Raw genomic sequence first — 66,340 nt, 5'->3', positions numbered from 1 at the left:
TTGTCTCAAGGCTTGAAATATTGAACTTGCTAAGGAGTTGATAACAATGGAAATATTCCATGAGAGTATGAATGTCTCTGTGATCCACTTACAAAGGCACTGGTTACTGGAAGGTCTGATTGTGATTCTAAACTAGCAGTGGTGCCAAATAGTGTACAGTTTTTCTTTTGTTTGACAGATTTCTATAAAAACTTAAAAGTCTCAGTAAGCTTGAACTTTCATACAAATCAACCATAAAACATGACTTATTCGAACTGATTTGATGATTGCTATTTATTGTTGTCCAGGTTTGTGAAGCAGATAATGAAACATGCTTTAAACTAAGCTGTGAGTCACTTTTTGTAAAGTAAACTGTCTCTGAATAGTGTGAATCACTGATAAAGAGACAAAGGCTGACAAGAGTTTCGGGGTTTTGTTGAAGAAGTCACAAGAACTCATTCAATACCACAATGATTTTGGTTATAACACTAAATTACAAAAAATTCAGCACTACAGTACAACTTCACTTTAGAGATTAAATTCCTTTATTGTGACAGGTAACACTTATAGGTCCCACACTATGTTAATTTTTAGGTTCAAAATTGTTATTTGGGTTTCTTCTAGAAACTGTTTTCATGGTGTAGTGTCTATGAGACCCTTTCGTTTTCTCAGTGCCATTGCTAAATCTCCTATTTTCTGCCTCTGTTTGAAACGCTCCTTTTTAGAGCCTGTGTCCCTAAACCCTGCCTTCCAAAATGCCCAGTCTGGTCTGATTAGCCCTGAATTTTACTGCCGGTTTGAATTTTACTGCCGGTTTGAATCTAACTGCCAGTGAGATTCAGGGGTATCGCTGGGTGTTGCCTATCGCAGATGGAGGTAGTGCTAAGTTAGGTTGGTAATGGAAGGTGCGGACTTCTCCCCTTATGACGTCATAAGGGTAGAGAAATCTGACTGGGACCTTGGGACACAGGTTTCCAGAAAGGTGGAGGTGGAAAAAAAGGAAGAGGGTTGTTTTTTTTCTCATACTTCGGGAGTCTGTAGACACACTGGGGCCCCATATTATTGAAACCATTAAAAAGAGCATTTTGCATAATAGGTGGCCTTTTAAAAAAAACAATGCATTATAATTGTTATGTAATATTTTTGTTTTTACTGGACATTGAAGCTGCAGAAATATTTTATGCTGGCAGCAATAGCATAACAACCAAACAAACAGCACACTGACAATAGTTAGATTCCATTGAGTTACGGAAGGTAGTAGACCATAATTTAGCCTGGAAGTAACGTAAAGACTTCGCCTCTCTATTGGGAACGTAGGGAAGGTGCAGACCTCTACTGCCACCTGTTGGCCTGGAGCTGGTCTTATACCGTATACTGTATGAAGTAACTGAGTATATGTTGCCCCAATATATGAATTATCATTCCATCAAAAGTTCTACTCAACAAATAACATTATTAAATCTTCGGTCTTAGAAGTCCAAAATGGTTGCTGTCTCCCCAGAGGGTAAACATTATTATCTACATGTGCCAAGACCTGATAAGAATCTATGTCGCAGTCCAAAAACAAACACGCTCAAGGTCAGCAGCCCTGAAAGATACCGATCTCTCACTGACCGCTGGCAGGCAGCCCTAAGCTGGTAGCATGTGATAGAGAGGCCCAAAATGTGAGCAGATGTGGCTGATTGCAGACCAGTCAATACCTTCTTAGGGGATTGGTTAGTTCTTAAGAGGCTGCTCATTGATAGGACACTGCAGGCCTGTTTCTTTGTGCTGCCACTGAGAAAACTGAAAGGCTTTCATACAGGATAGCTAAACATGCAATCTAGGGGAGATAAGAAAGAATGCTCATATTGGACCAAATATCAGTCCGAAACATGTGTTGATGTTTGACAGTGCAGTGCGAGAGGAAATAAATTGGTCATTCAAAATCATGTTGGAAATACCTACTTATCACAGATTCTATGGAAGCCACTTCTTATGAAAATTAATATCAGTGAACAAATGAGACAAAGGTTGAGTAAGATAATTTTCAACCTGTCATACGTTACCTAAACATATGTCCTGCTTTTGTGGAGTTAGAAAAGTAATCTGTAAAGTGCTGATTTGTCAATAATAACAACCCTATAACTTGCATCAACCAAACATTGCCCTAGAAATGAGGAGTTTTCCTGCAGCAGCTGCAGTGAACATCACACTATGTAAAAGCCGTGTCATGTATGTATAGCAAGAAGGCATGAAATGTTCCAAACACGGGAAAGAGATGCAAATCTTAAATAATTTACTTCCCAAAATGGACTGTTTGCATGGCATTGTATTGTATGTATGCATGTATTTAATTTTTCTGTATGAAGTCTGAGTATTTTTGATTTTTTGCTACGCTGTAGTGACTTACGTTTGTTGTTCCAATGCATATTCTGTAACACCATTTGCTGCAAAAGAACAAAATGAGTCATGTCTGTTCCAAAACAAAAGCCAGAGGATATTTCATGTGTAAAATAACTGTAAATTACTCTTTTCTATATTTTCTAAGAAAAGAATATACTATAGAAAGATTTTTAATGACAGAATTTTCTTTAGAAAAAGAATAAAAAAGGAAAAAAAGTGAACACAGTAGGCCAGTAATAAACAGTGGAATGTTACCAGTATACTAGATTGTATTCCTTGCACACTGCAGTGTCAATGTTTGTTGATGATTCACATTTTTATGTTGGGAAATGCGGCCACCATGTTATTGTTTGTTTTTGTGTTTTGACTCCTTTATATTCTCTACTTGGCTATAACCTTTAAGAAAATCCCACATAACTCAACGGTCCTTCTAAAAAGCTTATCAGGCTTTGTAATTATCACTTTCAACATAACAAAAGAACTTAGGTGACAAATTCAAAAATCCAGATGGGATCTGTATTTTATTTCTCAAATACATCTATTACACTCTGCAATATGACAGGTCAAACTTAGCAGCAAAGCTTTCGATATGTAGGGTTATTATTAAAGGAGAAGTAAATGATATTTTTGGGGGTTAATATTCATGTTACGTCGCTCTACATTCATAATCACTTATACATCATGCTCAGGTCTCTCAGTCACTCTCCTCTGAGGCAAGGAGAGGAGAAATTGTTCTGGTAGCCCAAACCCTTTATCCAATCAGGAGAGAGAACTCTACAAATAGATGGGTCCCTTGCTACAATGGTGCAGTTAAACAAATGTTCCAAATAGTTCCTGATATGTGGTGTGTTGTAGCCCTTTTTTTTCTTCTATAGGGACATCATAATTCAAATATGTGTATACCTTGACGTTACAGCTAAAATAACCATATGACGGATGGGCTTGAGTGCAATGCTCGATCATTAAAAAGCCAAAAGACAATTGAAATAGAAATAAATAAACTACAATCTTTGGTGGTATTTTGATAGCTAAGGTTTGGGCAAGCAGGTGGGCATACAATAAGTCTCATAGATCCTCCCACCGTTCACCAGCAGATTTTCAGTTGGTACAACCAGGGACAGCACAATATTTCCAAAATACAGGGCAATAAAGTTATGCAATCACCAGTTTGCTTTGTTGAATAATATCCACGGCAGATCTGTTTCCACCGTAGCCCCAGAGGACAAATTACTGTTTTATTGTAAGCCATCTATCTTGTGTGTCGCCTAGCTGAGCCAAAAGAGAAATACCCTCATGTCGCCAACATTCATCAAACCTTTTTTTTTTTTTAATGGCATCTAGTTCAGTATATTTTCCACAATGTTTCAATACTGTGCAGAAGGTAACAAGCTCCAGAGGGAGTCTGGGTATTTGAGTTTGATTTATGTTTGTTAAACAGGCAAGGTTTGGCTTCATATACTGTTAATATAAACACATCTATCCATCCATCTATCGATCTTTCTTTCTCTGTGTTTTTTTAATATCCTTGTCCATATACGATGTTGTAACTAATGGTCACTGATGGTATAACTGATTTGGTTGTGTCCAAAACCAGATGGAAGTCTTGAAGTACAGAAACACTGTGATGAGATGATAATGATGTCTGAAGTTGGTGGTTGGTTGTGCTGTTCGAAATAGGGGAGTGCTTGTGTATTGGGATGCAGGGTTCCTTGTCATTTGATATTGTCACAATACCGTGGAATTTAGGCTTTTAGAAACTGTTTATTCCTAATGCCTTTCTCATAAATATTCAGCTTTAAACCATCACTCACAATCACATGAAGTCCTACCCATGTTGTTGCTATGAAACTAGGAGATTTGCATGCATGTCTGTTGCCCAGAAAATCACAGTTGACATGTTGGGATGTTTTCTACAGAATGAAATCCCCTTCTAACCACCTCTAGTCACTGTCAACATTCCCTATATGTCGTGTAAAAGCTAATCAGCCGCTAGACAAGCGCAAGGCTCAGCTGGGCGTTTCTATCGTTCACAAACACATGTTCACAAGTGTTGCCAAGGTATATTCTTTCATCAAAGAAAAACTGAGAGTCTGGCCTTCTTAGGTTTTGGCAGAGCTTCAACCAAGTTTTTGCAAATGTCTGCCTCTTACCAAGCAGCAGGGAAGATTTAACCTCATTTGACTGAAGTGACAGAGACAGAACACAGAGTGGGGAAGAGTGAATGTAGTCGTAGGGAGGAACAGATAAAGAAAAAAGAGATGCCGGCAAAACAGTAGGTAAGCCCCTCATTTGAATTTTGAGAAGATTCAAGCGGGAGGCGCGATTGGAAGTTTTCCCGGTGAAGGGAGATGTCTCTATGTATTGGGGGGGGGGGGGGGGGGTGGCTGTTGGAAATGTTTCCGTTGAGTCCTTTGAGCGACTTAGCGGCTTATTTTACTAACGGCACGTAGAGAGCTTGCAATGACCATCTTGAAAAGGGCACATCTCTTCGACATTGACAAGCTGGTGAAGAAAATATCTCCTAAGAATTAGCAAGAATTACAGAGCATGTGTAAAGGACCCTTTTAAAAGGGGCTGGATACAACATGTCCCATAATGCAACTTTATTAATAAATATTATGTCTGGCGTATGCCCTATAGACTCTGAACTCCTCGTTAGTAATGCAGATTTTTTCATAAATTATTTTAAGACATTCAAGGCCTTGACAAGATACCCCGGGTGACATCATCACAGGGTTTGGTTTTTAATGGCGATTTTCCACTACATGGTACCGGCTCTACTCTCCTCACCTTATTTGGTTTTCTACTAAATCTACTGAAGAATTACACCTGGTACCCACTGTCTCGGTCCCTACTCTATTAAGGTTCCAGGGACCTGCTACTAAACGCTGACGTGAAACACTGCAGAACCACTGATTGGTCAGAGCATCATCAGTGGGCGGCGACCTTATCCTGCAACACAAACAGCCAAACTAAGCTGACACTGTAAATTCCACCAAACACAGCGGCATCATAGTGGCTTTCTATAATCCCCCGTAACGTTTCCCTTCCTGAGCTGACGGAGACTGGCAGCGGGAGTGGCTGCTGTCGTGTCGTGCAGAGTTTATTGTGCCAAGCAAGCTGCCTTATTGGCCCGGGGATATTTTTTGGCTCGCACCTTGTCTTAATCCTGTCGTGACTCTCCAATGGATTATTATTCACGCTTCCTCTCACCTCCCAGAGCCCTTCCCACATCCAACCTTCTACCCACTCTGTGAACCACTCACTATATTGTTTTAATGTATTCATTTATTGGCTTGTATAATACTGTATATATTTGCAGTTTTCCCCCATCCATATCATATTTCCCTCGATCAATAATCTCGTTAACACCACTGCCTACTTCTTTTTAGTGTATCCCCTCACTCCAGCTCCTTCATGTAGATTGCTTTTTTTTTTTCTTTTAACAAGCTACAGTATTGAAGAATAATCTCAATCCCCTGCTGAGGACTGCGGTGGCAATTACTTCCCTAGAATTGCTCTCTCTCTCCACCTGAAATTAAGTCCCAAAGACTCTTGGAAATGAGTAGAGTTGAAAAGCAAATGAATATATATTTCACCAGAGACTGAAAGTGCATAGGTCTTTGCTCAAGTTGCTTTTATTGACACTTTAAGTCTATCAAACATTGTGAAAGGTTGCTAACAAATGAGGGAAAGATTATGGCAGAATAGGAGTTTACATAATGTTTCAGGGTCAGTTCACTTTCCAAGTTACTATAGTTCTTATTCTGTATCTCAGTTGGCCTTCAAAGAATATGCACTGGTGTTATAGCTCTCTGGCACACAAACAGCATCTTTACAATTAGCCGGCTTAGTGTTGACCCTACACAACTGCTATAGTGGCTGTAAGGTCCCTAGCCTGAAGTGTCTAAGATGAAGAACAAGCACTAAAAAGGTCAAATAATACAAATATAAAACAGAACGTATGAGGCATTTAACATATAATCTTCTCCAGCTATTAAGTGTCAGATGGCCCAACCCCTTAACTGTGCACACCATATTTAAATTCACACCAATCTTGAGTTGCAGTCCAGAAATAAATCCACCAGAACTGCTCATATATTAATTGTATGTTTGATAGAGCTGCAACACTAACCATGTGTCGATATGCTGTATATTGGTCTAGTAATAGAACAGTTTAAAAAAAAAGTTACAAGTGGTCTAGTATGAAAACAAAAGCGATCCATTGAGGATTAGACAGAGGCACATACATCACGTCAGTTTTGTGTGATGTATGTGACATGTGTTGCAGTGGTACACTCATCCCTCCTCTCAGATGTCAACATGGGCTCTGTGAAATAACAAAAAGAAAAAGCCCGGCGGTGGCAGAAAATGACCAGGCAGTCTTCCATAAATGCAGACATTGAGGTGATAAATGATAAGCAGGAAAGACGTCTCTGATATCATCCCTGTCAAATAAGATACATTAAAAAAATAAAAATCTCAGATGGTGTTAGGCTAGAATGACCTGGGTCAATATAGTATCCCAAATCCCTTTTCTGAAGCTGCTTACAGTGATAGATAGAGATCATCATGGCAGCATCTTCCTGACAGCCCACTTCTGGCACAGCAGCTCTTGATGTACTTGTGGAACTATTTTGAAAAAGCATTTGACAAGGTTGTGCATATACTGTGTACATTTCTGTTGTAGGGCGGAGCTGACTGGCCAAAAGTAAAACCATAGTGAGTCGATAATGTACGGGAGTGTCTCAGACATAATTTATTAAAAGCCTTATGCTTTTGAACGCTCTGAATATTTAAAATAGAATGCACCTATATTTTTTACTGGGCAGAAAAAAAATGATGATTTGCCTTAAAAGAGCTTTTGTCTATAAAAAAACCTTGACTTGGAGTTTTTTTTTGTCCACTTCATTTTCATTTCACTCATAAATTTCCATCAGATAGAATAAAAGATATGGCTGTACGGAAGCTAAAAGCACTTGCCAATGCCTCTTGAGATCAAGTTAACTTATTTCTTTCTTTCTCATAAAATGCCAAATTATTTTAGTCCATGTTGCACTTTAAGCACTCACGGGCAATATTTGTTTGGATTGGAACAATTTGATATGCGCATAATAGAATCAGATTATGGATGTTTTGTGGCTAAATAAAAGCAGTATAGTTTGACTGTAATCCTTTTTGATTTGAGTTTCATTTGAAATGTAGTTACTGGATTTCAAATTGGATACATTTTATAATACAATGATAATTAAAACGCTGGAAGGTTGTCATGGCAGCGGAGTTATATCCAATGTCTCCACAACTGTGCGGGTTGAAAGTATAGAGGGTTGGGGTTTTTCCACACAATGCAAATATTGGGCCACTGGAGATTCAACACCACCTAGATTGCCTCGCTTAAATACACGTGTCCCCCTGTACGCCATGCTTTAGTATGGTGTCAGTTGAGGCTGTTGGTTTGATTCTAGCCGTGTTTCCCATTGTTACACCACTTATTATGGCTAGCAGCTGCCTGTGACTTCCCTATTCAACAAATTACATCCATCAAAGTGGCCTTTAGCAAATTAACTAACTGCTCCACTGCTGCTGCTCTTTGACAAATGAAAGAGAATTTGCGGTTTTAACTGGGCAGCGTCCATGTGTGAAAGTGTCAGATGATTAAAGTGGGAAGTTGGATGATGCTGAAAGCAGTCGTGTGAACTCAGCAAAACCTCCCTGGATAAATCAAGGTTAAAGGCATGCAAAGTATCCGCCTGGGTAAGGATAGAAATACTGTGTGTGGTATGTGGTAGACTACTACTGAGTGATGAAATGGAAACATTTACCATCTTTTCCACTTATTCCCCATCGCTTGTTTTGAAAAGCATCAGATCAGACGCGCTCTACTTGAAATGGACTATAACATTAAATTAGATTCCCCTTCACATTTCCTTAACAAAATACAGTATATAGAACTTGAGGCCACTTTTGTCAACAGTGAGTAACTCAATTAAAACATTTAAATGATAGGTTAGACATGAAAAAAATTCTCACTGTAAATCAAAATTAAACCTACCAAATATATATATATATATATATATATATATATATATATATATATATATATATATATATATATATATATATATATATATATTTGAGTTACAAAGTCAAAAGTGTTATTTAAATTAACTGACATATTTTTTTAAGTACTGTATTGTCTTTTCTTGGAGGAAAGGGGCTTCTATACTTTTCCAGAGCCAGCGTAGAGGTTCAGCAGAACTCAACATATATGATAACCAACACAGCAGTTGAAGTCAATAAAAGTTAACTAACACAGCAGAAACAGTCAATAAATGTTAACCAACACTGCACAAACAGTAACAAATCAGCAGAAAAGAGAATTAAAATTTGTACTCAACAAGATCCCAGTAGTCTAGAAGTTAGAATCCTTCAGAATTTAAATGCACACTAATATTTTTCCCCTGGGGCCTTGTTTATAACCTAACTCAGCTGTGGAGACCACGCCCCTGTTTTGATTGGCCAAACTATAGAAACCAATCTGAATGCCCAGTTGCTAATCGCCAAAAACCCTTAGCCAAAAACCTGACAAAACCTTGCCAAATAGCAGAAAAGTAACCCTAGCATGTAATTATATATAACCCTAACTTGACAAAGTTAAATACAAGTTTAGGCAATGCAACAGTAAGCTCCTTGCTGAATCCAGACAGATAAGCAAGGTAGTCCAAACAAAGCAGTCAAAATATATGTTAACCAATACAGCGGTTGAAGTCAATAAAAGTTAACCAACACAGCAGAAACAGTCAATAAATGTTAACCAACACTGCACAAACATTAACAAACCAGCAGAAAAGAGAATTTAAATGTAGTACTCAACAAGATTCCAGTAGTCTAGAAGTTAGAATCCTTCAGAATTTAAATGCACTGTATTCAATGGTATTGAGTGTGTCATGTTTTACGTTACACCATCAAGGTTCAATAATCAAAATGAATCATTGTTATTATAGTATCTTCTGCCATGTAAGAACAACACATACTTTATAAAGGCAAATGCTTCCATAGAGTTAAGGAAGGACCACTAAACGATTTGTATGAAGTATGAAAAAGCTGTGCATCAGATGCTATGGCCTTCACACTTGACAGAATCCCAAATGAGGACATATTTTCTTGGAGTGATGATTGTCCCCTTGGTAGATTTCCAAAGAGTATACGACAATTGAAGCTATCAGGGACACTTGGGGTGGAACAACACCCTAATTATTCATTTACCACAATATATGTGTATGTATATCTGTTTTTGGTTTTGTATTGTTGGATGCCAAGAAAGGAAGGACATTCCCATTTCTGCTCCTAAATGTATTAAATTATACAGTGAAGCTCACCAGTAAAAAAAAAATAACCACAAAAGCCAATCAGATAATGAAAAGCAGTGCGTCTGGCACAGTGAGATGAAGGTGAAAGGAGCAGTAAAAGACAGAGGAGCAGAGTGAGAAAGAGAGTGGAGAGAGAGAGAGAGAGAGATATAATGTAGCAGCCAGATATCTGAATTCCTCTCTAACTGCCACTTTTTTTCCCTACTTGCTTGCATCTCTCCAAAAAATGGAATATTCATGGAAGCGTTGGATTATTTTATCTGCTGCTTATCACCCTGCCATGCCTCCTGCTCTGCTACTACTGCTGGGAAAGCGCTACTACGGCAACAGATAGGCCCCCGCTACTGTTTGCATCACCTTCACCCCCCCTTCAGTTCACACTGTTTACAAGAGCCATTTCGACTTCCCACTCGCACATGAAGAGAAAAAGAAAAGCAATATGTTGAAATCGAAAAATGAGGGAGAAGTGGGGTAATTTTGTGTGTAGATGTAAAAGGAAACATATGTAATAGCAGTTAAAATTAAGGAATAGATTAAAGGAAATTATGTGCAGTACAGCATGGTGCACTGGCAAAGGCAGTAATATAAAATAATATAATATCTCCTGGCCTTTGGCCTTTCCCCCACAGAGAGCAAAAGAAAATTGTAACTCAGTGGAGTGAAAAAAAATAAAGATTGGGTAAATTTTCCCAGCAGGATAGGGAGTTTCAGAGATTTGCTGCCGTTCATCCCTGTGATGCTGAGGCCGCTGAGTGTGACTGAACAGCTGCGGTGGAACTACAATGAAAGAACAATGGCGCCTCCTTCAGGATTATCCAAGGTCAACCAAGTTTGGGTTTTGCAGAGATTATCCCTGCATTCCGAATCGCAAATTTTCTACTACCTAGTATGTAGAAAAAAGATTTAGGATGTCCCGATTCTTGTGGCCAGATTTAGTATGGTAAGAAGTACCCGGATGTCCTACTTCATCTGGCCAAGATTGTTAGTGTTGAAAACTGCATCCTATTTGGGCGATTCTGACCCACAATCCGGTGCACACATGAAGTGACGTCACATCGACGAAACCTCCATATGAAAACAAACGGGGATGCGCCGGATATAAAAGCAAGAGGCAAGATCAAGGCGCAATGTTATGATAAAATAAAAGAGTAAAATTAGGTCCCAATAGTATGCCTACTGCATCCTAACTAGATAATTTTTATCGTTGGATGTAGTATGTAGAATATAAAAAAGAAAGAGTAAGAAGCAAGGTGAGTGGAGTCACAAAGGACATACTTAAGTATAGTTATTAAATGAAAGTGATTCTGAAAAGACCATCCTGTGTGAAAACTATCTTCAAATGAGTTTTATTTTCATTCACATTTTATGTTTGGTATTTTATATGCTATGTTAATATTCTTTTAGATTCATTATTTTTTAAATAAATAAAAGTGACTTATTATTTATTGTATTTTTATTTTTACTTATTCTTTTAAAAACATGTTCTTAATTTTTATTTTTCAGTTCATTTTATTTTTTTCATCGTTAACATAACACCAGTTTGTTTTGCTTTTATCTTCCCTGTGTTCCATTTCCATGACAGTGTTTGACCTGTGTTGTTCATGCATGTGACACTACTAATACACTCTAAACTACCTAAAAAGAAGTCAAAAATTTATTCCTAAAAGATAGTGAAACATTAAATGTTAACTACTAAATTCTTACGTAAATGTTTTTCTTAACGTAATTATTGTGACGTTGTTAACTTGTTTTATTGTCACTGGGTTAATCTTGTGGCTTAATCTTCAAAAAGTGCTTTACAATAAAAGGTTATCATTTGTATAGCATTTTCGTACAGTATTGCCCAGGTGTTAACAAATGCATGGAGGTTAAACGTCAGGATTCCCCAAGAAAAGGTCAGCTCTTGCCTGAGATATTATAAAATGTAAATGGTAACAATGAACCTATCCAACGCCACTGCAGTTATAAAACTGGTTTATGTCATTCATATAGTTTGCCACTAGAGGGCAGTGCACACTGTTGTCCATGGGAGTCTCATTCACCAGAGGTGAACTGGTAATACGAAAGTCTAGACTGTTTTGAGTCATAACTGCTCTAACCACTACACAATAATGATCTGCTTTTATTTTTAAGAATGACAAACATTATTACTTTTTTTTCAGTTATAAAATGTTTGGCTTCTACAGTCCTGCGTTCACATTCCTACTTAAGTAAATGTACAGATATTTCATTAATGAAATATACTTTAAGTTTTAATATAAAAATATTTGACAGTATCATGTCAACTTGTCTGCAGCTTTTGACAAGCTGCTTGAGGTGGAGCTAGTTTTAAATGTACTATACAATCAGCTAATTTAGTCCAGTGGTTACCAACATATGGGTCTGGCCCTTCCTAAAGGTCACCAGATAAGTGTGCGGGGCCGTGAGATGAATGGGTCATTAAAATCCCAGCCCAGTGCCAGCACAGGCTGTGTTGAGTATGGACTAAACACTCACACACCTTCAAGTCCCCTCTTGACAAAAGTAAAAATTCACAAGAAAATTGTAGACATGTTTTTAACAAGATTTAAAGCATGTCCAAGAGGCAACCTGAAAATTGTCCACTGTTAGATCTGTAGTCCCCTGTGGGTGTGAGTGTTACGACGCCTAGGTCCACTGTTGTGCTGGTTGGTTAGTGTGCACACACACACGCACGCACACACGCACGCACGCACGCACGCACACACGCACACACACACACACACACACACACACACACACACACACACACACACACACACACACACACACACACACACACTGCTTTTCAGGGGCCATAAGCCAAACATGTGTGAACAAGTGGTCATATGAAGATCTAGTGCAGTAAACGGAGAGACCAATTGCATATAATGGAAATACTCAAGTAAACTACAAGTTGCTCAAAAATGTACGTAAGGACAGTACTTGAGTAAACGTACTTAGTTAATTCCTGCCTCATTTCTTTTACTTAAGTAATATTGATGTATGTTTTCTTTCCAGTAGTCAGAATGCACTACACTAACAGAGACTATGTTGGGATGCAAAGTATTTTTGTCATCTGTTAAAACATGTTTCTATGTCCAGTGTTGTCATGTCCATTCAACCACATCATTAAAATGTTCATCTTATCTGGAGAGTTGTGAGATGCTTTGATCGGCCACTAGGTGCTGCAGCAGTACAAGACTGAGAATCTGATAATTCAATCTCTGAAGCTGTATTTACATGAGGGCCTGTTCATCAAGGCAACACGAGGAAATCCCAAGACTCCCAGTCCCCGGGGACATAGAGCGCTGGCTCTTACTGCTCCTTCTTTCAGATTCCTCTGTTTAGAGCTACTGCAAGGCCTATTGACCTATTTGTCCTACAGTATTTCCCTTTAACAGGATTTTCATTTTCCAAAGAGAATGACTTATTGGTATCTCGGGACTGATTGTAGAATTATAATGCCAATCAGCCCTATTCGTAGAGGCCTATTCACCAGCCTTTGCCTCTTAAATCTCCCAGTAGTAAAAATGTTTTTTGGACAATTTATCAAATAACTATGATGGTTTTGGGTTAAAAAAACTGATTGAAAAAAATGATAGAAAAACATTCCCAAAGGGTGGAGGTCGGGGCAGGCAGGTCAAGTTATTCCCATCACATATGGGACACCGTGTACTGTTATAGCAACTGTGGCCACACAGCTGCAAGCACACTGTTGTCTGTAATATTGTAGTGTCAAGACCACACAACCACAAAATACCATCTTTGCAACTTCTCAATAGGACTTTAACTCCAGATAAAATGTCAAACCATGGACTGGAAATGATTTCAATATTGTTAATCGCTCGTGTCATTTATGGAGCAAAAATGTGAACATTTAAGGGATACCCGATGATTTATATTTCTTGGTTTTCTTCGTGCTCTACGATGGTAAAGTGAATAACTCTGAGTTTTGGACTATTGCTCAGTTAAAACAAGCTATTAGTGAGGACTCCTAGTTCTGAGAAATCGTGACAAGCATTCTGCACTATTTTCTGTCATTGTACAAGACATAATGACATAATGATGAATCGATTAGGGGAGAAAATAGGCAGTTTAAAAGTGGGTACAGTAGTTCTGAATGTGGTCAGAAAACAACACCACACACTGGTGCTACTGTAGAGACTATTTCAGAATGGAAATCGTTATTCACAGGGTTTTGACCTAAAGCAACAGATATGTGATATGCAGTGAATTAAGTAACGGAATAAGAGACACATTTTATCTAAATATATGTCACATTTATTTGCACTTCATTCAAGACTATACAGAACACAATAGATATGAGATGCGGTGCTATTATCTTTTAGTATGGAAACAGTCTACAACACAGAAGTGTGCTTTAGACAGACAATAACACCTCACATGAACTATAAAGAGCAGTCAGCACACATCGGTCACCTAGACCCTCCGCCCTTTCTGGAGGAAACTCAAGAAGACTGGCAGGTTTTTACTGCATCGTTCCTTTTTCTTCTGTGGTGTCCGTTTGTGTTCTTAGTCATAGTAAGTGTGAATTGTCCATTAATGTCTCAATCAAGGAAAAAAATAATTAAATTCGATAAATACTGTATGTGATAATTCAGTTTGTTCTTTATTGAAGCCTACACATACAAAAAACATTAGGAAAGAGCATGGCAAAGTACAGCAATTTGGATTATAACAAATGTTAACGTTCTCCATTAACGTTCTTTATATTCCATTCATTATATTCTGCCCTCTAAAGTTGTCCTGTCCAGAAGAAAAAAAATACTTGATAGCGCTGGATCAATTATTTTGTAGTTTTCCTCATTTCATGGGATTTGTTAACAAGAAAAGAAAAAAGAAAAATACCGAATATCTCCCAGCCTTAATCTTTCTTCATGCGGCAAACAAGTACAAATTGTTCTGTAAGACCCCTGTGGAGCTAAGGGGATGAGCAGTGCTAACAGATCACACGTGGCAGCTCCCAGGTATAGATGTGTGTAAATATGTGTGGTGAGTACATCCTTAAAAGAACAAAATACCCCGGGTTCATAGAAGAGATTAAATTATCATCTCCATCCGAATGAATAAACATGCCCTTTAGGAGTCTCACCAATCCAGGTAATTTACAGCATGAAGATCCATGTATGGAGTTATCCTTGGATAAATGAGGTGCTAGCTAGCATACAAGCTAACATCACTCATGTGGACGATGTGGCGCTCATATTTGACTCACATGTGAACTCAATGCACACAATGTTACATTATATCATTACAGAATATAATAATAATACAGAATGAAACGATTACAAACATGAAATAGGTCAAACACTGTTGCTGTTTATGGAACTGAATATACAGTTTGTGGACACAAGTGGTTGACATTATCAAAGATGCACGAAAACAAAGCAATGCACAACAGTAATTAAAATAGTACACAAAGATAAATATGAATATACAAATATAATTCTGAAAGCAGTATTTATGTGCAACACATTTTTGACACCAATGTGACCCCATATGTCCCACTGACTGTCGCACTAAATACAGACCAAAACAACTAACGACAAATACCTGAGATTCAGTTTAACGCCATACAACAACAGGCCTACGGGAAGCTTCATCCTCCTTTCACAATTCCAAATATTTATTCAGTGAAATCGTAAGGCTTCAATCCACGCTCATGATAATTGATGTAACTTCTTTGAGATTATGAAGACATGAAAATACGAAGTGAAAGCAAACGCACTCCAGCCCATGTTATATTGCTCTTACTTTGTGCATAAACATTAGTTTCTCTCAGTCCTGATTCAACGTACACAGTACGGTGTGCTCACTGGAAAACTGAAAAGTTTAGTTTTCCTCTCGCTTCCGCATCTGACATCACCCTCCAAAGGACCCGACTGCAATCACCTCACATCGCTTGACCCACCGAAATAGGATGCAAGAAAACAAAACAATATTATATATCATATAAAAAAATATTTATCAATCAGCACATCAATAGTAACTGACTAAGCATTTAGTTGAAAGCAGCAGGTCATGTGGGTCTGAGCAGACTAGAAATATTGAGACAATTAAGACAACCATAGCTAGACTGATTTAGTCCAGCAGTGTTTTACATTTTGTACTGAAAACGCAGGGAGTAAAGACTGGATGTCGGACTCGGTAGACATTTTCAGTGGAAATATAATGTGAAAACATCACATGTATAATATATTGTAATATAATACATCCTGTAATTTTAAAAAGACAAAGCACAAAGTGGTATTGTGTCAAATCCATACAATGCCAGCCATTACATGCAAATTGTGACATTTGAATCATGATTGCTCATTTGTTGGACGGCATTAGATTGTACAAGTGTTCATGATACTGCAGAAGCCTTGCTGAATGTTGATTAGCTCTTTACTTAAAGACGGAACCTTTCATTCTTGTTTTATATTCACAACACACTGGCATTGACTGACCCCTATCGATTGTATTCAATGTCAAATGTGCCAACACTTAAAATGAATGGATTGTGAGTATAAGGTTATGACAGGGACAATATAGTCTTATACAAAAATACTAAATGAGAAACACAGACTGAAGCAACACGATGTACACTCACAACATAAAGTACAACGTTGCTCTTTTTTTCTACAATTTATCATTATTTACTAAGTAAAAGTAAGTAAAAACAAAGAACTGGCTTGCAAAAGCAGGGTTTGCATAAGTTGTAAAATTGCGATAAATCTGTCTTTGTGGAGATGAAATATAGATGAACATGTGAGAGGGAATAAAGAGACCCCATCTGACCAAAGCTTGATAGAATTTGTAAATATCATAGGGGAGAACGGGGTAAGTAGGCACACTTTTTACTCTAGTGAGAATTGCTCATCACCAAAACATCTTTCAATAGTCATTCCTACATTAAATTGAAGCTTAAGGTGTTGGCTTGAAATGTGTACCCCTCACTTTTTCTATCTTATTGTAATAATGAAGAAATTAATCATCAAAGACACCCTTACACATTGTGACAACCAACCCCATCAAGGGGTCGGTTGTCACACATTATGGGGTTGTTTGTCACAATGTTATCTTAATGGGAATAATCATAAAAAGAAGGAAAGAAAGTAGAACTAAATTTGAACATTTAATTGCATTGTCAAGTTGACAAATAGGCCTACATAACTTATTGTAGCCTTGGCAACTGGTCTAGTTTGGGATGCACTGGGTTGTTTTGATTTTGTTGCCCTTTTTTCTTTTGCTTGCTAGCTGCCTTTTCCTGCTCTATTCTTTCCTTCTCTGGGGTGTCAGTGAGGATACAGCTTGACAATTTATTTCATTATTGGGTTCCTTTTCTGGCTGTAGCCTTTGGATAACATGTGACAACCAACCCCCCAAAAAATGTGATGACCAACCCCAACTTGAATTTCTTGCTAGCATCAAGTCCAACAACCATCTGACAACTAATTAGCTTGCTAACCACAATCTAAACTATAGTTTACCCTTCACACTTTTTATGGGTAACAACTGTTTTTTTATGAACCCATTGTGTAAAAGCCTAGAAGAAAAATACTGAGGAGCTAAATATTTTCAATTTCACATGAAAAACACTAACAGTCCTCTCACCTCAAATTCAGCAGTCTAACTCCAAGGAAGACTATGTAGGTAACCTCTGATCCCAATTCTGGATATTTACATACCAAAATTTCACAGACAGCGCCTTCTGGTTCCGAGATATAACGATTGTGACAACCAACCCGTGTGACAAATTACCCCGTTCTCCCCTACTTTCTACCGGGTCCCAAAATATGACCAACATGTATCTGAAAACTTCGACATCGACACACATCAACATATTTGCTCCAGAATGTATCCTACAGCAAACTGGGGATGAGAATCTTGATTAACAACTGTCCACAAAGGGGTTACATTTTACAGGTTACATTTTGTGAAGGGAGTCCAGTTAAATTCCCAAGATTTCACCCAAATGAAGAAGGAGAAGGACTGTTTATGAAAACACAAATTTCCTCACACAAAAACTCACATTTGAAGGGACTGTGTATGCATAGTGGATAAAAATAGACTTGATGGATAAGTGGCTCTGGAGCATGACTTTTTCACTGGATAGAGGGCAGACAGGTGCTCAAGACAGTAGGAAGACACTAAGCTTTTACACAGTGCTGAGTGCTGACACATGGAGGAAAACAATCGGCTCAATGTGGCTCGTCTAAAAAAAGTCACAGCAAGTAGTCAAACAGCCACACTGGAAGGCTCAGTGAATAGTGAGATTACGGCGCACTTCATTTCAAACCCTGTTTACTTTCTTACCCTGAATAACTTTGTAAAGTGGGAGTGAGATCTTTAAGAAATAATTGTCTGACAGTCCGTCAAGCAGTTCTCAAGTACAGTGGCGCTTCAGTCTATAAATAAACAGCTGTGAAGCGTTTAATTGCACAGATATTTAGGTCTTTAGGTTAGCATTTATATATGTAGAGAGAAAAAAACGTTTTTCTTCTGGCCCTGTCTGCAACAATACAAGGCTGACATCTCCGGTAAGACTCCTTATAGAGACTGCACTGATCGCTATCTTCATAAGGTAACACATAACAATACCTAAGAACCCCATACAACCCCACACGAAACATACTGAACTATCCCTTTAACCATAGTTTTATATACCAGAACCATGGTCATCCACTAACTTTAACCTTTCATTGAACATAATCAGTAGTTCTGCAGGGTGACTGCTCATGATATTGCAGAGTTATGGGGCTTCATCTAGAATGGTTGGACAATTACATGTTATACAACCGGTATTGGCTGCAGAACCCTGCATCATAAAATATTGATGGCCCTCAGGCGACATAATGAACTTTAGCTTAAGAACCTAACCTTGACCACAACCCAACATTTCCGCTTAACAAAATGAATACAGACGAACCTGAGCTACCTTGTTATAGCTGAAGACTTTCATTAGGCACAACGCTGACCTCATTAAACAAGAACTATGTCTTCGCCTTCTACTTGCCTCCACTTTAGACATGTCAGGCATGTGGGGCCTTCCTGTATGTCGGCAGCTAATCAATCCACTTCATTGACCTGCCTTCTCCCATCACATCCCAATGTGATTTGTGGATTTCTAGCAAGACAGAAATGCAGTTTTCAATGAGTGAATCATTCTCAATATTGGTTGACTTTCCTAATGAGTGTGTGCAAAAGGGAAAACGTTCAACCAAGGAAAATGACCGTTCAAAGGAATACTTTGATGTTATGTGAAACCTTTGCTTTCGCTTTCTTTTCAAGAGTTAGATGGGAAGGTGTGTGGGTGATTCTCAAATGACCGCTTAGATGTTAGTAACTTCCTGTAGCTACTGTAGCTTGGCTAGCATGGGTACTTGTAATATTGAGGAAGGTCACATTTAATCAGTATCAGTTGTATTGCCAAGTACGTTCTCACATACAAGGAATTTGTTCTGATCATACTTTGCACACAATGAACATAGAATTGACCTACATACTCTATATAATATGAGTAAAAGGCATCTTAAAAATTATAAATAAAATATTTACAATAAAATAATTTACAATAAAATAATCTAAGAAATATGTGCAATTGTCTTATTTATTTATAAACTGTACATTAGTGCTGAGTGAACAAGATCAAACTGAAGAAGCACGTCACAACACTATCTTGGTAAGAATAGTGCGATTCTTTTATCACTTTTACTTCATTGACAGATCAAGATTTGAATCATGTCAAATCCAAAATATAGGTTATAACAAATCCATTCAAAATATGCATACAGTAAATAAAACTTGTGGTTAATCCAATATGAAAACCACATTTAAGGATCTCTTCAATATAAATGTCTTCCACTTTGTGGATAACAGTTGTATTATCATAGAACGTCACAGCAAATCGAACCTCCAGAATCTCTGAAGCTCAACCATTGATGTGTTAGTTGTTGCTGCTGCTGGTCACTATGAGTTAATACTAGCACAAGTTATTTTATTTGTTCTTTTTTTCAATTTGTTTTTGGATTAAAAAAACAGATGCAACATGTTAATGTACGAGTTTAGCTAAACTAATGAGAGTGGTCTCAATCTTCACATCTAACTCTGAAAGAAAACGAAGAGGCATGTTTAGCAAAATGTCAAACCATTTCTTTAGTGCATTGTGGAAAACATGCCTGAAATAATCAATAAACAAACAATAAATACATAAAAAATTGGTCCCTAAATTGTAGGGACCGTAATAGTTCCTGGACCCATGGTTACTGTAGATTTGGTGGTGAGTGAAAGATTGACATACATTTCTGATGTTGTTTTGAATGAATGTTGTCCGTCCATCGGAAATCCACTATATATACTTTATGTGTGTGTGTAAACTGTAAGAAGTGAGCTGTGCATACTGAACGGTTCAATAAAGCAAAGTAAAGTGCGCTCATCCTGAGTGTGTTTTCTGGCTCCCTTGAGAACACTCTATAGAACAAATAGGATTCGATCGGTGCTGCCAAATGACAATACCCTGTAAATGCAATGTTTAAGTTTCATTGATTAGAGTCACATAATGTCTCCTTGTGTGCAGTTTCACAGCTGGTCATATTATACACTGATGTGATTTAGTGCATTTTAAAATATATGTGTAGGAGTACAAAAGACAACAGGGTGTACACACAGTAAAAATAGACTTTAAACTTTTAACCTAATTTGACATTGCTCAGATCAGGTTTTTGTTGTTGCTGATTTTTTTGTTGTTGTTGCAGTTCAGGTTTGAAATTGTAACAGTTTTAATCTTTTGCAAGAATTAGAATAAAATAAAATAAACTTTGAGCACCAGATGTCTTTTGTCTGTACACTTTTCAGTCAGAGCCCTGCCTTCTGTAATGATAACAACACGGAACACAACAACAGAAGCAAGTAACTAAAGTCATACGCATTTGTTTTTTCATTGCACTGACACACTTGCAACTCCATAGATTGATGTTTGACCACGTGGGAAATGTTTCCAAGGAAGAGGAAGTGGGGGGGTGGTGGTGGGGGGGGGGAGCACACATCCAATGTGGGTGCATTAAACAAGCGACACAACTCAGGAACCACTGGTGCTAAAGAGGGTGAGCGGTTGATGGCGTTGTAGCAAGCAAGAGGCAGCATGTGATAGGGTAACTAGGGCACAAGGTATCAGGGAACAAGGCAAACTGTCCAATGTATGATAGGTGAGAGGGTGTCACAGTCTAAAGTGTCTTTCTCACATCTCGATATGAGCTTCTTTGGCTGGGGGAGCGCCCTTTAAGGAGCCAGAGATGGTGTAGAACCTGTAGGCACATGAAAAACAGTAGGGCAGAAGGACATTACTATATTGCACGTGAATTGTACTACAATGTGATGGATTTGATATAATTTCGTAGTAATTTCAGTATTTCTTGGTAATCCTCAACAGAACATGTTCCCGTTTCCCGATAAAAAAATACCCGTGTGTCTGCATACTGAGATTATGTTAGGTACACAGACAAGGAAATCTTTTCCAAACCCAATTAATGCTCACATTTTTCATTTGAGTGTGTGCCATAAGTAACAAAATGCCTGGTGTTCAAGCTAAAATTTAACAAAAAAGCCCTCTTCTAGACAGAGCTTCAAGACTGCAGTTGTACATATTAAGAAACACATTTAAAGTCACTAAAATGCAACAAACTAATTGCAACACAAGAAAGTTGCCCACTCTGCTTGGTTGATAATGATATTGCAATCTTGCCTCGGCGTGTTATAACAGATGCAATATGTAAAGTGGGTGGTAAGGGTTATGCATATTAACACAATAAATTAAATTAAATTGAGGGTGTGGGAATAAGATATGGCAAAGAGCAGCTTGAGTGTGTGAGCAGAGTAACAGAATGTAGCAGTAGTTGTTGTGCAGTACACCTGAAATGTTAGAAACATCTTTCCAGCTGTTTTACCTTGACTTTCTAAAATGCCTTCGTTTCGTCATGGTGGTAAAGCAGGAGGATTTCATGATAGAACTTTTGAGGTTCAAGACCTGGTAGATGATGGGGTTGTACATGGCCGAGGACTTAGCCAGCAGCGTGGGAATGACGGACACAGAGATGGGCACCGTGTCCGGACTACCAAAAGCTGACACCACTGACACCACTGCATAAGGAATCCAGGCTATCAAGAAGCCTGCGCATATCAGCATTGCCACCTGGGTAAAGGACACAAAGCAATATTTAAATCACAACGAGATTCCCATATTATTTCAGCAGATTTATGAATGAATTGTTCTTTTGGTTATACAAAAAGCAGCTTTGGCACACTGTTAGAGCATGCCCCAATGGAGATTATTGGTTGTAGGACCTTCGCATATTTTTCCTATGGCGCCAAAGGTGGATTTTCAATCCTTGAAAATGTAGGATTAGCCACCAGAATCAAAATCCTAGGTCTAGAACCTAAATTAAGTACCATTGGGGAATATGATGGTAAAAATGCAATGACCCAATAGCCAAAAACCGTCAATCTCTCAAAACTGTGCAAACAGTTAAGTTTGTATCATCAAAAGCACAACTCATTCACATATCTGCTGCACAATATAGGCAGTGCTGAAGTGTCTTATTTATCCATTTCCTTTCTCCTTGGCTTTTCCCGTTACTTTTTTCCCTCCTATCACCCACCTTTGTGAGTTTTATCTCAAGTTCGTGGCTGTTTTTGATGCGGGCGTCAAATTCCGAAATCTCCTTTGCAGAAGACTTGACCTTGAAAATGATCATGACGTAGGAGAAGACGATGATACCCGTGGGGAGAACGAGACAGAAGAACAGGATGGCCATGACGAAGCACTGGCCCGAGACGGAGGCCTGAGCCAGCCACCAGTCCAGTGTGCAGGAGGTCCCAAAGGGCTCAGGGGCGTAGTTCCCCCAGCCAACCAGGGGCATGGTGGCCCAGAAAGCTGCATACAGCCACACAAAGAACAGGCACAGGAAAGCGTGGGTGCGTTTTAGCCATGTGCCTGAAAATGAAGGGAAAAAATGGGAAGACCGATGAACTATTGGTGACACAGACAATAAAAGAGAACATTTCTAAACTTTAAAAAGGTGGAGTCAGCGATTTTTGGAGAAAGCTTGTTGTCAACATCACTTTTTTTCAAAAATCTGTGAACATCTTCACGATTTGCTATCTGTCCGTACTGTGTGTGCGCTGAAATAAAATCTGGTGTATATACACAGCCTCTCTAAACTGGCATGTTGCTAGCTATGGTGGGCCTTCTTTGTTTACATACTCTTTGTTTACAGAGCCCAGGCTGTGGATTATCACCATTTGTTTGTACCACCTTTAAATCGAATGAAAATTCTCTCATCATAAATAATAAATAAATAAATCCTGACTCTTAAACAGAAGTTCTGTCCACAAAATTAAGTGACTGCTGACTGTCTGACAAACAATTAAATCCTGTCACGCATTACATTAAACATTACTGTACATTTAAAACCATAACAGACTTCAAAAGGACATTTTGGAAACGTAGCAAATCAAGGACAAAAACCAATTAAGGATTGTGTTGGTTTTAGTGGCAGCTAAACTACTGTGCAAAATAAGAGAAAAAGATAGATTGCAATTCACAAAGCATGTGCAAGGGGTGAACTGTACACAATATACAATGCCAAGCAGAGAGTGTGTATGTATGTAAATAAGGGAATATGCAAAACAGTGCACAATTTCCCCCTGCCCACGCAAATATGCCTTGTTGAAAATGTCACCTAATTTACATTGACCAGCACTAATTGCCACAGGCTGTTACAGTCAAGTCAACTTAACTGTCAATTTCTGCAAAATGTGCCAGACATACAGAGGAATCAAAATAACGTTTCTCTCCGACCCACGGTGCAATAAGCAAAAAAGGATAAAGTAAGATAAGATAAGATGATAAAATATATACAATACATACACTGTGTGCACAATTATTAGGCAAGTGAGTATTTTGGCCATATCATAATTTTTATGCATATTTCCCAACTTCAAGCTGTATAAACCTAAGTGCTTATTGGATTTAAGCATACCAGGTGATGTGTATTTGTGTAATGAGTTAAGGTGTGGCCTAAGGAGATCAACACTCTATATCAATGTAGTATGCATAATTATTAGGCAGTTTCTCTTTCTCAGGCAAAATGGGCCAAAAAAGAGATTTAACGGACTCTGAAAAGTCAAAAATTGTAAAAAGTATTTCAGAGGGATGCAGCACTCTTGAAATTGCTAAGATATTGGGGCATGACCACATAACCATCAAACGTTTTGTTGCAAATAGCCAACAAAACGCAAATTAACTGCCAAAGATTTGAGAAGAATCAAACGTGAAGCTACCAGGAACCTATTATCCTCCAGTTCTGCCATATTCCAGAACTGCAACCTACCCGGAGTGCTCAGAAGTACAAGGTGTTCAGTGCTTAGAGACATGGCCAAGGTAAGGAAGGCTGAAACCCGACCACCACTGAACAAAACACACAAGTTGAAACGTCAAGACTGGGCAAGAAATATCTGAAGACAGATTTTTCAAAGGTTTTATGGACTGATGAGATGAGAGTGACTCTTGATGGACCAGATGGATGGGCCCGTGGTTGGATCAGTAACGGACACAGAACTCCACTTCGACTCAGACGCCAGCAAGGTGGAGGTGGGATACTGGTTTGGGCTGGTATTATTAAAGATGAGCTAGTTGGACCTTTTCGGGTTGAAGATGGCCTCAAAATCAACTCCCAAACCTACTGCCAGTTTCTAGAAGATACTTTCTTCAAGCAGTGGTACAGGAAAAAGTCTGCATCTTTCAAGAAGACCATGATTTTTATGCAGGACAATGCTCCATCACATGCATCGAAGTACTCAATTGCATGGCTAGCCAGTAAAGGCCTTAAGGATGAAAAAATAATGACATGACCCCCTTCCTCACCTGACTTAAACCCTATTGAGAACCTGTGGGCCCTGCTTAAATGGGATATTTACAGTGAAGGAAAGCAGTACACCTCTCGGAACAGTGTCTGGGAGGCTGTGGTTGTTGCTGCACAAAAAGTTGATCGTCAACAGATCAAGAAACTGACAGACTGCATGAATGGAAGGCTTGTGACAGTTATTGAAAAGAAGGGTGGCTATATTGGTCACTGATCTTTTTTTTTGACATGTCAGAAATTTGTATTTGTACATTTTGAGTTGTTTTATTATTCTCACTTTAACAGATGAAAATAAACAAGAGAGATGGGAAAATTTTAATTGTTTTATTTAGTTGCATAATAATTCTGCACACTAATAGTTGCCTAATAATAGCAAAACATATATATATTCTTGTAAGAAAGACAAAACCTAATTTTTTACTTTCGTAAACATTCAGGTTTAGGTTCATTAACATTTTGGATTGACCGAGAGCACTGTAGTTGTTCAATAATAAAATTAATCCTCAAAAATACAACTTGCCTAATAATTGTGCACACAGTGTAGATTGTGAATAGTGCAACAGGTAAGGTGAAACCAAACGGTATGAAAAAAAAGTAAATTGGTATGTGCAATATAAGGAACATTATTTACGGTATATGCAATATGCAGTAAACTGAAGAAATGTGTCCTGTTATAGGATATCCTCCTGACGTACCATATCTGATATGGCAGATTTTGAGGTATCGGTCCAGGCTGACCACGGTCATGGTGATGAGGCTGCCGCAACCAAAGAAGAAGCCCGCCCAGCCGTAGAAACGACAACCCTCCCATCCGAACAGCCAGCGGTGGGAGAAACTAGATACAACGAAAAAGGGCTTTCCTGTCACTGCAAGCACAGAGACAGGAGTGGACGGAGATGAGGGAGGTAGGGGTAGACAGAGGAGAGTAAAGAATAGAGTGAATATATAACATCTTCAAATTTTGAAAAAATCTCTCAGAAAAACAGTTATTGACAAAACATGTACATTGTAATACTGGAAACTTGCAATAAGTACCAATTAAATGGATCCAGCCATCTTTCATCATCTTTAGACCGGAATATTTCAAATGTTATTTGTCAAAGGAAGGGGGAAAGGACAGCTGATTGTTGATATCAATACTAATGACTGTTCTAGTGAAGTTTCCTTAAAAAGGTAATTGAAAGTGTGAATACTACGACAGCTGTGGTATTGTCATGTGACTTGTATTCTTAATCATCCATTCACACAGTACAGCGGTTAATGAGTTCTGCCCACATCTTGAGTGATACTCTTTTTTGCAAGAAACCCGCTGCCCTCTGATTATTGTTGAATGTCATATGAGAGCCCTCTTCCTGGGGAGCTGGGCATGCCAAGAGCCATGTGGCATTACAAGCCCTGGCACCCTGACAGGAGTAAACATTAGAGCCTGTTGTGGCAAGATTGAATGAGCCAAATATTTTTTTGGAATCAACAAAAACCCAACAGGGCATGGCTCACATGTCCAGGGCTTACAAGAATCTATTCAGTCGGAGAAAAACAACAACGTTTAGCTCTAAGAATTAGGCAGTTGTTTTTTCTTCCACTTGACCACAGTGATGGTGGCCATTTGTCTTGCAGCAGACTAATAGCTAAAAGGAGAATATTAATGGGGCTGACACTTGGCATTTAGAGTCTGACCCTGTCATAAGTACTTTGACGAACTGTGCATATGAAAGTGAAAATGTGTCATGGTGGGGGCAAAATAAGAATATCCACTTGTCACCAACCAGAATTCGGATAAGGGTTCATTCTCTAGGGGTCATCAATATACCAAGGGAATATTACTGAAAGGAGGCCATTTGTTTTAAAGATATCACTTCTGGGAACCATGAATATTCATACTAAATTCAATGTGAGATACTCTCGATCAAGGTGTTGTAGCTGAATGCCTCTTCATCGTTAGGTTCTATGGGACAAAAACTGATTACAATAATGGAAAATATTAATATTGTTAATGTATTCAACAGCTCTTAATCTGAGTGTGGATCTTCAGGATTGTTCTGTGCAATTCCGGGCAAGATAAGGTTATTGTCAACTATCAAAATTGATTTTACTTATTCTCTTCAGTGTCTTTGTCTTGAATTGGGAACATTCTAGATATGTTAGCTAGTTTTAGACAACAGACAATGCTAGTTTTGTTTAGTGCAATATATTAACATTTGCATGATGATCACCAGGTAGTGCACACCATTGCATTGTAAGCCCCACATAAAGTCTTAAAGAGAACAGGTCAGCCAGTGCAAGGATTAGAGAGGATTTGGTTGAGTATTAGGCAAGGTGAAAAATGTGCCATTACATGATTTGAGCCTCACCTCTTTCTTTAGACCTTATCAACATGCCATGGGAACAATGCTGTTTTCATAATGAGTAACATTCAATAACTTTGCTTCAGCCTTTTAATGTACTGTAAATGAGATGTGATTATTTGAAAAGGCTGTTTAAAAATAGCCTACATTTATTAATGTAACTATTCATTGTGCTGTATTGTAGGTATTGTTAGCAACATCACAGACATTTCCATGCACAGAGATTAAGCCTTTGATGGATTCTGATCATTTCTATAAATTGACACGTATAGATGCTAATGGCAACCTTAATAAAGAGTACAGCATGAATAGAGAGCGAAGGCTGATCATTGCCCTCTATTTTTTAACCTTTACGCCAATACCAGATTGTTGGGAAAACCCATTTGGAATAGGGGTGGGCAAGTGTAGGGTTAGTAAATCATAACCGTTTAGGAGAAATCAATAAACGAAACATGTTTTTATTTTTTTTTGGAAAATTACTTAATTTATTTCCAGGAGTGGGGTCGACATGTGCTACTGTAGGCTACTAAAGCAGATAACACAACACATTATTGTGTTTGGTTACAATATTTATTCATTTAACTATTTAACTGCTCCACCTTCAGTTTCACTTTTGTTTTCATCTCCGTCTCAAACAGCTGGTCCGATCAGCTGTTCGGCTTGCGAGCCCAACGGCCCTGACAGCGGCAGTCAGTCTTAACACAGCTAATCGCTAGGCTAGTTATGATAACTTCGAAGTCAAAAAGCAAAACTATGAAATAAAGGCCTCTCTGCCTCTCTCTGTCTATCTGTCTGCCAGTCTTTCTCACTGCACACTGTCATTCCAACAGCATCGGCAACATCAAAAAAATTACGTCGCCCCCCTCCCCCATATTAACCGTTTAGACATTTTTGTAACCGTTCACACCCCTAATTTGGAATAACACTTTTATTCACAAACGATACTCAATCACTTGTATTGCAAGTCAGAACTACTAGCTATAGGGCAAACACATGGGCTGAGTACCCAGCTTGTGACTTGCGATTGTATGGAGTAGGGCATTCACAGTTCAGCATCCCTTTTGTACTGTGTAATGACTCTGAGAGCTTGTCTTTGTCAGATTTATTACTGATTTTATGAACCGTGTCTTTACAAAGAACAATTTTATATCTTGTCAAATGATTTGACCATGACTTTTAAATATTTTCTGGTTTCCAGAGTCTTGTGGTTTCTGTAGCCTGCTGCTACAGAAACACATCCTGTTGGAAGGAGCCAGAAGAACAAGATGAACTGTTCAAATTTCACTGATTATAATCAACTCAATGAAACCCTGACGTTCATGTTCATTTTGTTCACCAAGGCTAAATCGGCACTAAACAAGTTATTGAGTATTTATTATCCTAACTGCTGATTTGCATCATGTTAATGGATATTTAAAAACTACACATTCTGCTTTTGTTTTTGTTTTTTTAAATAAAGGTTTACGTACCGACAAGACCTTTTGCTATAGAGGAAACAACATGATACAATCGCAAGGTAGATTAAGATGACGCCCAGATGGCTGCCATGCCTCAAGCTCCTATTCAACATCAATGGGACAACAGTCAGTCAAATCTAATTTCACTAATGGACAATATTAATCATATTGATGTTTTCGGCTAGTCTTTAACCTAGAGTGTTGCTTTTTGATTGTTCTATGCAATAAGATAAGGTTGTTCATTGTATGTATGCTCATCAGTGTTTCTGTCTTGGGATGGAAATAAATGTACTAATCCTAGCCAGTTTTTGACAAAAAGAGGTTAAGTATATTGTATAGTATATTAACTTATTCATGATGATCATAAGAGGCACACCATTGCATTTTAAGCCTACATAGAACAAGTCAACCATGGAAGGATTAGGGAGGATTATATATTAGGCAAGGTAATAATGATCAACTGCCATGGGGATTATGCTGTTGTTATCATCATTAACTTTCAATAACTTTCATGTGCTACGATAAAATTATACAATGCAATGCATGACCGAACCCTGTTTTGAACCAATTTTGATAAGAAATGATAATCCAAAACTTTCTTTGTAGTCCCTTAAAGGGACGGGATGTCAATCCTAACTAAACCAATGTATGTCTCAAACTTTTAATTAGGATCTAATCCTGTATAAAAAAAAGTATTTTCAAAATACATTAATGAACATACAATGAATCTGGCTGTATTGCATTGTTAGCAAGAGCATAGACATTGTATTGAAATTAGAGCCTTTGATGTACACACAGACACAATGTTGCTTCGAGCATGTGCAAAATGGAAATACTAATATGCAGTTGTTTACCAGACACCGGTAGTGTTTATCATGGTAACCATCTTAGCTTAGCAGGTTCACAAACAAATATTTGGTGGGAAATTGTTAGGAAGACCCATTTTGGGATAAAAATGAATCACAAAGCATACTTAATAACTTTTATTGTAAGTCAGCCAGGACTACTGGCTACAGGACAGCTTTGTTCACTGTCAGGGCACACATGGTCTGTGTTGACTTGACTTGTGTCTGCATGGCGCAGGCCATACACAGGTCAGGGCTTCTCATTTGTACTAACTGCTGTCTCATAATTGAGAGCTTGTACTATAAGATCACTTGACGATTTTCTGAACTGCGTCTTGACAAAGAACAATTGAATGTAATAAATTGACTTGAGCCTGACATTTAAAGATTTTTGGTTCCCAGAGCCTCGTGGTTTCTGTAGATGCACACACATCCTAGGAGCCAGAAGAACAACATGACCTGTTGTGGCAAGTTCTAAACTTATGTTCAACCCGTACACATTTACAGGGGAATGATTCTTAGACGCTCACGTCTTCCTCTACACCAAGCAAACACGAAATCTCTTTCTCCGTTTACGTTGGTTAATTTTGACCTTTTACAAAACATTTAATTCACAGTTGAAAGGTCGAAAACAGTGTCGATCCCCCTGTTACAAACTCATTGGAATGCTGGCATTCAGGTTAATTTTGCCGCTTAGGAGCCTGTCGTAACAGCTGATACAGAAGAAAATGGATAAACACTGATTGATTTTAAATGTGGGCCACGGTGATGAATCTCAGGCAATATGTTTTGGAATCATTTTTGAGATGCGTTCAATAGGTTCAATCAAATAGAATAACAAAATGTCAATGAAACGACAGCCAAATATTATCAAGATTGGAAATCATTTCATTCTTCTGACACCCTACGAATGAATAAATACATCTATGATGAATGTGAAGAGTGTAGAATGCAACAAGTATCGGATGAACGGATCAGAGGGCAACAAGCTGACTGATTTTCGTTCAGGCTTGTTGCATATTAAGTTAAGAAAAGCAGTAAAACACGATTGAAATGTCCTTGAATCAATACAAGATTTGTTTTCTTCATGGCTGGTTCAGAAAATTTGCTTTAACACAATGCCAAAAATCAGTGACATTAGCATAGACTAGAGTCACCGCACATATTTAAAGCAGTACCTGATATGCCAAAGTCAAAGATGGCCAGATTAACAGTCATGAGCTCCGGAGGCTTCAACTTGGTCTTGCGTTTGATGGTCATAAATATGACATAGCCATTCCCTGTTGCAGACATGATTCCTGAAAGATAGAGAGAGGGAGAAATCAATTAACAATCATGGTTACCATGATAGCACTGCTACCAGAAGCTTTCCACATCAGTATAACAACCATCTGCCACCTTCTATGAAAAGCTAAATATTCAAATTTTATTAAAAAATAAATAAATAGATAAAATATACAGAATAATGTTGCACAACAGCTTCACAAAGACATCTTAGAACTTGATGAAATATCACAGTATCTACAAATTGAAAATCCAATTCTGCTGACAGACCCAGTTAGGGATGTGTAGCCTGTTAATCAAGTGGCTTATTTCATAAGAATTACAGACAGTGTAGTTGATGCTCTTCTTGAGGCAAACTGCCAGATCAGCAAGAAAAAAACTCAAATTCGAATGACAGTATAGTTCCTCTATACGGACAGGTGCATTGCAAGTAGCTCATAAGAGAGAAGATGCTCTGAAGCCTGAACATCCTATATCTCCACATTCCGTTTTTCTTTCAAAGGCACATTGAACAAGCCTACTATGAATTTTTAGGCACAAACACAATAATAACACTTCAAAGAGGGGGAAGCTGTATATGTCCTGCTTACATGTAAGCGCTTTCATCAAAAATGGATTAGGACATGTTTGAAAAGACAGAAGGAGAGATAAAAACCAAGCTTACACAACAGGAAATAAAATCCATCAATGTCAAAAAATGACATCAATCTAAATGCCAGTTGATTTAGAGTAGAGAGGAAGCATGCATCAGTGCAAAAATCCCAATATTATGAATTTCTCTCATCCCATACAATGCCACATATGAGAAAATAGTCAGGGAGAGAGCAAAAGAGAGTAATGTTACAATATTTACTAAGCAATAAATATGGACTGTCCTCCAGAGAGCCAATAATAGCCATCTGAAAGGCATTTATATAAACAAGAAACAAAATTTAAGTAAATTGATCATCTAATTCCTGCAAGATACAATAATGCGTTCAGAATCAAAGTCAAGCTTTTATTCCTTCTGTCAGAGGACTGTCAGCACTTCAAATGTACAACAGTAATGTGACTTTGTGTGTGTTCCCTTTGTCAAGCAAGATTGAAAAAAAGGAATGCTTCAGCCTCAGTAAGCTGGCAAACATTCAATAGCTCGCAGTTTTTAAAAATAAAACCAGGACGTGATTATGTTCCAGGTGAGTGCCACTAGCCAAGGTCACTTTGAATAATCAGTGGAATTCGAGGGCTTAACTTGTTGAGTGCAGCCCAAGTGGAGTGCTATGGATGAATGGCCATTTTACTGTATTTGGTTGAGATATCGAAGTCGCCCAGACGATGAATTCGAATGCAACTCATGAACGGTCTTGTGTGTGGGCTTACTTTCTGCTTATTAAATGAAACATTTTGTTGTTAAGTTTTATATACCAGTGAGTCTGATAGGATAATACTGCACGCCCAAACTAACCTCACATGGGGCTTATATATCACATTAAATAAACTCAATTGTAATGCCATTTTTAACAACTCACACTGTGCTTACAATCACGCCACAAATTGGTCCCTTGTACAGTATACATCAAGACACTTGGCCTTGATCTGCTAAATGTCACTGCTAAAACTGTGATTCAGGGGCATGAGAGCCTTTAATTTGTAACCATGGATACCTTCCCCATCACCAGCCTTATTTCTGCAGCTAAATTGAACAACAATTAGGAAAGACCACAAAGAGATACCCACTCTTTCATTGCTTACATTGTGTGCCGTCGTATCTGCATTATGGAATTATGGCATTATGGTCTTTTTTGAAATGTTTTTAAATGAACCAAAAGATGTACAAGAGTTTTTAAATTAATTAAAGTTAAAATTGCAATATTAAGTGTAAACAAATTTCATTATAGTTATTTTCTGCCTTAATTTTACTTCCTGCTAAGGTTGTAGGGTACTATCAAATATGAATCTCTATCCTCTCTATTCTATCAAACTACTAATTACTTACAAACGCTCAGTCTAAATGCAACATGACGAGTAAAAGCTTCAGGGCTAGAAAATTGGTACACCTACTGGCAACATCGAAATGTTATTGAAAGATTGCTATACGTGAGACTATATGTGATATAGATTATATACAGGATAAATGTTCAAATGCATTTAAAAGTTCTTCCAACACAAAAAAATGTCCTTTTCCAGTGAATCAATGCCATGCTGCTCTCATTTATAGCAATGTGGGGGAGGTGAAGAATATGACAGCCCGGTAATGAAGCCATGACTCACTCACCCTTCTGCATCTGTTCTAACCAATGGCCAGATAGATCTCCATGGCTTTTGGCCCATGTTTTGAACATTATGTCTGAGGCTGTGTGACGCAGTGACCCTGACAGGGTTTGCCTATTTCTTGAACAACTGAATGTTACAGGGAAAAGCCTGGAGTTAAAGTCACAGTAATAGGTAATAGTAATACTTGACAATACCAATTGACAACGATTGCATTAAACGTAAGGGATCGTACATTACATAGGCCTACAAACAAAACTGTGGGCCCTGCTTCTGTAAATGATAACAGTGAAACAGTAACTTTTCAGGTAGCTTTCTAACTTCAAACAGTGTTCCACAAATCTGATTTTCCAGTGAGGAAAGTTTGTTTATTCAGTTAGGAGAATGAACCTTACAAAACGTTCACTTCTCTTTGTTAACAGAATTTAGTTTGCATTAAATGTATAATATTTTAATGCTGCAAACAATTCATGCTTTCTGCTGTGAACTTTGTTCTAGTCAACTGAAGAGCCTCAAAGATTTTGGCTCTACACAGATGTATTCATGTTCACGATGGTTAAAAGTTCATGGAGGAGAACTCCCTAAAATCTCCCAGTGCATTGCTTGATTACAATATATGAATTAGTACACCTGTATCCTGTGAGAAACATCTTCTGTGAAACACATACACACAGTTGGTTTTACACACACATACTGAAGACCAAGATGAAAGAGGGGGAGACTGTATGTACAAGGTCAAGTTCTTGAATCATCTCATGTCTCCGTAATTAAAACTCATCCCCCAGATCTTGCTAGAAACTCAAGGACCTGGGGCCTCATTTATTAACGGTGCGTACGCACAATAGAGTGCGTACGTGGCTCACTAAGCAACATTTGCGATTTATCAAAAGTATACTTGACGGGAAGAAGTGCGGTGTTCCACGCACAATATAACCCATGCGTACGGACAAAAAGTGGAGAAAGGAGAACTGGCGACTCCAGTCGGCAGATGAATGAAGTACGAGAACGAATGTGTCTGTGTAAAATTAATCGTATTAAGCCATGCATGCATGTCATACATCGGGAGTTCCTTTGCAAAACGGATAAAGCCATTCTTACAATTAATATGCCTCGACCGATTTTTCCATGGAGTGATACAAAAAAACTGATTCTAATATTTAATAGCCTACAAACGGACATATATGAGTGCACATTTAAAACAGATCTACTTTAAAACCTATATTCAGAAATAATTAAAGAATAACCTGCCTTTTAGCGTTTCTGAAGATCGAACTGAGGCACCAAACTAAACGTTTTCCTGTCGCCATATCCCCAGAAGAATATTATTTTCCAAATTGTAAAATAGTGTAAAATCTATGTATTTGTATTTTTCGTTCATTCAACTATTTTCACTTTATGGATGTTTTTCTCATGAATAAAAAACGTGAACAGGGCAAACAATGTGTGATGCTGTTTTTGACTCCTTCTGAAATAGGAGCGCAGAGTTTTAATATGATGTTTTACACATTTCTTTTTTACGGCCGAAGCCTGTTTTTTAATGGTTTTGTTTTTAAGCAGGTCCAACGCGTGGCAAGTACTTGCTGAAATAAAAATAAATAAATGAAATGTTTTGACAACGCAAAGTATTATTTTTATTATAATCATCATCGCCGCGTGTGTTGCTCGGAAATATTTGTCAACAATTAAGTCCATCATTAGGTCCACACCTGTATCTGTTTTGATGCAATTAGCTGGATGGGTATAAAGGCATGCAATTCCAATGCGCAATTACGCGAAATGGCTTATTTAGCATTACTGGAAGATCTGGCACAAAGAAGGATCCGGAGGGAGAGGGTCTTCCACGACCATGACGACCCGTTTTCCAGAAACGATCAATGGCTCATGAGCCGCTACCGACTGCCAAGAGCAGTCCTCCTGAACCTCTGTGCGGCGTTGGGCCCGGCTCTACAGAGGAGCACGCGCCGGAGCAACGCCGTGCCAGTCCCGCTTCAAGTGCTCTCGACCTTAGGATTTCTGGCAACCGGCACTTTTCAGAGGGAACTGGCCGACAGGTCGGGTATTTCGCAGCCAACCCTCAGCCGTGTTATGCCAGACGTGTTAGGAGGAATTATAGGTTTGACACATCTGTATATTCAATTTCCTTACACGGTGGGTGAACAGGCAAATAAAAAAGCGCAATTTGCAGCAATGTCCGGTTTCCCAAATGTAATCGGTGCTATTGACTGCACGCATGTTGCTATAAGGGCGCCAAGTGTGGATGAAAATGTTTTTGTCAATAGAAAGCATTTTCATTCAATGAATGTCCAAATCATTTGTGATGCGGACATGATGATTACAAATGTAGTGGCTCGGTGGCCTGGGTCAACCCATGATTCATTCATTCTGCGACATAGCAGTGTTGGACAGAGACTTGAAGCGGGGGCTGTGTGTGATGGCTGGCTTCTAGGTAAGCCTGATTAATGTATGTGTAAAAAAAACTACATTTTGGTATACTTCAGTGTCTAACCTTTCCTAACGTTGCAGGAGACAGTGGCTATCCCCTCACACAGTGGCTGCTGACCCCTTTCCAAAACCCTCAAACTGAGGACGAAAGGCGGTACAACGTGCGCCACAGCCAAACGCGGGCTATTATAGAACGCACGATCGGCCTCCTCAAGGGCAGGTGGCGTTGCCTCGATGCGTCAGGAGGGAGACTATCCTACAACCCCGTTAAGGTGTGCAGGATAGTTCGGGCCTGTGCAGTCTTGCACAATTTGGCACAACAAAGAGGTGTGCGTCTCCCTCCTGACGCAGATGGTGGGGTTGCCCCTGACCCCGACCCATACCCCCAGGCTTTTGAGCCAAATGTGGCCGCTGTGCGCCAGCGTTTGGCTGTGATGCGTCGCATGTAAAACAAACAAGGTATTGTAGCATTTATTTTATTTTATTTGTTAAGAAATTGTTGCATCGTTTGGTTTATGGCTGACAATACATCCCTGATGCCCTGCAGCTCCCTCACAACATCTCTCACAGCTGCAACGGTCTCCCGCTGCAGCTGCAGGACACTGTCCGTGAGGACTCGGTTGCTGGCCCCGGTTCCGCTGGTGGAGGCACCCACTCCGCCGCTGGTGGAGGCACCCACACCGCCGCTGGTGGAGGCACCCACACCGCCGCTGGTGGAGGCACCCACTCCGCCGCTGGTGGAGGCACCCACACCGCCGCTGGTGGAGGCACCCACACCGCCGCTGGTGGAGGCACCCACTCCGCCGCTGGTGGAGGCACCCACACCGCCGCTGGTGGAGGCACCCACACCGCCGCTGGTGGAGGCACCCACTCCGCCGCTGGTGGAGGAACGGCTGGTCGAGGCACCGCTGCCGCTGGATGCAGCACCCCCAGCCCCGCCGGTCGAGGCACCGCCGCCGCTGGACGCGGCAACCCCGGCCCCGCTGGAACACGTGGCAGCTGTTTTTTTTTTTTTTTGGGGGGGGGGGGGAATAATAAAAAAAATAATTAAAATTCCATGTCTCTTTCTACTCATTTTAAAAAAATCAAATACTAATTACTTACTCGAGTAATCAGGTGGCCCACACGCATCAGTGTCACCTTCCCCCTCAGAGACCACGCCGCACAGTAGGGATTCCCCTATAATGCTGGCCATCCTCTCATCATTGGGGGTCAGCTCCGGTGTTCCCGTTCCCCCTCCCGTGGCCGTCACGCTCCGGCGATGAAGCGCCAGGCGCTTTTTGGCATCAACTTTCAGGTCCGACCACTTTTTTTTAATTTCGGACACTGTCCGACCCTCGGACGCCGAGGCATTGACAGCGTCCGCCACCAATTGCCACTCTCTGGCCTTTTTCGCGTTTGTAATTCCACTACCGTGGCTACCAAATAATATATTTTTTTTTTTTCCACTTCAGTGATTAGCGCCTCCACCTCGCACTGTGTAAAATTTCGCTTCTTCGTCTTTTTCTCCGCCATGATTTCATGAATGAATATTCATTTAGGGCGTTCCTATGACTATTTATAGGCAATTATGGGCGTGAAATTAAGCCTTCAAAGCTGCGCCACATTTAGTATTGATTGTGATTTACGAAGGGACACAGGCGTAGGACGTGCGTGCGCACTGCTTCATAAATCGGAAAATATCTTTCGCACGCACTGCCCTAAATCCTACGAAAGCAACCTTCTAACGCAAATCCTACGCAAAGTTTGATAAATGAGGCCCCTGGACACACGAAGAGTCTTGTTCGCATACACATTAATTGTCTGATATAACCTCTGCTGTTTCTGTTCAGTCTTTGTATTCAACCATATATGCAACCTGATACATTGTTGTACCCTTGCTTTGCTGTCGCAAGTAAAAATCTACCAGACATTGAAAAATGCCTCGCCAGATCTCTTTATTTAAAACACTTGGGTTTTTGATAAGAGAATTCCTGCAACACTCTTACACACCCAAAGTTACATAGTCCACCTTTAATAACCAGGTGTGTATCACATCAGGGACATTGGTGACAGGAATGATATGATGCTGACATCATGCCATGACAAAATAACAATAACACTTTCCCTGATTATATTCTATCCATATGGGAGCACTAATGGATGTCTGGCATGGGGAAGCAAAAACATTTACTGGTGTCTCTTACCAGTTTGTGCAGAGAATGTAAAACCCATGAATGCATTCCTGTTGAATGCTAATTTTTCAGCAACAGTCATTCTTATTGTAAAACAGAGCATACCTAGGTGATAGGTCCATTGTCTTATGTGACCACTTCTGTGCGACAACACTGTCTACCACAATCCGACCAACTGAAAATCATTTCTAATTGTTTCCCTCGACAGTCATGCAAAGAAAGAAAAGAAAATCCATCTTGGAAGGAGGTTAACAGCGATAAGCCTCCCGGCCACCGAGCCGCGGGCCAGACAGCTGCTTCCCATTCGCCATGTTTATCTACACAAATAACTTCAGCGCGGAATAGCTCCAAGTATTAACGTGGGTAAGATAGCACATTCGCTATGCATTATCCCGCTTATTGCGAATTAAAATTAATTAATAACATCTCCTCATATGCTCTTGGCAAACAGTGGGCCGACGTTGAGCACTACAGATTGGAACCGCGTGGGGAAAATGGATAATGAAAATGGAAAACCACACAGGGTAATTGAATTGACGGAGAATGAGTTAGATATACATCTAAGCCTATTATCCAGCGGCATTCTCAGTCCATCTGCTACTCTCGCCAGACCCTGTAGAGCTGTTCCATTATTTTAATACGGTATAAGATATTACCAATTGTGTTTTGAAGTGGCTGTAGCTCATCCACGACAGATAAGATACGTATATCCTGATATAATCCTCTTTGCTGTGGTTAGGGGGGCTTCACATCTTCATTCGATCTGGAAATGTGTATCACTGTGTTTTGTCACACCATTATCAGGAAGATGGGTGCTTGTATTTCTGTACTTCAATACAAAATCAAGTATCTACGGCCATATATTTCAAGTGCTTCAGAGTGGGAAAGCAGTCCTCACTGGCCGACAAAAACATGTCACTAGTTCAGGCTGGATTAACAGCATGTTCCAGACTTTCCTAACTTGTAAATCTCAGCCAGTGAGATGGCTGCCAGAGATAAAGGTCTGGCACAGATGTTAGATATTCCCTGAGTGAGTAGTACATCGTCATTTTGACTTCAAGGGAATCAACATCTGGAATGCATTACCTGCAGAATTCAAATTGGAATCCTGACTTTGATCATTGCATGCTTTATCAATATCATGATTTATTCGTCAGTCTCCATTGCACTTTATGGCATTTTCTGCTGCACAGAAATTAATGCAGCAGGTACATTGTACAGTGAGACAGCTTCTGTGTGGCACCGCTGTCTCTACCACCATCTGATCATTGACCTGCTCAGCAACAGATCAGAGATCACATCTCAATCTTCCTCAGTAGTTTTGTACAGAAAAAAAGATGGTAGAAAAAACGATCAATCTTGACCCAGGGTTAACAACACTGAGCCTTGAGGGCATGAAGCTGTTTCCCATTAAACATGTGTGATCGGCACAAATATCTTCACAGCTAAAAAATTCAAATGGTAAAACACCACAATTGTCTCATCATTCCCTGCTAATATCAATACACCAATTCCACCTTAGCCAGGCATGAAAGCTTCTTAGCAATATCTTTTTTTATTTCTTTGTTCAAGAATTTCCAGCAGTAATTTCACAAGCAAATTAAAAATGTGCATGTGTTCAAATCATATCGAACTTTATTTATATTAATTTAATTCTATTATAGCATGTACATCAAAATCAAAGTGTATTGATATATCACGTTTCATACATAAAAAGGTAGCACAAAATGCTTTACATTATAAAGAAAAGAAAAAAGCCATATCCCCCTCCCCATCCACAAACAGAGCAGAATGAGTAATAACTAAAGTAATATCAATAACTTAACACAAAGGTCAAATACAAGTGGGAGCAGGGCCGCCGCTCCCTATACGCAGAGTACGCAGACTGCGTAGGGCACCAAGTTCCTGGGGGGAATTCCCAAAAAAAAAATTGTATATATTTTTTTTTTTTTTTTTTATTAAAAAGGAAAAAGAGATGGTTCGGGGGCCCCCCAAAATAGTTTTTTATTTTTTTAAGTTCATGATAATCATTACATTACAAAAAATATATAAATTAGTTATGAACAGGCCCATCGTTGTTTTTTCTTAATTGTGTAACCTATCCAGGGGTGGATTACTGCACAGGCACACCGGGCACAGGCCCAGGGGCCCAAGGGCTCAGGGGGGCCCTTAGCCAGAGATACTGATAGTAACTTTTCATGTTGCATAGTCAAAGAGCTCAGTCACTGATGTCAATAACAGGGTCCAAAAAGGAATAGCCTAAATATAAGGATACTCATTAAAATGTAACAAGATAGAAATCATCATGGGCCCCTCAACTAGTAGGGGATAAATACAAAAGCAAGTTAAAAACAACAGCATTAGTAGCTCGGTCTAAGGGGGTTGAAGGCCCCCTCACACATACACAAATAAGCTTTATATGTGTGAATTCTAAATTGTTCATATCCACCCTTTATCTGTTGAAATGGGCCCCTCCATCATAGAACATGGGTCTGCAGACCAATCTACTGTTTTTACAGTTGCAGAGTAAAGAGTGCTACCTGTTTAAGAAAAATCTGAAAAATAATGTTCCTTCTACATCTCAGGATTTGATATCTCTCTAGTCTCTAAAATTTCCTCACAAAGTGCACCAGATTGATGCATTTTACTTTAAAAACCACTGACAATTTCAGCTTAGGGCACCCAAAAGCTTAGCAGCGGCCCTGAGTGGGAGGATATACAATGTATAAAATGAGGAAAAACATAAGCATAGGTAAATAAATTAAATTAAAAGCCTAACCAAACAAATTAGTAAAATAACTCATTTCACAGTACATATACAATCCTGCTATCTTCAAAGCCCCACAAACACACACACACACACACAAACATTAACTATACAGTACCATTTCCTCCCACTTCAATCAGAACAGAGATCAAATGGAATGAAATTATATCATGTGCACAACTTGAGACGGTATACACAATAACCTTGGTTAAATAAGGGATAATGTATATCGAACGGGTAACTTGCTAGAAATAAAGACCGACAAGCTGATTGTTAAACGCAGTTTGTCATGGTTTGTCCCTATTATCATCACTGTCAATTATACTGAAACGGAGCTCACACAACAATCCCTCTCAACCTTTCTTTTAACCCCATTATATTGAGGCCTCATGTTCCTATTGAGTTCTTGCTTGTGTCTCTATATTAAAAGGCACACACCGTGGTTGCTGGGAGACATGTGACAGGAAAAGCTTGCCGGAATATATGAGTATACTGCATCCATTTAATCATTTGTCATGCTTTCCTGCGGACAATCCATCGGTACACATATTACAGAAATCCAATCATTGTTTTTTACTCTGATCGCAAAATTGGCAAAACCACCGCGCTGTCATAGAAAATAGATGAGTTAACAGCCTATTATACCAAGGGAAGCCAGTGATAACTAAAACTGAAAGCGCATAAACCTGCGATGGCTCACACTCAATGCATTTGCATTCTGCTGCTGCCGGTATGGGCATCTCTGCAGACCTCCCCTCAGCCCACTGACAGATCAAAGAATGTGTGTTTGTGTGGGATCTGTGTTCACCCAGACCAATAGACTCATGTAAATCTTCTTGTCGGACCCTTTGAAGCAACAAAGTCTCTGTGAGGATTATCCTGTCCTCATGCTTCATGTCATTGTGTGTTTGTGCATGTGTTGATGAGATAAGGACAGGGCACGTGTGCTGGAATATAATCACACGTTGTAATGATACCTGATAGAATTACCGAAGATTGGCCCAATGCAATGAAAAGTGATGTATAGCCCCTGTAAACCTAAATCCACAAATATTATTCTAACTATTTAATTTGGGGGGTTAATGATAGTCAGCATCTGAAATGGCATATTTTTAAATCCAAATGAAAGATATTGTCATTTAAGTTTGATAAACCTCACTGACATTTGTTTAAAATGCGTTTGTACCCAGATACGCCAACACACTATGCCCCTAATACAATCATTTTAAGCCCATTACCCATAAGTACACTTCATTTCCTTTAAAAATAGAATGTGTAATTCCTAATTCACTAATTACACTCATGCCTCAATATGATCTGTTATGAATTATGAACTGACATCGTACTGCAACCGAGCGTACCCTCAAAAATGACCCTTTTGTAAGCCCTCCTGCCACCCTTCAGTTCCAAAGTCAAGTCGCCACAGACTGAGCTACTGCCGCCTCCCGCACACTACAATACTGGTGTTACAAAGAGTTGTGATGGAATTTCCTATTATGCATAGAACGCTTCCTTAACACTCCCACAGCCAAAGTAAACCCAGATTCTAAAGACAGCTTCCTGTGTTTCCTGCACACCTACGTCCGGAAAGTTCAATCAAACTGACAAGACAATTCCAACACAGAACTCCACCGCTTTCTTAATGGCTTGATCAAATTGTGCATGCTTGAAAACTTGAATAGTGTGTCAACTGGTATTTAAAGTATTTAATTTACTCATCTACACTCTGAGTTGGGGAAAGAGACCTCAGTCCGAACAGACACGGATGTGATCGGCCTAATGTAGGCTAATCTTGAATTGTTTTTCTTTGTTTTTACTATATTTCTTAAATGCAATTTATAATGTCTAATCTTGATGTATTGTATGCCCCTGTTAAACACTTTGAATGGCCTCTCTGAATTGTGCAATATAAATAAACTTGCCTTGCCTTGAAGTGCATCCGTTACTTCAAGCATGTATTGTATTGCATGCGACAGGCTGTTATTATCATTACTACAACATCTTCTATTTTTACCATATTACCTCGCAGTGAGATGTTATTGTAGAGCACAAGCGATACACATTATTATTATTATTCTTTCGGACAATTCCACACAATACACAATTATCTCTTTCACATCATACATCATACTTTGTGTTGTCCAAAGGGTGACGGAAGAAGCCATCAAGTGGTGATGATTGCAGGAGCACTTACAGTATATGCCGATTTTAATAGTCAAGATGAAATACGGACATTTATGGAGAGATTAATAGAAAGCATGCCTGGAAATGAGAGACTGACCTATGATAAGGATGTAAAACGCTGCGGCGATATCCGCCCCTTTGGACAGCTTGGAGGCGAAGGGGTCACCGTGGAGGAGGTAGTGGGGCAGGTAGGAGGGATGAGGCCACGTCTCGTTCTCCATCACTGCCATCAGTGGGGCGTGTCCTGTGAAGTGCAAGTGAGAATGTGAATATGCTTGCTCAAATTACAAACAGTATACCTCTGCATTCAGTTTGAAAAATGCACACATGCGTAAAATAATTCATGAGCCGGTATCGGCGTTAATCGCAAAATGTATTGTGTCGATTGTGAGAGACGGCAATCAAAAACACATGTCACAAGTGTCAATTTGACATATGTGTCACTGGAGTGGGGTAAGGAACTGCCCATTTCCCTGACTGACATCATAATGAATGAGAGGACATGCTCTTTTCGTATAAGGGTTTCTCTCAGTTGTGTGAAGGTTCAAGAAAACAACAGAGGAAACCCATCATAGGTTCCTGGGGTGTGAGTACGCTCGCTCACTCAGTACAATTACAAAACGTTAGAGAAAAATGGATTTATTGTCTCAGTCCGACTGAAACCGGAGTGTAACAAATTTCTCAAACTGCAGCTAACACACACAGTTATACAAGGAAGATGTTAGTTACTGTTAATCCGAAAGCAGCAGCATCATTGCTAACCAACTAAATTGTTAGGGGTTTCGGTTGGCTTGCTTACGGGGCGTTGGGGCATGTGATTGGCCGAGAGGTGAGATCGTGGTGACATCACCACTGCCATGAAAAGAGACTTTCACAAATAAAAAGCCGCAAGAAAAACGAAAAGTGATTTGGGGTGAAATGTATTAAGGAAATATAACAAATACGTTTAAAAGGGGACAATAAAAACAAAACAGCCATCAAGAATAAGATATAGAATGTACATTTCTCCTGTGCTTAACTTAAACTATGCTGCCTGCCATATCTCTGGCTCTCATACATGTCTACAGTCCGACCTATAACAGAGACATCCAATTCTGTCCTCATTGTGGAAAATACAATTGACGTTGTCGTAAGCGCTCAGTTCAGAGCACTTGTGTAAGAACCTGTTTTTGAGATCTTGCAAGTGCTTTAAATGACAAGGTCAAAGTAGAGGAGAGACCTATATATGCATGAAGATGCAGCAGGACAATAGAACAGTCTGTACATGTGTGGAGCAATACAGCTCAACAATTTGCCCGAGCAAGATTAATGTGGGTGGACTGAAGGCTGTTACATACTCCACGAGAAGAAAGAACAAACTTCTCGCTGACAAGAGCTGCGAGAACAAGAACAAAGTTCTTTCCGGTCTGGACATTTCATACTTCACAAGAAATCAAGTGCCGAACTCCTCACCGCGGCACACGTCACACGCTGTTAACATAGTAGCGCAAGCTGATTTTCCTCATTGACCAATCACACAATAGTTCTCGGACAAGCTGCGAGAAGAAAGTTCGGCCTGGACGATGTGTCGAGAACAAGCTGCGAGAACAGCTGAACAAGAGCTGCGAGAAGAAAATTACGTCATTTTCTTCTCGCAGCTCTGTCACCAAGAACTTTGTTCTTTCTTCTCGCGGAGTATGTAACAGCCTTAACAGGCTTCAGACTGCCAGATCAATAGGCAGTGCTACTGACAAATACTAATAACAAACTTCCTTACATTGAGACAACACAAAAGATAACCCTGTAGGAAAAAATTGCTTCTCATCTTTCAATCATTTAGGGATCACATTTCAAGAGATGACTTTTCCGAGACAAGGGCCAAATCCACAACAACAGATGCGCTGCTTTTGCGGCCACTTAACATTTGAAAGAAAAAGATAAAGTCCAATTCACAACGGACACTCAAAGGGATTCGGATGTAAGTAAATGAGGGAATATTCAAAAATGCTGTGTAAAATTGCCCTCCTTATGCAAATTAGCCTTGTTGCAAAACACCTAAATCCCAACTAATGCATTATTAATCCATGACAGATTTGTATGTGATAAACTGGGTCATAATTGAGGCTGTGCTGCAACCGTTGGTATCATATTGAGTCTCCTTTGAGAGATTACACCACTCTTCTTTTTATTTTTTCTGAGACTCTAGAGATGAGACAACGGTAGGAATATTTATCACACAGCGATAACTAGGAGACTTAGGGCTCACTAACACTAGGGCCGCTGTTCCGTGCCCGAGCTCATTTGCATACTAAAGTCTAGAACGTTTGGCTAGTGTGACCACGCCATCCGTATTCCAGCACGGAACAGCCCCTTGGCCACGGCACACCTCTCCCAAGTGTAAGTACAGATGCTAATGAGATGACACACGCACACGCACGGATACGCAACCTGAGCTGGCTGACGTAGTCCATGCGCGACCCTTCTTCCCCCCCAAAAAAATTGTAAACAATGGCGGCAAGAGGTTCATGAGTGGGTTCCGGTGCGATCGCGAAGTGGAGAGTTTGCAAGAAATTTGGACCGGCGACAGTATTCAGTCGCAGCCATGGTCGCAGCTGGATAAGACCCACACAAATTCAGAGGTGTTTGGGGCAACCCACAACTACTGTTGTTCTCCATTGTTGTTCTACAAATTCCAGCAGCCGCTGCCTTTGGGAGCAGTGTGACCACGGGCCAGCGGGGGAGTGGGGGGGATCTTCCTGCAGCACGGAACAGGCAAACTTGCCTAGTGTGAGTGCACCGCGAATTGTGTGTATTTCTCAGGAGTATTTTATCTTCTCGTATTTATCAAGAAGAAATAATGCACAACATCTCTCTTTGATACATTGACGGCGGTGAAATGGACGTAACTTTTTCTAACTGTGCGTGTGTTTTATAATATGCACGCACTTTACTAAAGGGCGCACAGGCATAAAGTAAACCACATGTGTCATGATTCTGCCGGGGTCTCTGTTTTGTTTTTTGCCTTTTTGCCCTTTCTGCTTGTCTGGCTTATTGCAGGGTTGGAGCAGGTGTGTGGGGAGTCAGTTTAAGCACTCACAGCTGCCAGCAATCACCAATCAACCGCCCCTCATATACCCGGTCCGACCTTCCAGATACTGCCAGATTGTAGTTTCAGTTCACACAGTTAGTAGCTCTATCTCGCCTTATCTACCTGTTTGCAACTCCGTTTGCACCTTTTGCCTTGTCCTCATTTTTGTTGTTTCTCTCCCACAGCTCTCCCGGTCTGACTCCCCAACGGCTCCAACCTGCACCAGCGAGCACTTCCCCCCGGACTCTTCTACCCGCCTGCTCTGGTTTGTTCTCACCCAAGCCCTGGACATTCTCCGTTGCTCTCTCCCTGGAACCCTCCCCAGGACAGTTGGATTTCCCCCGGATCCCGACCCAACCCCTAGCTGATTCTTGTTCAATAAACCTTCTTAAACTGGTACTGTCTCCGCGCCTGTGTCCTCCCTGTCCAACCGTAACAACATTTTGAAAAAGTTATGTGCATGTTATCTCCACACTTTATTTCTGTCTACAGTTACGTGACTTCTCACACCGTGTGTGTGTGTGTGTGTGTGTGTGTGTGTGTGTGTGTGTGTGTGTGTGTGTGTGTGTGTGTGTGTGTGTGTGTGTGTGTGTGTGTGTGTGTGTGTGTGTGAGAGAGAGAGCGGCGCTGCCCGACAGACACAAATAGGTTAGCTGTGAGCGAATTGTTTCTGAGTTTGAGGGGGAGCTCAATACGGGAAAGCCAGCAACAGGAAGAGGGGGTCTTCCATTGGTAGCCGACGAACGCTGACGAAACAAGTCAAGCCAGACTACTGTAGGTGGTAGCCCACACAGCAATACTATTGTCTCTGTTTTTGCTGACGCAAAATGGGATCACTGTTATCTGTTCATCACAGATTGCACATTTTTCTACAACATTGTGGATAAAGTTAAGGCCGCTGGCTGCCTTCAAAAACTTGTGACAGCCTTTTGGTAACAGTCTTACAACGTTGGGTGAAATGAGGCAGAAACTGTCATGAGACAAGTCTGAGAAGCATGACCCCTATAAGAAAAGGAATCGTTTTCAAGACAAACGTGCCAGGTCAGAAGTTGAACAGTAAGTGGTTGAGTTCCTTGCTCTGTACAGGGGCACCTCAGCAGAGAGAGAGTGGAAGTCAAGAGGAAGTGGAACCTCCCCCGCTTGAAACAGCCCACAGTCCAGTTAGTAAGCTGAGTGCCTGCAGAGAGATCTACTGCTGCCCTGAATGGAAGAAGTCATTTTAAGGCCATGTCTCCTCCCGGTCTGATTTATTTCTCTGCATTTTTTTAACTTTAGCTCTAAATTTAAGGTGAGATGCTGTAGGAAAGGGGTTTTCAAAGTGTGAGAGAGTGAGCCCCCCCCCCAGGGAACAAATTTCAGCGGAGCCCCACTAAAAAAAAATTCAAAATGCCTGTGTGTTTTGAAAGATCTTATTTTACACATTTTAAACATATTTTTGAAACATTCTAAACATCTTAGTGCGTTTTTAAACACATTTCAACATAATTTCAATAACATTTTAACATCTTTATCAAAGTATGTTTTTGTTTAGCTTTTTAAAAATACATTTGAAAATCTTTATCCAGTGGTTTAATCCTGCTTCCTTTAAGCATGGATAGTAGTGACTGAGTGTGCAATGGAGTGAGAGAGAGATAGGCAGAAAGACTTGCCCAAATTATATTGACTATATTTGACTATTGTCAAATGTCATTCACCCACCCAGTGTTTTTTCGCTAGTGCCTCCAATGTCCTGCTGGGTGAAATTAGTAGCCAGCTGTGTGAACAAATGTTTTGGAGACACTGGGTCGGATCAATTAGAAAATATTGAAGAAAGACATGGATTTTCCATAAAAATATTTATTTGAAATAAAATATTATGCAGGGTCCTCTGGGTTGGGCTTGGAGCTCTTTTCTTTAACGAGACATATTTCTCTGTAATATAGTGAAGCATTTAAATGCAGTGAGAGGAACGAAACAGAAGAACTCTTGTCCAGCTATCTTTATTTCCACAGACAAGGCTGAAATAGGCTATAGACAGTGCATGGGAAACTGAGGGCAGCCCCATTTCCAAATGTTTTAAAATAAACTCAATACATACTGTGCATGGACGTGAATGTGACGTGATCAGTTAACCTCGGATTATCTATTATTATCTAAAAAAATAATAATTTAATTTAGTTTTTTCACATATTCATCCGTGCCCTTTGGCTTTATCCAACCTCTAGACATTTGTTTTTTTAAAGAGATTCAAATGTATGCATAACTCATTATCCATTGCCAAATTTGCATATCTATTAGTTTAAAAATGTACCCTATTAACCTGCAGTGTCTCGCCTTAATTCATTAACTGCAGTGATTGGAATATGCGGAAGATAAAGAATTCATTTATTAATTAATTCATCAGTTTAAGACTTTAAGACCAAACTTTGAAGCACTTTTATTTCCCATACCTTGTTTCAGTGAAACAAACAAATTAAATTAATTAATTAAATTTAACAAGGAGATTATCTGTTAATACTAACCCTCACGGCAGCAAATGGTGGTAGAATCCTGCACAGACACAAATGCTACTCTGGATTCTGTCTCCACCTCAGAAGTGAAATTATGAATCACCTTGCTGATTGGAATTGTCTCATTCAGTTCAGTTCAAGTTAATAGTGAGTGACTAAGCGGATGTTTAAAAGTCCAGTCTGTTGCCGACTCAAACTGTTCATTCACTGCTGAACTATCGCCATACAAGCCCCGTTTATTTACTTATTAATGTTCGTACAAGTACAGACAACTAATACATCAAGGAAGACCATGGAATTAACTTGTACATTTTGAAGTGGTTGCAGTAATGGCTTTAAAAACAAAGACATACATACTGAAGCGTCAGGCCTGAATAGTCACATGCACACTACACACTCTTCCAACATCTGGACACCACTTCCTTTATAGTGTCAGCACATAAATCATTTGCTGTAGAACCGTTCAACACAAACAAAATTCCCATAGAGACTTGGCGAACACAAGAGCCCAGGCATTAGCATTCTCTGTGCAAAATCCAAACAGTTTACATATGTAAATCCAAATACCAATAAAAATACCTCGCTTTCACAATGATTCAGAAGCATAGGGCATGTGCAGATCTGCCAGAAACGTAATAAGGCACCTACGTTCCTTTCCTGAGAACTGGTATCTATGGCAACAGAACACCCATCTGTGATGCCACATCCATGGTTGCGTTCCGAATCGCATACTCTTTCTTTTTTCTATTCTACATACTACATCCGACGATAAAAATAATCTAGTTAGGATGCAGTAGGCATACTATTGGGACATACTTTACTCTCTTATTTCATCATAACATTGCGCCTTGATTCTTGCCTCTTGCTTTTATATCCGTCGCATCCCTGTTTGTTTTCATATGGAGGCTTCGTTGATGTGACGTCACTTCACGTGCGCAATGGATTGTGGGTCAGAATCGCCCAAATAGGATGCAGTTTTCAACACTAACAATCTTGGCCGCATGAAGTAGGACATCCGGGTACTTCTAACCATCCTAAATCTGGCCACAAGAATCGGGACATCCTAAATCTTTTTTCTACATACTATATAGTAGAAAGTATGCGATTCGGAACGCAACCCAAGACCGTCATCACAAGGTGATATTTTTGTAGGGCAAATACAGCTCAAAGTGGCCAAATAATGTTTGTACCAACAATTGATCACAACAATAGCAATTGTTCTGGAAATAGTTTCCTTTTACTAGAGGGTCAGAGGGTGTTGCATTGTGTACAGACTTTGAAGCCCACTGAGGAAGATGGCTATTTGTGATAGTGGGCTACATCAATAACAAAATATTTCATTAGATTTAAAGTGACAAACCCCCAAGTAATTATCCTCTAAATCAGCTTTTCGCTTCAGTTTGGTGAGGCTTTATTGTGTCTCTCAGCCGGCACACATAGTGGAGTATTCAGCAGACCTGGCTATTTTCTGTCCGAGTTACTGCAAACAAAAAAATATAACTAAATGAGTGACACATGCTAGTCTTAAATGTGTAAGGTGGACAGCAACATTATTCCAAATGAATACCAATGTCGCTCTGTGTCTGCCGGATTCTAAATAGGCAGCTTTTGACAAAGATGATGATATTTCAGTGTTGGATTGTTAACACAGCTCGCAAGAGGGCAAAAAACAATGGTTTGATACACAAGCGTTATCTGAAAATCAGGCAGAAAAGCAAAATAAAAAGGCAACATGACAATGTGTCCCCCATTGTCCCCAATGGTTAAATTTGCAGAATTGTCAAACGAAACAAACAACAAAAGTTTTTGGCCACCTTGGACCATCAGAGCAAGCTGAAAACAATATACTTATTATGTCTCGTAGAATTAAGGGTGCATAAATAATATGAAGGAGTATGAGCGGTGAAATCCAATGCCTCTAGGGCTAAATTGAGCCCAAGACAAACACACATGTTGTTGTTTAGTTCATCAATTTATGTATTTAGTTCATTGTCTCATAAATTAACTGATCAACAATGTCCCACCAGACAAAAACAGCAATGATCATTGTAGACCACCACATGGCACTCTCTGACCCTTCTAATCAGACCTCGTAGTGCTCCACTGTCTTCCATAAATGGAATTGATCCCCAATTGTTTGAAATTCCCTGTCTGGGGGGCGCCTTTAGCTCAGTTGGTAAGGCGTCCACCTCCCGGGCCGGGCCCAGCCCAGCAGCAGACCCGGGTTCGATTCCCACCCGCGGTCTATCTCTGCATGTCACTCCCCTCTCTGCCCCATTTCACCTCTGTCTCTCTGCACTATCAATAAAGCATAAAAATGCTGAAAAAATATCTTTAAAAAAAATAAAAAATAAATTCCCTGTCTGAACGGTTCCCTCCATTCCACACAAGCTCTTCTCACAGGCACTCGGAGACAAAATCCCTGCATTCCGAATCCCATACTGTTTCTTTTTTCTATTCTACATACTACATCCGACGATAAAAATAATCTAGTTAGGATGCGGTAGGCATACTATTGGGACATAGTTTTACTTATTTATTTCATCATAACATTGAGCCTTGATCTTGACTCTTGCTTTTGTATCCGTCGCATCCCTGTTTGTTTTCATATGGAGGCGCCGTCGATGTGACGTCACTTCAGGTTTGCACTTTATTATGGGTCAGAATCGCCCAAATAGGATGCTGTTTTCAACACTAAAAATCTTGGCCGGATGTAGTAGACATCCGGGTCTTTCTAACCATCCTAAATCTTTTTTCTACACTATACTAAATAGTAGAAGGTATGCGATTCGGAACGCAGGGAAAACGTTTCATACATGTGAGGAAAGGGGGGGGGGGGGGGGGGGGGTTTGGGACACAGGTGCGGACCCAGGGGTGTCTTAAAGTTATCCCCGGAGGGATAAGCACTAAACCGCTATTGCAATGATGGGGAAGGGGAGAAAAAAAAACACAACAGAACTGTAAAGGGCCACACAGGCTTCCTTTAAGAAAACACACAAAAGACCAACTTAACCACTGCTGCCAAGCAGCTGAAAACACACACAAATAACAAAACAGTTTTGGAACACTACACCCTGAGAACACTCAGAGAGACCATGGGCCTCTCCGAATAGTCCAATCTCCTAACCTATAAGCCTCCTTTCCTATACCTTAACCCCTAAACGTCATCGGGGTTAAGGAGAGATGAAAGGTGCTTCCTATCGAACATAGGAAAAGACAGCACTGTTTCAAATTAATTCGACTCCACTTTTCCTAACCGACGTCATTGTGCGACGGCGAGTATTGCTGACGTGAGTCACTAGCGTGAAACTACACTATTCTCCGAAAATGGACTAGAACAAGCGCTCGTTTGATCCATGCGTTATTTTCATATTGATTTTAATCAGGTTGTCGCCAACAGAGTGAGAATCACTTAGATCTGATCCGGCCAATGGGAATATTTAAGGCCACTTGAATCCCAATTCACATGTGGAATAAAAAGAGGCTACACTTATGTTGATGTTGAAATGAACTGCCCCCAGTAACTTCATTAAATGTGAAGTTGGTATTTTATATTATGGTGTAAATTATGTGCTACGAAAATAACTATTATGATGTTGGTCTTTTATGAGTTCTTTATTATCTTTAGTGTGGGGGAGGGGGGGTATTTTGTTTTAGCCGAGTTAAATCTTCCTCTCTTCTCCTCTCCTCTCTTCCGTTTTACCTCTCGTTCGTATTCGTGTAGAGTCGGTAAACTCCGTCGGTGGCCTGTTGCTTTAAATATTGCCGCCGTAAAGGATTATGGGATACCACTATCTCCTTTCCTTTCGCATAGGTTGGTCCGGAGTAACCTATGCTAAAGGAGGGTTAAAGGATGAATCGAGGCTCCTTTCCTATGCCTTTCCTAAGCATTCTGAGAATTCGAATCACCTATCCGCTGAGTACTTTCGATTCATCTCGATAGGGAAGGAAATTTCCTATGCAAAAAAGACTATTCGGAGAGGCCCCCACTCACAATCTCAGAGGGCGAGACAATGAGCAGCACAGAGCACTGGGGTCTCAGGGCATGTATAAACTCCTCACACCTGGGTTCAATCAGCCAATCAGTGCAACACACACACCTGAATCAGTAACCATTCTCAGGGAGCCGAAAGATTCTGTGTCCTCACACTACTGTTACTGTTCCCAACCTTTTCTATCATGTGCGTTAATAAATATTTCTTCCTCTGACTTAGCTAACTGTATACTTAAATGCATACTTGTTGTATATATACTTGTATACTTGCTACGAGGCATTTGCCATAATTGCCTTTTTTTCCCACTGTTGCCCATGCACAGAAAAGGACATTGTGTATTTGCTTTCAGCAGATGTATATGGCAGGCACTTGAAGCGATTCATCTTATTGATCAAGACCCCCCTTACAAAGGAACCGTATACATGCTGAAAAACTAGAATGTATGACGGTGTGACAGTAATTATGAGATAATAATAGCCGTTAAAGATGGTTGTATAGGAGACATACTATACAGATGCAAACAGACCAGGTTTAGTAAAAGAAACACCTAAATGTACATTTTGGACCATTTTTTTTTACACAAGTATGAAAGAAGACATGTTACGGAAGCAAAATTGACCAGTTCTTGAATAAACAGTGTTTTTGCCTGCATTCTCGCCGGTGGATATTAGTCTGAGACATTTTTAATATGATCAGCTCTGCATGCGAGTCAATCTTCCACAGTTCGCTAAATGGCAACCAACACACAAGTTTATGCATCACTTAGTGCCAGACCATTCTGTTTGTTAAATCAGAGTCAAGCAGTCACACAGCAGGAGAGCATGTCAGATATAGCCTGCAGCTCTCTCCCTCCCTCTAACAAGCGACTTTCAGTGTTTACTGATGTGATTAACTTGGGTTTTTGATCACTCCTGTTGCTCTCTTGCTGAGTTATCTGGGGGAGACAGTTCCCTCTTCAACTTGCTAACTTGCCCGCAAAACTATATAGGCTATGCACTCCGAACCAATGAGCCGACTTGGTTTAATTATGACCGAGGAGGGACAGTCAGACAACTCATTTTAGGCAACACACCGTACTACCGACTTATTCATATTAAGTCGGGCAAAATATTATGGCTTTCAAGACAGTTTCAAATGGCAGATCATTGCTTGCTTAAATTATACACATTTATCTCCATTGTGTTTTTATTTTTCCACCTCAGAATAATGTGACGTAATTGGCCTCGTGCTGGATAACAAGAGACCAATGTAGTGGAACACACTCTGATTTTAATGTTGTTCCAAAAAATGCTTCTGGACTGAGACTTGTATTTAAAAGGTGCTACCAGGAACTTTCAGTTTGTGTTTATTCTAGTGGCCCCTTTGGAAGTAGGCCATAGTGTTTTTACTATGCCAGCTGTTGTTCCTGGGTGAGTGTACCCATGACAAAGGCATTAAGAAAAACTATATTAACAGCATTCTTTGCACTGATGGTCTGGTTTGCTGATCATCAGAGAAAACATTTGACTGTTTCACAAACATTTAAAAGTTCCTTTTAGCTACTTAAATGTCTACAAAACCAAAATGATCTCCTTCTCAAGAAGTAAGATTGTCTTAGTGTTACAACACAGCATCGTAGCCTATAGGCATCAATGTGTGTGGCCTCCAACAGCATACCCAAGAACATTCTTTTTTTTCTTTCATTTAAGTCAGCTCGAAGCAATCAAAAAATCAGCTAGACAGTGAAACAGACAGTGGCTTGATTAGCTAATCAAAGACCAAATGTTTCAAATGTTACCATGTTTGAAAACCCCCTGCTTGAGAGTGGAATAGGCAGCAATGAAAAAGGATGGAACAGGGTTTAGCGAGCGGTCAATAATAATGTAGTTTGTCATTGTTTTGAACTTTGCGTACGTTTTTAGGGCGCTGAACCGAGTAGCTTGCAAAGAGGTAAGGGATCAATAAATCCATGAGACACCCAGCGCAGGATTACCAGGTTAAAACAGAAACTGATTTAGATTAAAAGCCTATATGAGGTTTAAAAGGTGCATTATCTCACAAGAGGGTACAAATGTATTTAGACGGGGTATTGTTCGTCAAAGAGAGGAAATTCTTTTAAGGAAGGATTGGGTTTAGGAGGACCAGTCAATAGCCTTCCATGGAAATCTAACGCAGAGGGAGACACATTTTGTTTGGCAATGAGGGCTTGAACCATATAACACACACACACAAATACACACACACACGGCTGCCTAAAGCATCTATATCCTCCATCAAACATCTGAGGGGAGCGATTTCTATGGTTTCGGTTTGAAGACCAAATGCTCCATACATCAAACAGTAGGCTATACATTACATATTCAATATGTGATGGATGGGTCTGGTGAGAACTGAACTTAAATATAAAGAAATAAAAGCTGCTCTAAACACATGAAGAAATAGCAGAGACTGAATGAGAAGTGAACAGTGGAACAATGTTCTCGTCTTATAACTTCGGAGTAAATAATTGTAAATAAATGTAACTGTCTATGGAGAAATATATTTTACTGCTGTTACCCTAAATTGGAAGATTTATTAAAGGGCATCTTATTTCCCCACACACTTTCATGCAATTTGATTAGTGTTGCCAAATTGGAAATAATGTTGTGAATGTTAAAGCTAAAGTGTGTAACTTCTGTTGCCCCCGTGAGGAATTCTGAGTAATTACAACAACACTGTCGACGAATCTACATGAGGTAAGCCCTTCAGTGATCGCTCATGGATTTTATTCCTTCTGCTGTACGTCCAGTTATTGTCTTAGCAGTAGAATCAACAACTCAAGCATTTCTTGGGATTTTTCTGAGCTCCTGCGCCAGTGTTTGAGGGGCGACACCAGTCTGTTAACAATGCTATACTGAGAAATTTAGAGAGAGTTTGGTGGAGCTAATAGGCTAAATCAACTTTGCATCAACTCGTTTACCGATGGCTTGAATGATACCGACATTTATTTCGAAAAAGTTACTCACTATAGCTTTAAACATTTGTTGGCAAGTAACTACGATAAGACACATGGAATCACTGCATGTCCTTCCCCTCTCTCCCCATGTCAAATAAATATGATTAAATTCGGAAAGGTAACGGGAAATTGATAACACTTGCAAGGGAAATTATTAACAGTTCAAGAGGCTTAACACCCCAGCTGGAAGCTCATATGAGAAAAAAAGAGCAACTCTTCTCCATTGTGGGATAAGTGATGCATTAGAGTCCTCAGTTGACTGGGATAGGTCATTGAACTCTGTCTTTATGTTATCTGCACTAAAATATATTCTTATTTAGCTTTACAACCTTCATTAAGTTCCAGTTAAGGCATACATCTATATGTAATACTCTATATTCTCAGTGAATCCCATACAAATGATTAACTGATCTTATTAACAACAAGTGACACATAATGCACTATATTTTTCTGTATGGGTAATCTTTGCTAAAAAAAGTAGAGTTCTCAGTTATTTTAAGGTTATTACTAAAATATCTGCTTTCAGTAGGAACCAATAGGATTGGGGCTCATCATGAGCGTGCTACATCTGTCTGTATCTGTGAAATGGGATTTAACATTTAGGAGCATTGCAGTCTTTTTGAAAGTCCAAATCAGAGTTCATTTGATACTTTGGTTTGTTTTATATTCAGTCTGGTTGGTGCTATGGAAGTTTTTTTTGTCCTTTCACACACTGAATGAATGCATGAGTCCCTTCTCCACTTTATCTGGAATTACTTTGTAAACGTCATTATTACTGTGGACTCCATTCAGCATATTGTATGTTGTTTTGTAACTGTATGTTCTCTGCAGTCAACACTCTCCTACTCATGTTACATGTGTTGTGCACCTGTGTACACAGCGCAGGCAGCATTCCTCCGCCTTTCACTTAATATAATGTAATTGGGTCATATAATGGTCTGACTGCAATAAAACCCATTAGGCTTCACTTGGAAACTCTGAAATGAAAGACAAGTGCTTCTCCGATAAGCCTTGTACAGTGTAGGATATGAAATATTCAAACACTTTCATTAAAAACTTCTTACAGACTTGATGTGATGTACGTGGCTTGGGTTAGCTGCTATTCCCAAAACCTTTGCTGCAGCTCTGAGCTGTCCAACCTAATAAATCTAGTTTGAATACAGGCATGTTCACATCACTTGGTCAGTATGAATTATGTACCAACAATGCCCTTTACGAGGACCATTACTTACACCATTAAACGTCACAGTAATGTTTATACAGTGTTGCTGTATAGTTTGAAGATTGCAGCTTAAGGATGCAAACCCACTTTATGCTTATTACCCAGAAATATCTGATGTCTGTATACATTTTTAATGTATAGCTTCATGCAAATAAGTTGGACAGCCTTTACATCCTATTCAAATCAGTTTAAGATGAAAGTTATTTGACCTGGTATCATTCTTCTTGCTACACTTAATTAAGAGATCTCAAATATTATAAGGAAATAAATAAAAGCAAATGAGGGACCGGACTTTGTCTAAGCTTTAGGCTTTGACACATATTGTAATTATGGTCATCTTGTATTATGGAAGACAATCTCACTCACTTTATTGCTTGGGTGATATAGAAATGTTGTATTCTGATGTGATTCTAGGGATGAATCGCTGAGCCCTTCAAGTGGATTCTCTGTTGTATCCCGGTGATCACTATCATTGGAAAAACAACATGTACCAAGGTGTTAAACCCTGTTGAAGCATGCTGAGTCTGCACTATGTGTGATTGCATTTTGGGGGTCTTGGCGTGTTGTTTTGTGAAATCAGAGCCTAAAAAAACTCATTCTGTTTTTTGATTATACAACCTAGACAGATAGCGCAGTTGCACATATTACTAATATGTTTATCTTGGCTGTATACAATCTGACTTCCCATGCTTGAAACTAACCAAACAAGCACTTGATACGGTTTTATAACAAAATCTACTGCAGTCAACAAAGCAGTAATATGGTGGTTACTTGTATTATCTAATTGTCTTTAATGATGAAGCAAACCATCATTTACTACACATAAAAACTGGCTGATAATGTATCCAGTCAACACTCGTTTGCATATGACCAACAACAGCTTCTCAGCTATTTTCAAGCTTTCGTAATGCAACATTTGAGCATTATAACAGTCTCTCTCTTGTAAGGAAATCATCAAAGCCAAGAGGGGCTCCAGAGGCATTACTTGTATCTGGTGCCAGAATATGTCTGTTTTATGTACAGTATGTGCATTTCACTACATTACCGTTGGACAAATTGTGTGTTTACCTCGTACATTTTGTCTGACATGTTTACAAGCTGCTATCTAAAAAAGCTGCCTTTTTTTACTGCACAAATGTCCTTCTCATAAAGTTAGCCTGTAATGGATTCATATGGAGTATGTCTGTTGTATGTTACGGTGCACTTAACTACATTACAGAATGACTAATAGTGCTTTTTTTTGTCCCTATACATTTATGGCAAGACACTGCAAGCAAAAACATTGTCAAGCACTGGTTGATTTTGAGATCTATTTTGCTTCCGTAACATGTTATCTTTCATACTGCTATGTCCAACATGTACATCTGGGTGTTTAATTGACTAAACCTTGTCTGGTTGGGTCTGTAAAATTTCTCCCATTCAACCATCTTTATTAACAACCATCATCTCAAAATGTGTTCTGAACCAAAAATCTCAACCTATAGGCCTAAAGCACTTACAACAACTACTTACATCAACTTTACTTCTCAAAATCATTCTAACACTGATGACACTGACTGACATTATATCTAGTCTAGGATCAAATGAATTGTTCACTGCAAAAATGTCTCAATCAAGTTACTCTGTAATGGATTCTCTATTGTCTTTTTTTCCTTTATAAAACAGTGGGCAAAAAAACACAATTTCAATTCGCTTTATTTTGTCTCAATTCCGGTGCAGCAAACTGTCTGCCTCCTCTTGGTTTGAGGCTGCAGACACGTCATTCTGGAGCGTTTTAATTGATTAAAAATAAATGCTGCTGGAATACAGTGATGTTTCTGTTCTGAGAAATAAAGCAGAGTTAAAAGAGAAAATGTCAATGGCCGTGATTCGGGGTTTTGCAAAAATAAACAGCCTGGGATTTATGTTTGATGTAATATAATAGCCTATAGATTTACTGACATATGTACGGGGGAGAGTCGTAAGAAAGGAAAAAAAATAGGAATACGTTTTTATATATTAGCATTTTGCAGCCGTTATGATAATAACTATCTTAAATCATAGCCTAAAGCGGTGTATTGGTTCTGTTCCACGCCAAACATAGAGGAAGTATAGCCCACAACAGAAACACAAGGAATAATTTATTTAAATATGATTAAACTATTTTCCCTGAAAAATGTGTTAATTAGCCCGCAACCCTGAACAGTTGTCTACAGCAGATCCACTCTCATGTTGCATGCATCATGTTTTTTTTTTTTGTTTTTTTTGCATGAGAGTTGAATCTCGGGGCAAAAAGAAAAAGATTATTACGGATTTAGGAAAAGTGAAGCTCCAACCTGACTTTAAGGAGCTTAGGCGCGCTCATGTCACTCGCACAGGAGTTTTTTCAGGGTGTCAAACCCCGAGATTATTAACTCAGCTGGGACACCATCATCCTCACCAAAGTAGGCTATAGAAAAATACAGCAGGAAGGACGCTGCGCAAAGAAGAAAATGGAAATAAACAAATAAATAAAATGTAATAATCTTAATAAATAAAACAATCTTAAAGTGAATGTTTGGTCCTTCACTTACCTTCTGATCATCAGTCACCAAAAGTTTAATTCCCATTAATAAGCTGAATCAAATAGCCTAAGTGTTCGAAGAAAGATAAAGAGTCCTTATAAATCGAAACTGTTTGTATAATATTCCCGTGGTTCCGCTTCAGTTTCTCCCCCGAGCCTCCACCTGTGAGCGGTAGCAGCAACTCTAATCAGCCCGGCGTCAGTTATGACATAAATACAATCATGAGACTCTGCTGAGCCAAGACGATCACGACTTCCGCTGGGATCTTTCACAATAAAAGACTCACTCGCTGATTTTCACCATGTCTCAAAGAGACACTTTACAGAATTTATCTTAATCACTCAAATGTAAAATTCATTCAAAGCCTCCTTTAAAAATCTGTGAACTGGCCGACCTCGAGGCATGTCTGTTGTCAATGCAGATAAGAATGCCTTGACTGAGGTAAACTGACCCTGCGCATTTTTTCGTGTCAGGTTTTTTTTTTGTTAGGGACAGTGCATATTCATGTTACAGCTGTAAAAATGCCAGATTTTAGCAAACTAGATGCTAGATTTCATCTGCTGTCCCTGGCATGCAAAGAAATGCAGGTTAAAAAAAGAATACATATACAAAGGCACAAATAACACAAGAAAATAAAAGAGTTTAAAGGTGGTCACAGACTTGGTTTTCTTTTATCCACTGTTTGAGGTGTGTTTTGAAGGTTGAATAATGTTGTGTCTCTTATTGTGAGTGGGAGAGTATTCCAATATTTAGTTCCTTTGACTGACAGAACAGTTTGTCCGAATGTAGTGCGTCTGTATGGGACGTCACAGTCTCCTCGGGCTGTGGCCCTGGTGCCAGTCCCACTCGCAGACTTCAGCTTAATAAAGTCTTTCAAAGGTGGAGGAGCAAGTCTGTGCAAAATTTCATATATAAAACATGCATTTTTAAAATAAACAAAGTTATGAAAATTTTATAAATGATGTTTATCTAAAACAATGCAATGGTGAAACGAAAATGGCTTTTTGTCAAAGATTTTTATGGCCTTTTTAAAAAGAGATTGTATTGGTTTAAGTGTTGTGCCAGCAGCAAGTGACCATGTGGTTATACAGTATTCAATATGTGAAAAAATCATCGAGTGTAAAAACATTCGAGCAGCATTAATGGTCATGAAGGATCTTACTTGTCTGAAATTGTGTATATTAAAATTTACCGTCTTTGTTAATTGTTTGATATGCGTTTTAAATGTTAATGTTGGGTCCAATCAATGTTAGGCCCAAATATTTAAACTCATTAAAGCAGCTCCGAGTAACATTTAAATATCTTTTAAACAGCCTCATGTTTCCTCTCATAATCATAAATCAACTTCAACAGCAAACGAGACCATAAGTGCAAAGAAAGACGTTTTTATATAGTTTTTATTACTGCGTTTGGTCTGGTCGCACACCCAGTCCGATTTTCAGTTATCTGTCGTCATAATGACTGATAACGGGGCTGAACCATCAAAGAAAATAAGAAAATGCAATGAAGAAAAGCTAAAAGGGAGAGTGATAGGCGGGCGGGAGGGCGTTGCCAAGCAACGTATACACAATTTCACGGGAGCGAACTAGACTGCAGTGTTTACTCCTAAATGAAAGAGCGGTAGCCTACTAAAACAAAGTTTACTTTGCCTCACCAGCGTCATCAGATGACCATTATTTACAACAACACAAACACATTACCTCATCGTGATCCATACTAACTAACATGGAATCTTTCAGCTCCGTGAGAGGTGACACTGCATCAACTCATTGCAATCAGGTGTGTGTAGCACTGACTGGCATTAGTTGATGCTGTTTCACTAACCACTCTCGCGGAGCCGAAAAGAGTCCGGTGCCCTCACACTTTCAACACACGGACATGCACTATATTGCTTCCTGATCATTTGAATCTCACACGCCCGGCACAAGCTAGAAAACAGCTTCACGACAGCTGGCGTCGTAAAAATACTACCGCTTTTGTCCAAAGGGGCCGCCAACGTGCAATGTTACTCGTAGTGGCTTTAACTAAACTAAGGTTGCGTTCCGAATCGCATACTCTTTCTTTTTTCTATTCTACATACTACATCCGACGATAAAAAGAATCTAGTTAGGATGCAGTAGGCATACTATTGGGACATACTTTTCTCTCTTATTTCATCATAACATTGCGCCTTGATCTTGCCTCTTGCTTTTATATCCGTCGCATCCCCGTTTGTTTTCATATGGAGGCTTCGTCGATGTTACGTCACTTCACGTGCGCACTGGATTGTGGGTCAGAATCGCCCAAATAGGATGCACTTTTCAACACTAACAATCTTGGCCGCATGAAGTAGGACATCCGGGTACTTCTAACCATCCTAAATCTGGCCACAAGAATCGGGACATCCTAAATCTTTTTTCTACATACTATATAGTAGAAAGTATGCGATTCGGAACGCAACCTAAATTCTACACCGTCCAGGTAAACGCCAGACTGCTGAAGGCTGGTTGGCTGTTTAGTGAACATCATGCAGACAGTTTTCTTTGCGTTTAGTTGGAGACATGAATCTTTGACCTTGGGTCATAGCTGTTGTTAAAATTTGTATTCCTGCCCTGTGTAAAAACGACGGCATCGTCAGCATACATTTGAATGTTTACCCTTTAGGTCATTTATATACATAGTGAATAAAATAGGTCCCAAAATACTCCCTTGTGGGACCCTGTTGGACAGTCAAGGTAAGAAGATGTGGTGCCAGAGATGGACACGCATTGTTTTCTAATTGATAAGTATGATTCAAACCACAGTAATGCTTCCTGGGAAAAATTGTAACAAGTTAATTTTGAGATAAGAACACTATGGTTGACGGTATCAAAAGCCCTCTTAAGGTCCAGGAAAACAGCACCTACACAGGCATTCCTATCAAGAAGGCCTTTGATTTTTTCAACCAAAATGCAGTTTGCGGACTCTGTAGAATGGTGGTTACGAAACCCAAACTGCATTGGCTGCAGGGATGTGTGGCCATTATTTAAGTGTATATTCAGTTGTTTTGCGACCCACTTCTCTGCTATTTTGGAAATTACGGGTAGAATACTGATAGGTCGGTAATTTTGCCATTTCTGTTTTATCACCAGGTTGCTCTATAGGATTCATTAATGAGAAATTAAGACCAGAAAAGTAGTATAATAGGAGATCTTTAATGACTAACCACTAAACCACTGCTGCCAAGCAGCTGACTCAAAACCAAAATTGTCCAGGGGAATCAGAAATCAGAAGACATGAAACGAAAGGCAAAGGCTGTCTGGGAGACCTTTGATAACCCAAAAGGCTGGAGTCACAACAAACTCTCCAGCGCCCTAAGTTAATACTGGGAAACAGGCAACACACAAAGTTCTACGTTGGTTTATACCGACAACTTGAGAAACCACAGGAATAACCTCTCACTACAGGCTACTCCGCAAGAAGAAAGAACAACATTCTCAGTGACAGAGCTGCTAGAACAAGAACTAAGTTCTTTCTGGTCTGGACATTTCATACTTCACAAGAACTCAAGTGCTGAACTCCTGACCGCAGCACACGTCACATGCTGTTGCCATAGCAGCTAGCTTTTCATTTTCTTCTCGCAGCTCTGTCAGCGAGAACTTTGTTCTTTCTTCTGTAACAGCCTTACCTCTGAAGGTGAGATAATGAGTTAGCACAGCGCACTGGAGACTCAGGGCATATAAAGACTCCCCACAGCTGGGCTCAATCAAAGCCAATCAGTGCCACACACACCTGATTGCAGGGAGTTGATTCACTGTAACCGTCCACTGGTCAACACCAGGTAATAAACGTCACAGATTGACAATTCACAACAGTAAAAGTAGCAATATCAAAGTGTAGAAGGAAAATCAATTTGATAAAATCAGTGAATATCTCCTCATGTGTGCGCTGGGGAAAAAAATCAAGTGTTAATACACAGTCAGCCTATCCTGTAAACGGGCATGTTGCTAGCTACGGTGCACCCCCTTTGTTTTACATAGACGTTTACAGAGCGGTGCATTAACACCAGATTATTTTTTTCAGCGTGCACACAGTACGATAAGATCAGGTAGCGGATCACAAGGAGATATTCACTGATTTTGACAAAGTGAATTTTACAACAAGCGTCCTCCAGAATCACTGACTCCATCTTTTAATAAAGTGATTACAAATTGTACAGAATTATAAAGCAGGATAAAATGGAAATATTTACACCACCTTTAAAATTCTTCCACAGTAGGCTACTTCAGTTAATGCAATTAGTAACCTTCTGCCCCTGTAAATCACACTTTACATTGTTAAATTGGACATTACAATTTTCTTCATTTCATCTTGAATCCAACCCAAAACTGCCTTTGTTTCATATAGACGGTAATAGACTATTCTCATGGTAAAAGGACTGTTAAACACAACAGTAATAGGGGAGCACTTTACGTTGAAGGGATACTCTCTTATTTCCTGTTGTGTGTGTGTCTCTGTGTGTCTGACTTGACTACTGTAACAGTGCAACAAGTTGGATGACTTAATTAGGGAAATGTGTTGTGGATTCCGAGGATGGACAGATGGACGGACGAACAGACAGACAGACAGACAGACAGACAGACAGACAGACAGTGCAGCAAAGAAAACATACTAACTCGTGGAAGATTGTGAAGGATCTAAGCTTCCTCATGATGTTAAAGATGAAGTAAGCGATTTATTTATTTTAATATAAGTGTTAAATCGCTCTTTATTTGTACAGTGATCACTTATATAGTGTGCACGTTTCATAAAGCCGATCTCTCAGTCACTCACTCTGCATGTAATCGGCAAACAAACTTTTCGGGGAAGAGAGAACGCTTCAAACCGGCACCTGTCTCAGTGCCGGTGCACGTGCAGAGCGACAGATGGGTGAATGTGTATGCGCCTACAATGGCGGAGCAGGTAAAAATCCTTCCCAATGTCTGTTTTGATGGTTTTTATCACACATCCGATATGATGCTAGATAACTCGCTGCTTGAAGACCGCATTGCATTAATGTGGTGACATAGGGACTAGGGAGGGGACCGCTAACTGCAGTAACTGACAGAAAGTTAGCTAAACTGACCATTCCGCTTACTGAACCTTTAAAGGCTGTTACATACTCCGTGAGAAGAAAGAACAAAGTTCTCGGTGACAGAGCTGCGAGAAGTTCTTTCTGGTCTGACATTACATACTTCACGAGAACTCAACTGCCGAACTCCTCACCGCGGCGCATTGTTACCATGGTAATTTACTCAGTAGCACCAGCTGATTTCACTTCGCTTTCCTCATTGACTTCAGACTGACCAATCACACAATAGTTCTCGGACAAGCTGTGAGAAGAAAATTCGGCCCGGGTGATGTGTCGAGAACAAGCTGCGAGAACAGCTAAACAAGAGCTGAGAGAAGAAAATGACATCAATGACGTCATTTTCTTCTCGCAGCTCTGTCACCGAGAACTTTGTTCTTTCTTCTCGCGGAGTAGCCTATGTAACAGCCTTTAGTCTGCTCTGTCAGCCAATCAATCCTCAATTGACCTTAAGGTCGAAGTGCGGAGAGAGACTAATTGTGTACAGACTTTGGAAAAAAAAATCACTTACATGTACTCTTACATGTAGCACTTTGTAGTTTGACTCAATTGAAGCTAATGGACTAAAGTGATTTTTGCTGTTCTGAGTTTGTACCTTCATGGTTCAATGCACTTATTGGAAGTTGCTTTGGATAAAAGTGTCAGCTAATTGAAAGGTAATGTAATAATGTAAAACCGCCCTGAGGCAAACGGCAATTTGTGATATTGGTCTATATAGATGAAAAACTGATTCAATTTTGTTCGATTTCATAAGATGCTACATTTACAGTCCAGTCTGTAGGCGGCTTCACCACCTCAATTTCCAATTCAATTCATTAAGTTCAGACTGAAACAGAAAAAAACACATATGACAGCAATCAGATGTATGGGTTAAAATAAGAAATTAAAAAGCAGCATGGTATACATACATAATGCAATACTACATTAGCCCTCGGACATTGTTCACATCTTAGACATCTCTGTCCAGCAATGACAAACCCCAAGAGTGCCAAGTTAGTTAGGGCTGCAGGTCGATAGGAATCTTTGAATGTGATGTGTCCATGTTAGCACCATCCACAGTTCACTATTGCTCCTGTTCTTATCAAACACATGATGCTGCCCTGCTGCTACTCTCATGTCCTCATCAGCTCCCTCCATCCGGATCCCCGGGGACTTTTCATTTCCCCTGATGATTGAGGTGAGAAACTCTTTTTCATTTCTCCCTTCTCTATCTCTGTATTACACCAGCTCTCGGCAGTCACTATACACTACATCTTCAAAGTAACACTGGGTCTGGGATACGGGGTCTTATTAAGGGGAATTCAGCAGATTTAGAGAATATCAACTGATCCCATGGGTTAATAACTTGTTGACTCGTTGCTATGGTGACCAGAATAACAAGGGAGCACCAGCCAAAGATCCCATAAAAGGGCCGTAACAGAGAGTTGGAAAAAAGCCCACACGCTATGCCAAAAAATATTCCGGTGGAAAAATGCAGTATTTTTTTGTTTTGAAAGCTTCTGTAGACGCAACATCTATTTCCTGTCTGTTCAGGAAGTTTCCCGGAGCGTTCTTCAATTTTTTCATCAGTAAAAGTTTATCGAGGGTTTTGTATCTGATTCAGCTCTAGGGAAAGAGTGTCCCATATGCTGTAGATTAGGGGTGGCCAACCAGTCAGAGAATAAGAGCCACATGTTTAACTATACTGCAAAGAGCCACATCATACATCATAAAAAATATAAACTCTCCAACTTCATATTGTCGTTTTGCTGTGCATTTTTTCCCTGCCATTTTCGGAGCGAACTTGACACAAATTCTTTACTCACAGAAAACCTCCCTCGAAGCTGAGCCGGCAGTTTTATATTTGGTCCACATCAAAAGTGTGTGAGCGTTATGTTGCGTCCTCAATTAAACGTTTTTGAACTCGCATATACATACTGTAGGCCTACACATAAAAAAGAAAGAAGAAGATAATAATAAACACAAAATTTGACACAAACGTAGGAGCCACAAACATTGAGCTAGTGAGAGTAAAATAATGTTCAAACATCCTTTGTGTTGAATTTAAATGTACTGTTTATATTCAATAAATTCAACACAGTTGTTGAGGGTAACTTTTATTGTTGGATTCAAAGCTTAGTGCTTTGGTAAATATGTACCAGCCACTACTGGCCGACTTTGTCACTGTGCTCTTTTGATAATCTGATGGATGTCCAGATTTTTTCAAAGTTAGACTTAAATCATATTGGAAAGCAGAGGTGCGGGCTCAGGCTGACTGAGAGCCATACAATTGCTGAACGGTGAAAGTACAGTGGTGGTAGCCGAAGCTCTAAATAAGTTAAAGCTCCTAAGAAGCTACAGTATGGTACAAGGTTACTGCAACTTCACAACATGTAAGGTCGCACTAAATCTAACCAGTTCACCCTTGAGACCGAGTGTAATGTTTTTCCTAAATTTGACAAAAATCCTTCAATGCATTCTTAAAATACTGTTATTAACCTTTGATCTCCAAAATCTAATCGGTTCATCTTTGACTCAGAATGGACGTTTATTCAAACTTTGAAGAAAATCACTCAAAGCGT

The 66,340-nt window shown here is 39.6% G+C and overlaps 1 protein-coding gene across 1 annotated transcript; it reads right to left on the bottom strand.

Moving 5' to 3' along the window:
* Window positions 1-15,492: 15,492 nt before the first annotated feature.
* Window positions 15,493-58,737, bottom strand: opn5 (opsin 5). The gene is made up of 8 exons (XM_080047648.1): window positions 58,703-58,737; window positions 42,501-42,647; window positions 30,481-30,600; window positions 25,351-25,521; window positions 22,391-22,725; window positions 21,680-21,924; window positions 20,978-21,040; window positions 15,493-15,656 (listed from the first exon to the last, which is right to left on the bottom strand). The coding sequence occupies exons 2-8, from the start codon at window positions 42,631-42,633 to the stop codon at window positions 15,644-15,646; spliced, it is 1,080 nt and encodes a 359-aa protein (XP_079903774.1). The 5' UTR covers window positions 42,634-42,647; window positions 58,703-58,737; the 3' UTR covers window positions 15,493-15,643.
* Between the last annotated feature and the right edge of the window lie 7,603 nt (window positions 58,738-66,340).

Source organism: Ammodytes marinus (assembly GCF_949987685.1).
Source record: "Ammodytes marinus genome assembly, chromosome: 19".
In the NCBI taxonomy this organism is placed as follows: domain Eukaryota; kingdom Metazoa; phylum Chordata; class Actinopteri; order Uranoscopiformes; family Ammodytidae; genus Ammodytes; species Ammodytes marinus.
Note: the sequence above shows the minus strand (reverse complement) of the source record. Positions and strands in the feature narration are given on the sequence as shown.

What these genes read in the sequence shown, in the direction of transcription:
- opn5 (XM_080047648.1), bottom strand. Translation starts at nt 42,633, where the DNA reads ATGGCAGTGATGGAGAACGAGACGTGGCCTCATCCCTCCTACCTGCCC. An exon ending in AATCTGCCATATCAGATATG is followed by an intron (nt 22,726 to 25,350) that starts GTACGTCAGGAG and finishes CTTCATTTTCAG; the next exon opens with GCACATGGCTAAAACGCACC. An exon ending in TTGAGATAAAACTCACAAAG is followed by an intron (nt 21,925 to 22,390) that starts GTGGGTGATAGG and finishes TCCTTTACCCAG; the next exon opens with GTGGCAATGCTGATATGCGC.